This window comes from Rhinoderma darwinii, chromosome 5 (genome assembly GCF_050947455.1).
Source record: "Rhinoderma darwinii isolate aRhiDar2 chromosome 5, aRhiDar2.hap1, whole genome shotgun sequence".
Classification (NCBI taxonomy): Eukaryota; Metazoa; Chordata; class Amphibia; order Anura; family Rhinodermatidae; genus Rhinoderma; species Rhinoderma darwinii.
In genome coordinates this window covers 228,861,798-228,931,843 of record NC_134691.1, presented here as the reverse complement: position 1 = coordinate 228,931,843, position 70,046 = coordinate 228,861,798, and the positions used below count along the sequence as shown (strand labels likewise).

The following is a 70,046-nucleotide window of genomic DNA, read 5'->3' as shown; positions in this document are numbered from 1 at the left end:
AAATCGCGGCAGGAATCTTTTGGGAATGTGTTGGAGTGGTGGGATTGGATGAAGAATGAATGTAAAAGATTCTTTAAAAAATGGGGCTATAAAAAAGCAGCTATGCTAAGAAACCAATATAATGAGTTGAATGTTAGAATAGAATGGTTGAGAAAACTTGGCGAGCTTGGTGTGGATGTCAGTGATTTGATGAGGGACGCAAGGAATGAAAGTAGGCTTTTATTAGAGGAAAAAGGGAAAAAAATTATATATAGATCAAAAGTTGAGAACTTAGACAAAGATGAAAAATGTACAAGATTTTTTTTCAAAAAAATATGTGGTAAAAAGGATGATATGGATGAATTATTGAATGATAGGGGTGAGTGTGTTTCTGGAAAGGATGTGATGAGTGAAGTTGAAGGTTTTTATACCCAGTTGTATGGAGAGAAGTGGTATGATAAGGATTTGATGAATGAGGTTTTGAATGGGTTGGAAAATAAACTTGGAGAGGAAGATTGTGAGTCTCTGTGTGGTGATATTACCATGGATGAAGTGAGAAATGTGGTGATGAGTGCAAGTAAAAATAAAACACCTGGGAAGGATGGGATCCCAATTGAATTATATGTGAGGATGTGGGATATAATTGGTGGGGATTTGCTTGAGGTATGTCAGTATATGTGGAAGCATGGTGTGTTGAGCAAATCTATGAAAGAAGGTGTGGTTGTGCTGATATATAAAAAAGGTGAGAAGAAAAATTTGGCAAATTGGAGGCCAATTACTTTGTTGGATTCTGACTATAAGTGTTTTAGTAAAGTATTGGCCAATAGGATGCGTGAGGTTGTTGCTGAAGTGGTGAATGAAGATCAAGTGTGTGCAGTGCCTGGTAGAAGTATGACTGATAATTTGTTGTTACTAAGGGATATGATTGGGGACTGTATGGATAGAAAGCAGAAATGTATGGTCCTATCTGTGGATTTTGAAAAGGCATTTGATAGGGTGTCGCATGAGTTTATGTTTAGTGTGCTGTGTAAAATGGGTTTTCCGAGAAAGTTTGTGTATGCAGTGAAAGGTTTGTATGGGAACGTAACAAGTGAGTTTCTCGTAAATGGGTTTCTGAGTGGAAAAGTGGGGATAAGGTCAGGTGTCAGGCAGGGTTGTCCTATGTCCCCTGTCCTGTTCATTAGTGTGATTGAAGTGTTGTTGTGTATGGTTAGAAGGGAAAAATTTATGAGGGGGTTATTAATTCCTGGGAGTAATGGTAAGTTTCTGAAAGTATTGGGTTATATGGACGATGTGGTGATTGTTAGTGAAAGAGAGGCGGAGATAAATAGAGCGAGATTGTTGTTGAGGTTGTTTTGTAGTGCGTCTGCGTTTAAAGTGAATTGGGGTAAATGTAGCTTTAAGTGTTTTGGTGATAGGAGTGTGAGAATGGATGGGGTTAATTGTGAGATGGGTGCTATTAAAATATTGGGTGTGCAATTTAATGAGGATTTGAGAGGGAATGAAAGTTGGGATGAATGTGGTATGAGAATAGAACGAAAACTGAACTTTTGGAGACTGAGAAGTTTGACACTGACGGGAAAAATTTTGATAGTTAAATCTGTTGTGTTACCAATTTTACTTTTTTGTGCAGTTGTTTTCCCTTTTGCTACTCACAAAATTAAGAAGACGGAAAAGATGATTTTTACATTTTTTTGGGGGAGTAGAATGGAAAAATTGAAGAGAGAGTATGTGTATAAGATGTGTGTGAATGGTGGTTTGGATTTTCCAAATGTTGAGGTATTTTTGGCTTTGAATTATATCAAAGTGGTGTCTGTGTTAGTGCAGAGGAATAATAAGACTGGTTTCATGATTAGATACTTGGCTGGTTGGATGTTGTATGGTCTGAATTGGGTAAAGAGAGATGCAAGTGTGCCTGTGGCTTTCAAGTGTCCAGTGTGGTATATGAGGATTGAGGTTTTTGTGAGGAAAAATGACTTGCTTGCTGTGCCAATGAGTGAGTTTAAAAATAAGAATGCGGTGATGAAGAGAATACGTGCGAATGAAATTCCATGTGAAATTGCAGGTTTGAGGTCTAATGAAGTGCAGAGTGTATGGAGTAAATTGAAGGTGAGTGGTATGTCAAACAGACAGCGTGATATTGTATGGATGTCGCTGCATAATATCCTACCTGTTAGGCAAGTGCAGAAAAGAAGGGATCTTATTAGGTCTGAGGTTTGCCCGAGGAATGGATGTGGAGCAAGTGAGAGTGTGAGACATATGTTGTGGGATTGTGACTATTCGTATGAAGTATGGAAAGGGGTGGGTGGTTTGTGTAAAGAACTAGCGGGGGTAAAATTTGTTAATTGGAAAGTAGCAATGTTTGGAATGGGTGCAAGTAGTCGTATGAAAGATAGAATTATGTGGTTAATTATGGCATGTGTGATGGAAAGTTTGTGGGATGTGAGAAACTTGTTAGTGTTTAAAAGGAAATTAGTGCCTGTAAATGAGTGTATTAGGATGATTTTGTCTAGACTTTACGTCATGTATTTGTGGGATAGACAGCGTGGTGGTGGCCTAGATTCAGAGGGGATATGGAAGTTCAAAAAATGGAAATTCCTGATACGATGTAGGTAATATTGTTCTGTTTTTCTTTGTGATTGTTTATGTAAATTGAAGAAAAAATAAAGAACAAACCAGAATGATGATAAGTTTGAAGCAACGTGGATTTGATTTTCAAGTTTTGAGAAACATTATAAGTTGCTTATAACTAACTGAAATGGTTTTAAAAAAAAAAAAAAAAAAAAAAAAAAAAAAAAAAAAAATCTGTTCTTATCAGTTTAATATCTGATACGTCCCCTATCTGGGGACCATATATTAAATGGATTTTTAGAACAGGGAGATGGAAATAGAGCTTGCTCTGTCCACTCCACGCATTGACCTGGTATTGCAGTATTTCCAGGACCGGTGCACCCTTCCCTTATGTGTTGACTAAAATCAGATTCCAAAAGTGCTATTTGTGTTTGCTATTGTTTTTGTCTTTCTGATGGGATCTCCCCTTTTAATCCCATTATTTCAACACCTGTTGGACAATGCATTTGTACAGTCATGTGTGATAATGAGCTCATTTATTAAATGCAATTAATTAATACATTGCCACCTCTTGTTGTGTGTGTGTCTTCTGTGTTTCTGTGTTTCCGGCATTTCACATTGGAACAGCTCATTCACCTTCCTTGTCTTCTCTCCGCCCTCCCTCCTAGGTAGGTTAAAGAGCTGCACCTGAGCCAGCCACTGATTGATGCAGCACCACAGTCAAATAGCGGAGTGGAGTAGGGGAACAGCAAACAGCCATTAAAGCCGCCCGCCCGCCCGCCTGCCTGCCTGCCTGCCTGCCTGCCCGCCACAATGGACCTACCTGTGTACACTACATGGATGTGATGGAATGTACTGTCGTCCCTACATTTCAAGAAGAAGTAAGAATTGCAGTTGCAACAAAGCCTTGCTTGCCTACAAAGAGAGCAGCAATTTGGATTTGTTACTATGTTACCTAGAAGAATAACAAACTGTGCAAGGATGGAGGTTGTAGGAGCAAAGAGAAGTTGTCTGTAAAGTTGGTGGATGCTTATTTTCCATTTTGCAGTCCCTTGTCTCCCTCTTGTGGCCTCCTGGAGGCAAATAAATGTGCAAAAAAAAGACAGCCTGGCGGCCGGCTGTTGCAGTGTTGCCCTCTCAGGCAACACTGAGTGACTGACTGAGCCTCACCGTCTTATATAAAGTTCAGACGGAACTTTGCACGTGTCATAGTGGAGCCCTCAGGATTCCAGAGCCAGCTTTCTGACATCATAATGGGGCCTGCCTCAGAGATAGATAAAAGCCTGGGCCCAGGCAGTGTTGGTCAGTGCTGCTCAGCAGGCAGCACCGGACTGGACTGGATTACAGCTGATACAAGGTGTGAAGGAACAAGGGGTGGCTGTGGGCATGCACTTGCTGCCGCTGCCAGTGTTTATCTGCATGGCAGGAGGGCATTTGGGCGTTGCCAGGAAGGCGTTTTTATGTAGATTCCTCCTCTTTCAGCACTGCATTGTGGTGCAAGCAAAAGAAGCAAATCCTGTGTAGCTTCCTCTCCGGCCTTTATTCACCTCCCTCCCGCTTAGTAGCTGTAAATGTGTGTGAGCCTGCAGGGCCCCATGGAATTGCCTAGGAGTAGGCTGAATCAATCGCTGCAAGGGGTGAACAGCAGTATTAGGCAGGCTCGGTCAACGGCCGGCCCATTCGGGTTATCGCTTCTCGGCCTTTTGGCTCAGATCTCGTGTCTGACTGAAAGGTCTTTCCAAAGCTTGTCGAGCTCTTGGCCATAGGGCATCGGTGGTTCGCCATCTTAAGCCCTATGCTGCTATAAGGAGAGGACCTGCGAGGAGAATTCGAGGAGAAGGCGATCCCCACAAAGCGAGGATGGAGGCTACTATGCGTTTTTCAAGATCCGATGAACTGAAGATAAAGGATTCCTTCAAGATCGAGGTTGGAGATGATGCCAGAGACAAGTTCCAGCTGGGTTTCTTCGTGAGGCGAGTTTTGCTGGAGATCCTTGGGATAAAGAGAGAAGACATCCTAGCTCTCCAAGATGCTCCAGGTCGCTATACCCTTACCCTGGTATCGGAAGCTGCTTGTCAAAGCTTGTACAGGACCATCAGGTTGAAGTTGGGTGAGGAAGACCTTAAAGGTCTAGTCTTTGTTATTCTGTTTACCACTGAAGAAAAGCCTCTGGTGGTTCATATGAGTAATCCCCATGTGCTCCTGGATGACATCAGCTTCTTTCTTCAGAGACATTGCGCCTCAGTGCGCTTTTCCCACAAAGTCCTGAACTCTGAGAAGCTGTGGACAGGAAAATATAAGTTTTTTGTCAAGCTGAAGGAAGACTCAGAAGGAATTGGGGGATACCATCACCCCCCTTCAGGATTCTTAATTGGCAGAGACAGAGGACGTCTGTTTTATCCTAACATGCCTTTGTTTTGCCGGAAATGTATGGACTTTGGGCATACGTATGAGAACTGCCCAGAAGAGGTGGCAGTTTGTAAAAAGTGTTACCAGAAGGGCCACGCAACTTTCAGTTGTCCAAATGTGATGGTCTGCAACATTTGCCGTGTACCAGGGCATGCCTTTCGGGACTGCCCTTTGAAGAAAACTGGCTCTTATGCAGATGCGGTCAGAGGGCAGCCAGGGGCTGCTGGGACATCTTCAGCGCAGAGGCCAGCGGCGAAACCTCCGCAAGGAGAAGGCTTACCTGACGTGGGTGCTCCGGCTGTCTGGTCGGATTGCCCTGATGGATTGGAGAATGCTGATCCTGTGAGACCTGAGGCTAAAGCAGGGGAGAGATCGTCTGTGGCAGCCAAAGGTCTTGGTCCAAAAAACTCTGAAGATCTAGAGAAGGCTAAGATCATGAGACAGGTGAAACCCGAAGCCAAAGTGGGGGAGAGATCTTCTACAGAGGCCAAGGGTCACAGTCTGGAAGAAGCCATGGATCTAGAAGTGCAGAGGAAAAGAAAACCTGAGGAAGAGGGATCAAGTGTTGGCTCTAAAAGGTCCAGCACGCCTCAATATAAGCCCCTAGTGACACCAGCTAAACTGACACCTCCGGCAAAGCAACCTCCAGCAAAACCGCCTCCGGCAAAACCCCCACCATCCGATCCTGCCAATATTGAATTTTCGGATTCAGAAGACGTGTCCAGCCCCTGCACCCCAGTGGGCTTCATGTCAGATTCGGATAGTAGTGCCCACTAATCCGAATGATCTATGGCAAACAGCATTAAAATTTCCTCACTCAATGTGAGGAGTCTAAAGGGTCCGACAAGGCGGGCCGCTTTATTTTCGTATTTATCTACAGTGGACTCAGACATTTTTTTCGTACAGGAATGCGGAATAGATTTTGACATGAACTATGCAACTCTAAGACAAGATTGGACTTTGGGCAATTCCATATGGTCTGGAGATAATGAAACCAGATCAACCGGTGTTGGAATATTGTTTAAGTCTAAGGAGTTCAAAGTCAATGCATTCAAGGAAGTTATGCCCGGAAGAGCTCTGTTTGCTAATATAACCCATCATGGGGTGGACTTAAGACTTCTCTGTGTTTATGCCTCGCCTGTAAAAGAAGAAAGGTCGCAGTTGTTGGAGGATATACAATGCTACTTACCTGGTTCATCCCCGCTAATAATAGCTGGCGACTTTAATTGTATCTTATCCGGTGAGAAGAGAGAAGGTAGCACTGGAGAGCCAAAAAAAGACAAAACAGAGAAACAGTTAAAGGACCTGCTCATAGACTTTAAACTAAAAGACACCTGGAGAGACCTGCAAAAATCTGACCCGGGTTACACCTGGGAAAATGCTGTTACGAAGTCCAGAATTGACTTTACTTTTGTTACAGAGCAAATTATTCCAAAATCATCTTTGTTAATTTCCAATATTTTTTCAGACCACAAAATGATTCAGACACAATTAGAAGTCCCCAGACTTGTCAAAGGCAGAGGAGTCTGGAGACTCAATACAACGCTACTTCAAGAAACTGCAATAAAGACAGATTTTTTAAACCATTATAACCATTTAAAAAGTAAACAGAAAAATTACGCTTCCATGCTAGAGTGGTGGGAATACGCCAAAAATAAAATCAAAGAATTCTTTGTCAAAAAAAGCATTGCGAGAGCAAGAGAGAAGACGAAGTGGCACAACACACTCAACACCAAGCTACAAACGTACTACAAACTTAGAAGTGCTGGTATAGACATGGAAGACTTAATTATAAATGTAAAGGAACAAATCGCAAAAGAAATTGAGAACAAAGGGAAAGAAATCATCTTCAGCTCAAAAATTGAAATTCTTGAGAAAAATGAAAAATGCTCTAGATATTTCTTCAAAAAAACCGTCAGCACCAAAGAGATGATTAAGGAGCTGGAAGGCGAAACAACAGCAGACGGCATGCTTGCCAAAGCTCAAAGCTTTTATCAAGAACTTTTTAACGACAAACCTATAGACTTGTCTTTTACTGAGGATGCTATTAACACTCTAGATTGCACGTTATCCAAAACCGACCAAGAACTGTTATGTAAGGACATTACTTCTGAAGAACTTCATGCTGCTGTCAAAAGCTTTTTATTTGGGAAAACCCCGGGATCTGACGGTCTTCCCGTAGAATTTTATAGGGAATTTTGGGACATTTTAAGTGTGGACTTTTATCTTGTTATTAAGGAAGCCTTTAAAAGTGATCTGCTACCACTATCCTGGAGAAGTGGACTCGTATCTCTAATTCATAAAAAAGGAGAAAAATCTCGGTTAGAAAACTGGAGACCAATTACGCTTCTCAACGTGGATTACAAAATTATGTCCAAAATTTTAGTTAACCGTTTTAAAGGGGTTTTAAGCCAAGTTATAAATATGGACCAAGTTTGTGCAGTACCAGGGAGAAGTGTGACAGAACATCTAAACACCATCAGAGATGTAATTTGGTACCAGCAAGATAGACAGCAGAATTTAGCCATCTTGTCATTAGATTTTCAGAAGGCATTTGATCGTGTGTCTCATAGGTTTTTATGGTTAGTTTTAAAAAAGATGTGTTTTCCAGATGCTTTTATACGACAAATTGCGCTTTTATACAAAAACTCTTTTAGCAGAATATTAGTCAACGGCTCGCTAACAGACGAAGTTAAACTGCACTCAGGAGTTAAACAGGGGTGCCCCCTGTCGCCCATACTATTTATATGTGCCATTGAACCGCTTCTGTCAATGATCAGAAAAGACAAGGTTGTCAGAGGTGTTCCCCTACCCGGAGGTGGTGGGAACGAAGTTAAAGTCATGGGCTATATGGACGATATCTCTATCTTCTGTTCATCACAGGTTGCCCTTAGACGAGCGATAAGAATTACAGAATTTTTTTGCCTAGCCTCTGCTTTTAAACTTAATATTGACAAAAGTAGTTGTTTTACGATTGGAGATTGGACTGATTTTTTTATGCCTAGCTTGAAAATGCAAACCGACCAAATTAAAGTTTTAGGCGTAATCTTCGATCAACAAAATAATGGTGCGCAAAGCTGGGAAGACGTAAAAAACAAGTTACAAAAGAAAATAGATTTATGGATGTTGAGAAAACTTACCTTGAGTGGCAAAATTCTTGTCATAAAAGCCATTCTGCTTCCGATTATGCTGTACTTGAGTTTTGTGTTTCCACCGAATGAGTTAACTGTTAAAAGACTTCAAAGAATGCTATTCCAATTCGTATGGAGTTCGAAATTCGAAAAGCTAAATAGACAGACAATGTTTAAATCACTTAGTAAAGGTGGTAAAGATGTGCCAAATGTAAAACTTTTTCTATATTCTAAGTTTTTTAGCCTCTGTTTTAAAAGTGTGTCTTTATGTAATAATTGGTCCTATTTTTTACGATATGCTGCAGGACATATTTTTAGGCGACGCAAGTGGATTTCTATGTCATTATCTAGTCCAGTTTTAATATTTCCACCCAAGCAATATATTATTTTAGAAAAGGTAATAAAACAACATAACCTTGAGTCCTTTGAGGTGGAGACTTTGAAAAATCCGAGGAAATTGTCCCTAGAAATAAAGAAAAAAGATACAATGACACCCATTTCTAACTTTTCTTTCAACAGAAGCGCTGCTATATGGGAAAAAGTTAATGCACCCTACCTTACAAACAGCCACAAAGACATTGCCTGGATGATGGTTCATGACTGTCTGCCCACCAGATTTTTCCAGCACAGAAGGGGATTGAGCAATTTCAGTGTCTGCCCTAGACAACAATGCTGCTATGATGAGACGACCTTGCACATATTCTGGAATTGTCATTTTGCACAGACTGTTTGGAAAGAATGTGGAGAACTTTTAAAATTCTTAACTGGTCTTAGCTTTTTAAACTTTGAAGTGATTTTTTATGGTATTCATGAGACACTGCCAAAAGAAAAAGAAAGAGTTTTATGGTGCACTATAAACTGCATAAAAAACGCACTATGGAAAACCAGAAATATTTTATTGTTCAAGAGAGATTATATTAGCGAAAAAGAGTGTATAAAATTAGCAATCAGTGAACTGTATTTATATTACCTGCTAGACAAGAAACGTTTAGGGAAAAGAAGAGCACAGAGCACATGGCACTTTAGTTGTTGGAAGATGTTATACTAGACCTTGTTCTTAAGAAATTAGTTTGATTAGACTTAGTTAAATTCAAAAGAAAAAATCTGTTCTTATCAGTTTAATATCTGATACGTCCCCTATCTGGGGACCATATATTAAATGGATTTTTAGAACAGGGAGATGGAAATAGAGCTTGCTCTGTCCACTCCACGCATTGACCTGGTATTGCAGTATTTCCAGGACCGGTGCACCCTTCCCTTATGTGTTGACTAAAATCAGATTCCAAAAGTGCTATTTGTGTTTGCTATTGTTTTTGTCTTTCTGATGGGATCTCCCCTTTTAATCCCATTATTTCAACACCTGTTGGACAATGCATTTGTACAGTCATGTGTGATAATGAGCTCATTTATTAAATGCAATTAATTAATACATTGCCACCTCTTGTTGTGTGTGTGTCTTCTGTGTTTCTGTGTTTCCGGCATTTCACATTGGAACAGCTCATTCACCTTCCTTGTCTTCTCTCCGCCCTCCCTCCTAGGTAGGTTAAAGAGCTGCACCTGAGCCAGCCACTGATTGATGCAGCACCACAGTCAAATAGCGGAGTGGAGTAGGGGAACAGCAAACAGCCATTAAAGCCGCCCGCCCGCCCGCCTGCCTGCCTGCCTGCCTGCCCGCCACAATGGACCTACCTGTGTACACTACATGGATGTGATGGAATGTACTGTCGTCCCTACATTTCAAGAAGAAGTAAGAATTGCAGTTGCAACAAAGCCTTGCTTGCCTACAAAGAGAGCAGCAATTTGGATTTGTTACTATGTTACCTAGAAGAATAACAAACTGTGCAAGGATGGAGGTTGTAGGAGCAAAGAGAAGTTGTCTGTAAAGTTGGTGGATGCTTATTTTCCATTTTGCAGTCCCTTGTCTCCCTCTTGTGGCCTCCTGGAGGCAAATAAATGTGCAAAAAAAAGACAGCCTGGCGGCCGGCTGTTGCAGTGTTGCCCTCTCAGGCAACACTGAGTGACTGACTGAGCCTCACCGTCTTATATAAAGTTCAGACGGAACTTTGCACGTGTCATAGTGGAGCCCTCAGGATTCCAGAGCCAGCTTTCTGACATCATAATGGGGCCTGCCTCAGAGATAGATAAAAGCCTGGGCCCAGGCAGTGTTGGTCAGTGCTGCTCAGCAGGCAGCACCGGACTGGACTGGATTACAGCTGATACAAGGTGTGAAGGAACAAGGGGTGGCTGTGGGCATGCACTTGCTGCCGCTGCCAGTGTTTATCTGCATGGCAGGAGGGCATTTGGGCGTTGCCAGGAAGGCGTTTTTATGTAGATTCCTCCTCTTTCAGCACTGCATTGTGGTGCAAGCAAAAGAAGCAAATCCTGTGTAGCTTCCTCTCCGGCCTTTATTCACCTCCCTCCCGCTTAGTAGCTGTAAATGTGTGTGAGCCTGCAGGGCCCCATGGAATTGCCTAGGAGTAGGCTGAATCAATCGCTGCAAGGGGTGAACAGCAGTATTAGGCAGGCTCGGTCAACGGCCGGCCCATTCGGGTTATCGCTTCTCGGCCTTTTGGCAAGATCAGGTGTAGTATTTCTGCATCTGGTTTTGTTGGGAGGTGTCCGGGGTACCCTGCTCCTTGGCCTTGGGGGATCGTCTCTTTTCACAGAGAGACTTCACCCCCTTGCTGCTATTTGGGGAGTGGGCTTAGCCCCCGGACAACGAGTTGCGATCGCGCCTTACCCAAGAGGTCAACCGGCCTTGAGGCGTTTTTCTAAGAGCGTTCCGAGGGCGTTTATCGGGCTTCGTAGGTGTCTGGGGTACCCTAATCCTTGGCCTTGGGGGAGGGTTCCACTTAATTGTGGAATCTGAGCCCTTGCTGCTATAAGGGACAGGCTTAGCCCCCAGGCACTGAAAATGCCATATACATTTGGATTTGCATCCGGGGACACCCGGTTGCGCCAGTCCGTCCGCATCGAGGTGGAAGAAGGCCATCGCCAGCGGAAGAACCTTCGCTTCATTGTGGAGGTGATTCTGCTGGACTTCCTGGGGCTCAAGCGGGCGGACATCCTGTGTCTCAACGACCAGGAAAGCCGCGGTCGGTACACCGTATCCTTTACGGCCGCGGCATGTTGCGACAACATGCACAAAAGATTGTCTGATGCGGACCAGAGTGAGGAGCGGCTAAATGGACTGAACTTTTTATTCCTCTACGGGGAGGAAGAAGTCCCGCTCGTGATGTGCATGTTCAGTCCATTTGTCTCAGAGTGTGACATTGAAACCTTCCTCAGTCGTTACTGCAGGGAGGTCCGCTTCTCACATAAAATCTTGAACACCCAGAGCTTCTGGAATGGCAAAAGAAAATATTGGGTGAAGTTCCGCCAGGATCCCAATGGCATTGGAGGCTTACATCACCCACCCCAGAACTTTGCCATTGGGAAGAATCGAGGATTCCTATTTTACCCCCAGATGCCAATAGCCTGCCGGAACTGCTTGAGATATGGCCACACCAGAGAACATTGTGACCGGCCCCATGTGGTGCAGTGTAACAGGTGTGGCCAGGTTGGACACGTAGCGGCAAAATGCAGTTCCGAGGTGTTGTGCAATCTGTGCGGCATGACTGGGCATGCTTTTAAAGATTGCCCCCGCAGAGCGAAATCTGGGCCACCCAGACCAGGGCCAGAGCGGCAGTTTGCAACATGTGCAGACGCCGCTGGTAATGCCCCAAAACGAGCATTGACGACTGAGGGGTCCAGGCCAAAGTCCTTCACAGCTCCATCGGGGGGCCCACCGATGTCAGCCTCGAGGGACGGCCATAGGGATTCCACCGGGTCCAGGCAGAGCAGGAGGAATTCTGACTCTGCTGGACATAAGTTGACCGGCACCTCTGCAAACAGGTCCTCTGCTCCGCCTGCAGTGGACCCTGTTGAGGCAGTGGTTAGCGACAGGCGTCGTGGCTCCGTAGGTTCTGCAGTAGGACCTGACGCCTGTCCCAAGAGTGTGGGCATGGAGCGGAGACACTCTGTGTCAGACGAGGGCTCCATTAAGAAAACCCTAAAATATGCTGGATTGGAGCCTCGTTTTGACCATTTCCGGTCAACGGGGGGGTCGGAGCAAAGTTCCTCCACTGCGGTTGTGGAGGGGCTTGCGATGAAGGCTCCCCGTAAGCAGGCAAAGGTTGCCAAGAGTGATGGGACCTCACAGGCCCCTGTGCAGCTGCCCAGGAAGGACATCAGCGATATCTTCAGCCAGGGGCCAGAGATGGGTGAGAGCGACTTCGAGGAGATGGATAGGAGCCATTCTGCAAAGAGACAGCGAGAGGAAGAGGAGTCCGGAGTTCGGAGGAAAGCTGCCTATCGGAGTTCGGATGAGAGCAGTGTGGGGGTTGGAGCCGCCCACGTATCTGGCTCTGACCCTACCAATATCCAAGATTTATTGACCCCTCAAAAAGGGGGTCCAGACTCGCAGCTGATCTCCGAGTACGACTCTTCTGGTTCGGACCCTGACCTCAACTAAGACTATGTTGGTTCCTATCAAAGTCGCCTCACTAAATGTGAGGTCCCTAAAGAGCCCTGTCCGCAGGACTGCTTTATTTTCATTTTTAGAGACTGTGGACTTTGACCTTTGCCTGCTTCAAGAATGTGGAATCCCTAATGACTTGGAATATCAAGATTTAAAGATGGACTGGAAACTAGGCCCCTCAGTCTGGTCTGGTGGAAATGACTGTCGCTCTGCGGGGGTTGGATTGCTCTGCCGAGGTCGTTTTATCTCCATCCAAACAGTGACTGAAATCATGCCCGGCAGAGCTATTTTAATACATTTGCTTTTTAATGGAATTTTAATTCGTGTTTTAAACGTTTATGCCCCTCCTACCAAACAGGAGAGGGCAGAACTATTAGAGATTTTACCATTGTTTTGTGTTGGGTCTACCCCCCTGCTGGTGGGTGGTGATTTTAACTGTGTGCGAGATGGAGAACACCGGCAGGGTGGGGATTTTAATCGAAAAATTGACCGTACTTCTTACCTGCTCAAGAATTTTATTGGTGATTTTAAATTGAAAGATTGCTGGAGGGAACTCTTGCCTGCGGACCCAGGCCCCACCTGGTCCAATGGAAGAGTGAGCTCCAGAATTGATTTTATTTTCACTTCTAATAGTTTTATTCCCAAAAAATGTTTGCTTTTAACAAATATTTTATCTGATCACAAGCTCCTTTCAGTGCACCTGGAGCTAGAGGGAGAGCAAAAAGCTTGTAGGGGTCCCTGGAGACTAAACACCACACTCCTGGAGGACCCCATCATTAAAGAGGAGTTTGTGCGGACCTACCAGTGTTGGCAGTCCCATAGAGCGCCCAGTCAGCCTATGCTACACTGGTGGGAGGGCATTAAACCCAAAATCAGAGCTTTTTTTATTCGAGCAGGTAAGAAGAAAGCAAAAGAGAAAAAACAATGGTTTTATGTTCTTAATAAACGTTTACATGTACTTTTTAAATTGAAGGAGATTGGTATGGATGTTGATGATGATATCTTAAATCTTAAAGCTGAAATAAAATATGCCATAGAAGAGAAAGGGAAACAAATAATTTTTAATTCACATGTAAAGCACCTCGAGGATGGCGAGAAGTGTTCCCGGTTCTTCTTCAAAAAGGTAATGGATAAACGAGATGTCATTTTAAACCTTGAAGGAGAAACCACTATGGTCGGCATTTTAAATTCTGCTTTTAATTTCTACCAATCTCTTTTTAACAAGAAAAATATTGATCCTTCCTTTTTAGAACATGTTCTTAATTCCCTTGATGCCAAGCTAGATATTTTAGACCAGGAAGTTTTATCCCGTAATATTACCTTGGAGGAACTTTTATTTGCTTTTAAAAGTTTTTCTAATGGGAAAGCTCCTGGGGAAGATGGTCTGCCCATCGAATTTTATCATGCTTTTTGGGAAATTTTAAAGAATGACATGTTTTTATTGTATAAGGAAGTTTTTATTACTGAAGAGCTGCCCCCTTCCTGGAGGAGGGGGATTGTGTCCTTAATTTTTAAAAAAGGTGAGAGGGACCAGTTAAAAAACTGGCGCCCTATTACTCTTTTAAACGTTGATTGTAAAATTTTAGCTAAACTAATAACAATCCGTTTTAAACCTTTTATTCATAAATTAATCCATCCAAACCAGGTATGTGGGGTACCTGGGAGGTCAATTACTGAGTCCCTGAATATTTTACGTGACATCATTTGGTATTTTAAAGAAAGGGGTCAAAGCCTTGCTATTTTATCCTTAGATTTCGAGAAGGCTTTTGACCGGGTCTCCCATGAATATCTTTTTATGGTTCTTAAAAAGATGGCTGTTCCTGAAATTATTTTAACACGTATTAAGCTTTTATATCGATCCTGTTTTAGCCAAATTTCTATCAACGGATTTTTAACTAAAGGTGTTCCTCTTTTATCAGGGGTGAAACAGGGGTGCCCGTTGTCTCCGCTCCTTTTTATTTGTGCCATAGAACCTCTGTTCACCCTAATAAGAGATGATAAAGTCATCAGAGGCGTGCCCATACCTGGAGGAAGGGGGAACCAGGTAAAAATCCTAGGCTATATGGATGACGCCACCGTCCTATGCCCAGACGCCGCTTCTATGAGACGGGCATTGAGGAACACCGGCTTTTTTTGTGAAGCCTCTGGTTTTAAATTAAACGTTGATAAGTGTGACTGTTTTTATACTGGTGTATGGGATTCCTCTGTGACACCAGGAGTTAACATGCAGCAGGATCAGATAAAAATTTTAGGAATTGTTTTTAATCAAGAAAACGATGGGAGACCCAATTGGGATTCAGTAATTGCCAAAATGGAAAAAAAGGTTTTAATGTGGAATTTGAGAAATCTCACCATGGAGGGAAAAGTTTTAATAATTAAATCTGTTTTATTACCCATAATGCTTTATGTAGCTATGGTTTTCCCTCCAACAATTTTATATATTAAAAAAGTGACCAGGATCTGTTTTATGTTTTTATGGGGTTCCAAAATGGAAAAACTAAAACGTGATTTTATGTACAGATGTAAGGACAATGGCGGGAGAGATGTTCCTAACCTTTTTAACTTCTTTTACATTAAATACTTTTGCTTCTGTTTTAAAATGTATAATTCTGATGGTATTTTTAGCTACTTTTTAAAGTACGCTACGGGCATGATTTTTAAACGATGGTTTCGTGTCCCTTTGAATTCTCCTGTGCTTCTGTGTCCCCCAAAACAATATGCGGTGCTCGAAAAAACTGTCAGGCTCCTAGGTCTCCAAGAATTGGAGCCTGACATATTGGGGGACCAGAAAAAAGTGTCACTCTCCTGTAGGCGGCAGGAGGATACACTGGCAGTTTCAAATTTCTCACAGGCAAGGTCCAAGGTGGTGTGGCGGAACGTTTTCGGGAAATTTATGGCAAATGTGCACAAGGACCTTGCCTGGGCAATCGTTCACCAGTGCCTCCCTACTCGTGAATTCCAGCATAGGCGAGGACTGGTGGCGAGAGCCAAGTGCCCGAGAGACAGGTGTGGTGACGACGAGACGATAATGCACCTGTTTTGGAACTGCCCATATGCACAGGAGGTTTGGAGGAAGGTAGGCCCATTGCTGAAATGGGCCTGCGGTCTTAAAGATCTTAAATTTGAATACGTGTTTTATGGTCTTTTTAACTGCCCAAGTTTTAAACAGCAAATGGTCTGTTGGATCATTTTAAACTGTTTTAAGAATGCCATTTGGAAGGTTAGGAACATTCTGCTTTTTAAACATGATTTTATTGACGTTAAAAATTGTGTGAAATATGCCCTAAGTGAAATGTATATTTATTATCTTAGGGACAAAAAGCAGCTAGGGGTAAAAGAAGCAACATCCATGTGGTGTTTGCAAATGTGGAATACCATAACATTGTAAATAAAAATGGTTTTATTCTTTTATGTCTTTTATGCCCTGTATAAATTTTATCCTGCTATGGTTCTGTACTTTTATTATAACATCTGTATTAATGGTCTTATTATTATTACTTTTGTATTCATTTAAATGTATGAATATTCATGTATTATGCTGTTGATTTTATCTTGTGGTTTCAATTTTAAAAAAAAAGTCTGTAAAATATATTATTTTTGCCAATAAAAAACTTTGTTGAAACCTTATCTGTTCTTATCAGTTTAATATCTGATACGTCCCCTATCTGGGGACCATATATTAAATGGATTTTTAGAACAGGGAGATGGAAATAGAGCTTGCTCTGTCCACTCCACGCATTGACCTGGTATTGCAGTATTTCCAGGACCGGTGCACCCTTCCCTTATGTGTTGACTAAAATCAGATTCCAAAAGTGCTATTTGTGTTTGCTATTGTTTTTGTCTTTCTGATGGGATCTCCCCTTTTAATCCCATTATTTCAACACCTGTTGGACAATGCATTTGTACAGTCATGTGTGATAATGAGCTCATTTATTAAATGCAATTAATTAATACATTGCCACCTCTTGTTGTGTGTGTGTCTTCTGTGTTTCTGTGTTTCCGGCATTTCACATTGGAACAGCTCATTCACCTTCCTTGTCTTCTCTCCGCCCTCCCTCCTAGGTAGGTTAAAGAGCTGCACCTGAGCCAGCCACTGATTGATGCAGCACCACAGTCAAATAGCGGAGTGGAGTAGGGGAACAGCAAACAGCCATTAAAGCCGCCCGCCCGCCCGCCTGCCTGCCTGCCTGCCTGCCCGCCACAATGGACCTACCTGTGTACACTACATGGATGTGATGGAATGTACTGTCGTCCCTACATTTCAAGAAGAAGTAAGAATTGCAGTTGCAACAAAGCCTTGCTTGCCTACAAAGAGAGCAGCAATTTGGATTTGTTACTATGTTACCTAGAAGAATAACAAACTGTGCAAGGATGGAGGTTGTAGGAGCAAAGAGAAGTTGTCTGTAAAGTTGGTGGATGCTTATTTTCCATTTTGCAGTCCCTTGTCTCCCTCTTGTGGCCTCCTGGAGGCAAATAAATGTGCAAAAAAAAGACAGCCTGGCGGCCGGCTGTTGCAGTGTTGCCCTCTCAGGCAACACTGAGTGACTGACTGAGCCTCACCGTCTTATATAAAGTTCAGACGGAACTTTGCACGTGTCATAGTGGAGCCCTCAGGATTCCAGAGCCAGCTTTCTGACATCATAATGGGGCCTGCCTCAGAGATAGATAAAAGCCTGGGCCCAGGCAGTGTTGGTCAGTGCTGCTCAGCAGGCAGCACCGGACTGGACTGGATTACAGCTGATACAAGGTGTGAAGGAACAAGGGGTGGCTGTGGGCATGCACTTGCTGCCGCTGCCAGTGTTTATCTGCATGGCAGGAGGGCATTTGGGCGTTGCCAGGAAGGCGTTTTTATGTAGATTCCTCCTCTTTCAGCACTGCATTGTGGTGCAAGCAAAAGAAGCAAATCCTGTGTAGCTTCCTCTCCGGCCTTTATTCACCTCCCTCCCGCTTAGTAGCTGTAAATGTGTGTGAGCCTGCAGGGCCCCATGGAATTGCCTAGGAGTAGGCTGAATCAATCGCTGCAAGGGGTGAACAGCAGTATTAGGCAGGCTCGGTCAACGGCCGGCCCATTCGGGTTATCGCTTCTCGGCCTTTTGGCTAAGCTCAAGTGGTTTAGCTGGGAGGTCCGTCTGAGTGTTCGCCCTTGGCCTTGTGGCATCGCTGGTCCGCCAGCTTAAGCCACCTGCTGCTTTAGGGGGTGATCCAGGAGACAGGGAAGGCGATCGGAGGACGAGGACGAGGAGGATTATGGCTGGACCGCCTAATGCACCAAATACAGTTCGGCTGTTTATCGCAGAGGAGAAGAGGACGTCGTATGGAATTTTGCATGTGCAACAGAAGGTGTTGGAAGGAATTCTGGGAATGGCACACGAATCGATCTTCTGTCTTCAGTCCTTTCCCCAGCAAGGATTCTTTGATGCAAGTTTTTCCACCGTGAGTGAAATGAGGACCTGCTACCTCCGGAGTCAGGAGAACCTTTCCCATCCAGAGCTGCAGGGAATTGATTTTGTCCCTTGTGAGACTAAGAAAAAGAGGATCCCGGTGGTAATCCACATGTACAATCCTTTTGTTGAGGATGAGGAGATCCAGGCATTTTTGGGTCGTTATTGTGCCTATGTCTCTGGTGTGGAGAAAAGGAAGAACATTCTTGGGACTTTTAATGGTATGAGGAGGGTTTGGGTGGAGCTGCGTCCAGACCCAAATGGGCATGATGGTCTGTGCCACCCTCCCCAGAATTTTGCTATTGGGAACAACAGAGGTTTCCTTCACTACCCTGGCCAGCCGGATTTTTGTAGGGTGTGCTACGCCTTTGGCCACACCCGGGAGAATTGTACCACTGGACAGGTATGCAGAAACTGTTACAAGCCTGGACATGAGACTGCCAATTGCGAGGAGGCACGTAAGTGTCACTTCTGCGGATCTGTGGAACACCTGGCCAGGCGGTGCCCTAAGGTGTATGGAGAGGTACAGAGGTCCTATGCCGGGGTCGTGAGAGGTGAGATTGCTGCCTCCGGTCCAACAGCGCCGCCTGTGATGGAGCCGGAGGTTCATGAGGCGGCTGTTGTGGAGGATGTTCCTGTTGCGGTGATGACGGAAGCTGTTGCAGTTCCGGACCTGTTGGTCGCTGAAGGGGAGGAGGCTCAAGCTCCATCTGAGTCCTCTGGAGATCCGGGGGAGATGCAGGTTGATAAATCCTCTCTGAAGCGCAAGGAACCAGAGAGCGTAGTTTCAACGCCATTGAGTGAGCGCATTGAGGAATTTTCCAGTCCGGGTGGGGGAGGGGGAGATTCATCGGCTGCGGTGGATTCTGACTCTTCTACCTCTTCTTTTGGGGCTGGCTACCTTGAGAGCGGTACTGTTACCAAGTTGGCGAAAACCATTCACTTCACAAGAGGTGTAGTGGGGAATAAGAAGGAGAATGTGGCTCGTACTGCTGCGGATGGGACTCCGACGAAACATAGAGGAAGGGGTGCTTTAAAGAAGTCGTGAGGCCCTGTGTTTGAATTGTTTTGACTTTCATTTATAAATAATGCATTTTGTTATAGGTTCCTTAAATGTCCGGAGTATCAGGACTGCAACAAGAAGAGCTGCAACTTTTGATTTTCTGTCAAATTATCATTTTGATGTTTTATGTTTGCAGGAGTGTTGTTTGCTGGAGGAACCTATAAATGCTACCTGGGCCTTGGGTCCTGCAATTTGGTCAGGATCCCAGGAAAGAAACGGGGGGGTGGGAATATTATTTAAAAGTAATGATTTTGTTGTGAAGAAGGTAATTCACATAGTTCAGGGGAGGGTTTTATTAGTTAATTTTGAGTATAGAGGTGCCTCTTATAAAGTTATTAATGTCTATGCTCCGACTGGACGGAGAGAAAGAGCGGAGATGTTTGAGAAATTATATTTTTTCTTGGGGGGGAGGGAAAATTGTTTCCTTCTGGGAGACTTTAATTGTACAGTGAATGCAGGGGATAGGAGTAATGTTGGAGGGGGAGGTGATAGTGGGGTGGATAGTACTGGGAAACAATTAAATGAAATTGTGAGTTTATTTGAACTTAAGGATTGTTTTCGTGAAAAAAATGATGGTTCTTTTGGTTATACGTATTTTAGTAATACTGGAAATATATCGTCACGAATTGATTTTATTTTTTGTTCTAGGTCATTAACTGTTATGGACTTTAAAAGGAGGAGGATGCCGTTCACGGATCATGCGTGGATCGAATGTGTGGTTAAAAGTAACAGTACGTATGAATTTGGTAGGGGTGTATGGAAATTAAATGTGACATTGTTGGATGATGAATGTGTTCGGGAGCAATATAGGAGATTGTTTGGGATGTGGCAATCAAAGAAAGGGGAGTTTTTTAGTGTGATTGACTGGTGGGAATGGGTTAAAAGGGAAACAAAAAGGTTTTTTGTAAAAAAAGGGTGTGAAAGAGGAAGGAAGGAAATGGAGGAGTATGAGAGATGGCAAAAAAGATTGGAGTATTTGTATGAACTTAGACGGGTGGGTATGAATGTTGAAGGTGAGATTGAAGAAGCGCGTGATTATGTTAAAAGATGTTTGGAGGAAAAAGGTAAGAAAATTATTGCACAAGCTAGAGTGGAAGTAAGGGAAAAAGATGAGAAATGCACAAAGTTTTTCTTTAAAAAAGCTTTTAATAAAAAAACTGGAATGGTGAGTGTGTTGAGAGAGGATGGTGTAGAAGTGTTTGGTAAAAATGAGATTCTGGATGAAGTATGGAAGTTTTATACGGATTTGTTTACTGAGAAGAAGCGTGATTGTTCATTAGAGAGTGAATGTTTGGGGTATGTGGATAAACAGTTGGATGAGATTGATCAGAGTTTTTTGAGTGAGGACATAAGGAAGAGTGAAGTAGAGGATGCAATGAATGGTATGAAGAAGGGGAAAGTAGCAGGGAGTGATGGTTTGCCTGTAGAATTTTATTGTGTATTTTGGGATATGATTGGTGATTATGTATGGGAAGTTTGTAAGGAAGTTTTGGAGAGAGGTAGGTTGTCAAAAAGTATGAGTGAAAGTGTGACTGTTCTTTTGTTTAAGAAGGGGGAGAAAAAGAGTTTAAAAAATTGGAGGCCGATAGCGCTCTTAAATTGCGATTACAAGATTATATCTAAGATTATTGCTAATAGGTTGAGAAGTGTGATTGACTGTATGGTTGGTGAAGAACAAATGTGTGCAGTGCCTGACAGGAGGATTTCTGAATGTTTGCTGGGTTTGAGAGATGTGTTGTGGGACTGTAAGGATAGGAAACAAGGTGTGGCTGTGATTACGGTTGATTTTGAGAAGGCGTATGATAGAGTTGTGCATGATTTTATGTTCAAGATTTTGAGGAAAATGGGTGTACCGGAGAGAATGGTTGGATGGATTCAGTGTTTATACAGAGATATAGGGAGTAGAATCCAGGTGAATGGTTTTCTGAGCGAGAAGGTGAGGATTATGTCAGGAGTTCGTCAAGGGTGTCCATTGTCACCAATTTTATTTGTTTGTGTGATTGAACCGTTGTTGGGTATGTTTAGGCGGGACAAGGTAATGCGGGGTGTAGAAATCCCTGGCAGTAAGGGGAGAGATGTGCGTGTGATTGGTTATATGGATGATGTCACGGTTGTGTGTAAATGTATGGCTGCTGTTAAGCGGGCTAAGTTGCTGATTGAATGTTTTTGTATGATGAGTGGGTTTAAGTTGAATGTGGATAAAAGTGGTTGTAAGTTTTTTGATGAATGGAAGGAAAATGACTTGTGTGGATGGCCAGTGAGACAAGGTGGGGTGGAAGTTCTGGGGGTGATTTTTGACAATGATTTGTATGGGAAAGAGAGTTGGGGGAGAGTTTTAGAACGGGTGAAAAATAAAACAAATTTTTGGTCTTTAAGGACTTTATCGATTGATGGGAGAGTTTTGGTGATTAAATCTGTGATTATTCCAATTTTGTTGTATATTAATTATGTTTTTCCTCCGCCTGACAGATGTCTGGCGAGAATCATCCGAGTAATTTTTTTGTTCCTTTGGAACTCAAAGATGGAGAAATTGAAGCGAGAGAAAGTGGTGAAGAGAAGAGTGAATGGTGGAAAAGGTCTGATGAATATTGAATGTTTTCTGGCGGTGAAGTATGTAAGTTTTTGTATGTCGATCAGTAAGAAGGAAAGTGTGTATGGTTGTATGGTGAAGTATTTGGCTGGAAGGGTGTTACTGAGATATAAATTAATGGTAAGGGATTTGAGGGAGCCAACAAGTTTTGGTACTCCATGGTTTTATATGAGGATTGATAGGTGCATTAGGAGGAACCACTTAGAGAATGTGACAGTGAATGATTGGTGTGAGAGCAAGAAAGTGATGAAAGTTTTGGAGTCAAGAGAGATGGTTGAATGTGTGGCTGGTTTGACTGAGAATGAGAGTAAAGCAGTGTGGAAGAATGTGCAAAGTAAAGAGTTAGTAAACAGGCAAAAGGATCTTGCTTGGATGACTGTGCATAGGTGTTTACCTACGCGCGAGTTTCAACGGAGAAGAAGGTTGGTAAACAGTGAGAACTGCCCCAGGGCAGGATGTGGTAGGTGTGAGAATTATGTTCATTTACTGTGGGAGTGTGAGTATGCTAAGAATGTATGGAAAGGGATGGGTAAATTGATTAAAGGTATAACTGGGGTTGAATTATTGACGTTTAATATGATGATGTTTGGGTTGTGTGGTGTGAATAGAGAGAAAGCTAGGTTGTTGTGGTTGATTGTAAATTGCGTAAAAGAAGTGTTGTGGGATGTCAGGAATATCTTAGTTTTTAAGCAAAAGGACGTTGAAGTGTATGAGTGTTTGGGCATGATCCGTGGACGTTTATTTCTGTATGTGTTATGTGACCGAAAAAGACTTGGCAGTGATGCCGAAGGAGTCTGGAAATACAAAAAATGGCGGTCATGGCTTATTAATTGAATTTAATGTGTTTTTTTTCTTTTCTTATAAGAATGGGTTTTTTTTGTTTTTTTGGGGAGGATACAATGTATTTGTGTTTGTATTTTTGAATATTTCTCTTTTAAAATGATGGATGTGTCTTTGAATATTTTGTTTTTGTACTTTTCATGACAAATGTATGAAATGTAATCTGACTTTATTTTCAATAAAAATTAAAAAAAATCTGTTCTTATCAGTTTAATATCTGATACGTCCCCTATCTGGGGACCATATATTAAATGGATTTTTAGAACAGGGAGATGGAAATAGAGCTTGCTCTGTCCACTCCACGCATTGACCTGGTATTGCAGTATTTCCAGGACCGGTGCACCCTTCCCTTATGTGTTGACTAAAATCAGATTCCAAAAGTGCTATTTGTGTTTGCTATTGTTTTTGTCTTTCTGATGGGATCTCCCCTTTTAATCCCATTATTTCAACACCTGTTGGACAATGCATTTGTACAGTCATGTGTGATAATGAGCTCATTTATTAAATGCAATTAATTAATACATTGCCACCTCTTGTTGTGTGTGTGTCTTCTGTGTTTCTGTGTTTCCGGCATTTCACATTGGAACAGCTCATTCACCTTCCTTGTCTTCTCTCCGCCCTCCCTCCTAGGTAGGTTAAAGAGCTGCACCTGAGCCAGCCACTGATTGATGCAGCACCACAGTCAAATAGCGGAGTGGAGTAGGGGAACAGCAAACAGCCATTAAAGCCGCCCGCCCGCCCGCCTGCCTGCCTGCCTGCCTGCCCGCCACAATGGACCTACCTGTGTACACTACATGGATGTGATGGAATGTACTGTCGTCCCTACATTTCAAGAAGAAGTAAGAATTGCAGTTGCAACAAAGCCTTGCTTGCCTACAAAGAGAGCAGCAATTTGGATTTGTTACTATGTTACCTAGAAGAATAACAAACTGTGCAAGGATGGAGGTTGTAGGAGCAAAGAGAAGTTGTCTGTAAAGTTGGTGGATGCTTATTTTCCATTTTGCAGTCCCTTGTCTCCCTCTTGTGGCCTCCTGGAGGCAAATAAATGTGCAAAAAAAAGACAGCCTGGCGGCCGGCTGTTGCAGTGTTGCCCTCTCAGGCAACACTGAGTGACTGACTGAGCCTCACCGTCTTATATAAAGTTCAGACGGAACTTTGCACGTGTCATAGTGGAGCCCTCAGGATTCCAGAGCCAGCTTTCTGACATCATAATGGGGCCTGCCTCAGAGATAGATAAAAGCCTGGGCCCAGGCAGTGTTGGTCAGTGCTGCTCAGCAGGCAGCACCGGACTGGACTGGATTACAGCTGATACAAGGTGTGAAGGAACAAGGGGTGGCTGTGGGCATGCACTTGCTGCCGCTGCCAGTGTTTATCTGCATGGCAGGAGGGCATTTGGGCGTTGCCAGGAAGGCGTTTTTATGTAGATTCCTCCTCTTTCAGCACTGCATTGTGGTGCAAGCAAAAGAAGCAAATCCTGTGTAGCTTCCTCTCCGGCCTTTATTCACCTCCCTCCCGCTTAGTAGCTGTAAATGTGTGTGAGCCTGCAGGGCCCCATGGAATTGCCTAGGAGTAGGCTGAATCAATCGCTGCAAGGGGTGAACAGCAGTATTAGGCAGGCTCGGTCAACGGCCGGCCCATTCGGGTTATCGCTTCTCGGCCTTTTGGCTAAGACCAAGTGTATTTATACAGGAGGTTTTTGGTCAGAAGGTGCTCAGGTACCCTCTCTCTCGGCCTCGGGGGATCGTCCAGGTTCGCCTGGACTTCACCCCCGTGCTGCTATTTGGGAGAGAGGCTTAGTCCTGAGCAACGAGTTGCGATCCCCCCCAGCCCCTTGGTCTCCGTAAGACAAGGGGCGCAGCGAAAGCTGTGCGGTTCGACCTGGCCACGCTAATGGCAGGCGAACCCGATGCGGTGCCGGTGTACGCCCGGCTTAAGAATTCTGCACGATTTATCGTGGCAGAGGGTGGAGGCGGTCCCCGTGGTATTAAATTTTTAGTCCACGCCATTTTGGAAGATCTGCTGGCGGTCCACAAGAACGAGCTCTTGGCTATCCAGGACTACCCGAAGCGAGGAATCTACGATGTCACCTTCATGGGAGAAGGAATACTCCGTGATGCTATGGACCGAGCTGAGAGGAAACAAGGTGAACTCGTAGCAGCAGGAGTCAAGGTAGTAGAGCATGAATTTGAAATAACCAAACTCGTGGTGATTAAAATGTATTCCCCATATGTGAGAGATATGGAAGTGGCAGCATTTCTAGCTGCCTACTTCAAAAATGTCAAACTCCTGGGGAAAGTGATGAACGAGTGTGGAGTGTGGACCGCCAAATGGAAGTTTTTAGTTACGCTGATTAAGGACCCCTCCACCCAAGAAACGAGATTACCACCGGCTCGTTTTAAAATTGGAAATGTGAATGGCGACCTCTACTTCTCAGGGATGCCAAACTTCTGCAGGGCTTGTGGTACCTATGGACATACCAGTTTTAACTGCGATGTCACCTGCAGAAACTGTGGAAGCAAAGAGCACAATATAAGGGAGTGCACAGAAGAAAAAAAATGCAACTTTTGTCAAAAAACTGGTCACTTGTATTTTTCTTGTCCTCATAGGTACCGAAGCGGAGAAGAAGAGCAACCCGGGGCGCCCCCACGTGCTCCACCAGCGGACCAGCCCCGCCCTCAGGGAGAGGAACAAGCCAGTGCTGCAAAGGAGCAGCGGGGTACCTGGGCTTCAAGGGTACGGTCTGTTGGAGCCAAAGCAGGTACCTCACAGCCAACAGCCTCAGAGGAGAGAAGGGAGTCCAGTGCGAAGGAAAAACGCCAAGCCAAACGTAAGGCTGAGAAGGGGCAGGCCAGTGAGATAACTGAGGCATCCCAGAGTGCTGGTTGCTCAGTGGATGCCGGGCCTGCTCCCAATCCTGGGTCTCTAGATACGGAGTCTGAAGAGGAAGGTTGGCTGAAAGTGGGTCCCCGTAAAAAGGGTAAACAGGAGCGTGCCGGTAGGGGGGTGACAGGGGAGGAGCAAATGGATACGTCCGTAAAGCAAAGTGAGGCTCCTCCTAGGACCGCCCCCTCGTCGTTATTGGTGAGGAGGGTGGGCACTGTTCCCCCCGAGCCAACCGACACCCCGCCATGTGCGCAACCTCCCCCTCTAGAACGGCCTGCACGGCCTGCACGGCCTCAGGGGGGAGCGGCGGGGCCCTTGGGGGACCCACCCGATACAGACCTATATGGTCAGCCGTTAGAGACCCAGGTAAGGCTGTGTGAATCTGGACTCCCTGTATACGAGATGAGGGCTGTTGGCTCGACGCTCACGGAAGGTAGTTCCTCTCCTGAATCATCCCCTTTCTCGCTAGAGTCAGACGAGGGCGGGGAGATGAGTTCAAGCGAGATTTCTGGTATTGCTGGTGGAGGCCAAGTCTGATTTTAAGTAACACGATTATTTATTTTTTAAAATCAAGACTAACACAATTAAAACTCCACGATGTCTGAAATAAAGGGGATCTCCCTCAACGTGAGGGGCGCCAAGTCCAAAGTCAGAAGGGTTGCTCTCTTCAGTTTTTTATCTGGCCTGGCAGCCTCTGTTTTTTTCCTGCAGGAGTGCGGCATTCCCCATGCAATGAAGTACCATAAATACAAAGAGGATTGGAAGTATGGTCCATCAGTCTGGTCTGGATCTAACGAGTCCAGATCAGCAGGGGTCGCCATTCTTTTTAAGGGAAACGTTTTTATTGATTTTATTCAAGAGATTCTTCCAGGACGTATTTTATTGGTTAAAGCTTTTATTGACGGCGTAAAATGGCAGTTTTTAAATTTTTACGGCTCACCTGACAAAAATGAGAGAGCAGAGATGCTAGAAATGTTACCTCTTTTTATTAATACAACTGAGCCTTTTATCCTCGCAGGTGATTTTAACTGTATCCTGAGGGGGGAACGCCGGCTTACCAGTACTACAAGTAGGAATTACGATAAGACCTCTGGACTGCTCAAAGATATTGTAAATGATTTTAAATTAACAGATTTGTACAAAGAATGTAATAGGAGCAGCCCAGAGGAAGCCGGCGTTACCTGGAGCAACGCCACCTGTAGCTCCAGGATAGATTTTATTTTTTGTAATGAGAATGTACTGCCTTTTAATTGTGAAGTTTTAACTAATGTTTTCTCAGATCACAAGCTTTTATCATTTTATGTAAAGCGTGATTTTAATAAACCGGTGTGTAAGAAGTCCTGGAAGTTAAATGTTTCCCTTTTAGATGATCCACAGGTTTTTACTGATTTTATTGAATTTTACCAAAAATGCAGGCGGGGGAGAGACATGCGTACTCCCATCAGTGCATGGTGGGAGAAAATGAAAAAAAGAATAAAGGAATTTTTTATTAAAAAGAGCGTGGCGAAAGCCAGAGAAAAACATGCTTTTTTTAAAATTCTCAGCACCCGTCTGCAGACCCTGTACAAGATGAGAGATAATGAAATTGACGTTAAAACTGACATCACTAATTTAAAAAAAGAAATAGCTCAGTGCCTGGAGCAGAAAGGCAAAGAAATCATTTTTCGTTCCAAAATTCAACATGTGGAGGAGAATGAGACCTGCTCCAGGTACTTTTTTAAAAAAATTAACAATAAAAAGGCTATTATTAAAAATATTGAAGGTGTGTCAGATGTACAGGGTATTTTAAGTAAAGTTCATGAGTTTTATGCTGACCTTTTTAGTGTTAAAACTGTGGATCATAATTTTATGCGTGACTCACTGAAGGAGATTACTACTGTTTTAGACCCTGTCTCCCAGAATTTTTTATTACAGGAGCTGACGGAGCAGGAGGTTTTAGAAACGGTAAAGAGTTTTAAAGCCGGAAAAGTTCCCGGACCGGACGGTATACCCAGTGAGTTTTATGTCAAATTTTATGACATTTTAAAAGAGGATCTTTTTAGCCTTTTTTATGAAGTTTTTAATTCCAAGATGCTGCCTAAGTCCTGGCGGAAGGGTGAGGTCTCCCTGCTACATAAGAAAGGTGACATCGCAGTTTTGAAGAACTGGAGACCAATAACCCTTCTGAATAGCGACTATAAAATAATGGCAAAAGTGTGCGCAAATAGATTAAAAGCCATAATACCCCACATTGTACACTCTAACCAGGTGTGTGGGGTGCCAGGCCGCAGCATCTGGGATAATCTTAACCTGGTAAAAGATGTGATTGAGGACACGAGGTCTAGAAGAGGTAAATTAGCCATTTTATCTATAGACTTCGAGAAGGCGTTCGACCGTGTCTCTCATTTTTATCTTTTTAAGGTTTTAGAGCGTATGGGTATACCTGAAGGATTTTTATTATCACTTAAAGCCTTTTATAAAGATTGCACAAGCAAAATTTTAGTGAATGGTTTTAAGACACAGGACGTGATTTTAGACTCAGGGGTGAAGCAGGGGTGTCCCTTGTCCCCACTGCTTTTTATTTGCGCATTAGAGCCTCTACTGTGTACAATTCGCCGCGATAAGTTAATACGTGGAGTCCCCCTGCCCGGGGGTGGCGGCGTAGAGGCTAAAGCAGTGGGGTACATGGACGATGTAGCGGTTTTTTGCAGGGACACCCTGTCGCTTCAGAGAACCCTCAGACAAATTGAGTTTTATTGCTGTGCTTCCGGTTTTAAGGTGAACTTCGACAAAAGTAATATTTTAAATATAGGAAGCATGGCTTTTAGAGACATACCCGTCCCTGTGTCAGATAATATTACGATTTTAGGTGTCTCCTTCAGTGAGTGCGATAATGGTTTTATCAGTTGGGACATGGTGGCGCAGAAGGTAAATCAAAAAATATGTATGTGGAACATGAGAAAACTTACCATGGAGGGAAAAGTTTTAATTATTAAAATGGTCATTTTACCCCTGCTTTTATATCTCAGTATGGTTTTCCCTCCCCCCACGGTTTTATTGCAAAAAATTACTAAAGCATGTTTTACCTTCTTTTGGAGTTCCAGAATGGAGAAACTTAAAAGAGAGATTGTGATGAAATCCAAACCGAAGGGTGGCAAAGATTTTCCGAATTTTAACAGGTTTCTTTTAATCAAGTTCTTCAGTTTCTGTTTTAATTCCCTTTTTAAAGAACATTATTGGTCCTATTTTTTACGTTTTAATACAGGGTTTTTAATGCGAAGGTTTGGGTGGTTCAACATTGTTTTATCCTCACCTTACGCTTTTAAACTCTCAATAAACTATGTGATTTTAGAAAAGATAGTGACCTTATTCAACCTGAAGGGAAAAAATGTAAATGAGCTGAAAAATAGTAAAAAATTAATTAAAGACCTAAGAGAAAGTGAGACGGTCAGCAGGATTGAGAATTTTAATGAGGAACGAAGTGCTTTTATCTTCAAAATTATTAATGTGTTTTATCTTTTTAATACACAGATGGACCTGGCCTGGAGCTGCATTCATCAATGTCTTCCATGCCGGGCATTCCAATACAGAAGGAGGCTCGCGAGGTCTGCCGTCTGCCCGAGGGAAGGCTGCCAGGCCGAGGAAACGATTCGACACATTTTTTGGACGTGTGATTTTGCGAAGAAATTTTGGAAAAAAATATTCCCTCTTTTGGTAAAGATGGCAGACCTGAAAGACTTGAATTATGAAGATATTTTATATGGACTATTTGGATGCCCAACCGCGAGCCAAAAGATAATAGCGTGGAAGACGATGAATTGCGCCAAAGAAGCTCTATGGAAGGCCAGGAACATCCTGATTTTTAAGCACGATGTTTTATCTACTGATGATGTTTTAGGTCTTTGTTTTAGCGAAATGTACATTTATTATTTATTAGACAAAAAAAGAAATGCCACCCTTCTTAATAAATGGTTTGTGAAAGAATGGAACTCCAACATATAAAGATTTGCCACCATGTCCCTTTTATGTAATGTAATGCAATGAAATATTGATTTTATTGTTATTCATTTGTACAAAAGTTGGTTTTATTGTAAACTGTATTTTTTATCATGAAATAAATCATTGACACCCCTGAAAAGGGGTAGCCAACTTAAAAAAAATCTGTTCTTATCAGTTTAATATCTGATACGTCCCCTATCTGGGGACCATATATTAAATGGATTTTTAGAACAGGGAGATGGAAATAGAGCTTGCTCTGTCCACTCCACGCATTGACCTGGTATTGCAGTATTTCCAGGACCGGTGCACCCTTCCCTTATGTGTTGACTAAAATCAGATTCCAAAAGTGCTATTTGTGTTTGCTATTGTTTTTGTCTTTCTGATGGGATCTCCCCTTTTAATCCCATTATTTCAACACCTGTTGGACAATGCATTTGTACAGTCATGTGTGATAATGAGCTCATTTATTAAATGCAATTAATTAATACATTGCCACCTCTTGTTGTGTGTGTGTCTTCTGTGTTTCTGTGTTTCCGGCATTTCACATTGGAACAGCTCATTCACCTTCCTTGTCTTCTCTCCGCCCTCCCTCCTAGGTAGGTTAAAGAGCTGCACCTGAGCCAGCCACTGATTGATGCAGCACCACAGTCAAATAGCGGAGTGGAGTAGGGGAACAGCAAACAGCCATTAAAGCCGCCCGCCCGCCCGCCTGCCTGCCTGCCTGCCTGCCCGCCACAATGGACCTACCTGTGTACACTACATGGATGTGATGGAATGTACTGTCGTCCCTACATTTCAAGAAGAAGTAAGAATTGCAGTTGCAACAAAGCCTTGCTTGCCTACAAAGAGAGCAGCAATTTGGATTTGTTACTATGTTACCTAGAAGAATAACAAACTGTGCAAGGATGGAGGTTGTAGGAGCAAAGAGAAGTTGTCTGTAAAGTTGGTGGATGCTTATTTTCCATTTTGCAGTCCCTTGTCTCCCTCTTGTGGCCTCCTGGAGGCAAATAAATGTGCAAAAAAAAGACAGCCTGGCGGCCGGCTGTTGCAGTGTTGCCCTCTCAGGCAACACTGAGTGACTGACTGAGCCTCACCGTCTTATATAAAGTTCAGACGGAACTTTGCACGTGTCATAGTGGAGCCCTCAGGATTCCAGAGCCAGCTTTCTGACATCATAATGGGGCCTGCCTCAGAGATAGATAAAAGCCTGGGCCCAGGCAGTGTTGGTCAGTGCTGCTCAGCAGGCAGCACCGGACTGGACTGGATTACAGCTGATACAAGGTGTGAAGGAACAAGGGGTGGCTGTGGGCATGCACTTGCTGCCGCTGCCAGTGTTTATCTGCATGGCAGGAGGGCATTTGGGCGTTGCCAGGAAGGCGTTTTTATGTAGATTCCTCCTCTTTCAGCACTGCATTGTGGTGCAAGCAAAAGAAGCAAATCCTGTGTAGCTTCCTCTCCGGCCTTTATTCACCTCCCTCCCGCTTAGTAGCTGTAAATGTGTGTGAGCCTGCAGGGCCCCATGGAATTGCCTAGGAGTAGGCTGAATCAATCGCTGCAAGGGGTGAACAGCAGTATTAGGCAGGCTCGGTCAACGGCCGGCCCATTCGGGTTATCGCTTCTCGGCCTTTTGGCTAAGATCAAGTGTAGTATCTGTTCTTATCAGTCCTTGTAAGGATAGATAGCTCGGAGAACCACTGGGGGCTATAAACACTAGCTTAGCGATCCAAGAGCGTTCCAGACGAAGCCGGCGACGAACTGCGGAGAAGAACCAGCGAAGACGACGATCCAGAAGGGAGAAGCCGCCATCGGGGAAGAAGCTCCGGGAGATCGCTGCCGGGAAGAAGAAGGAGAACTTCGGAGAAGAGCCGCTGCTGAAGGGGATCTTCGAAGAAGCTCGGCCGCAGAAGAAGAAGCTCGACGAGGAACCGCTGCGGAAGAAATTTTGTGGAAGAACCTCGGCCAGCAAGGAGAAGATTTGCATAGCTCCGCCCCCTTCGGGAAAGAGCTATCGAAGATCCTCCCCAAGCGACAGGAACAGCTGGAAGAAGCCATGGCCTCAACCAGCAACCCTGCCACCCAGAAGAAGAAGGCTGATGGACCAGGTGAGCCGGCCCAGGCCAGGACATCTCCTCCTGAAGCCTCCTCAGGCGAACAGGCCACCAGGAAGCCGAACCAGGCTGCTCCAACCCTGGAGCCCTGGATGAAGCAGACGGTGGCCCTGAAGCTGAAGGAGGTGGACGGGAGAGTGCCGGACATGACGGAAGAAGTGTTCTGCCAGAAGATGCTCCTGGACCAGGGCTTCGCTAAGCCGGAGACCATCAGCATCCAGGCCTTCATGACCGGGATGTTCTTCGTGACCTTCGCTTCGATCAACATCTGCAGAAGGTACTGGGAGATGGTGAAAGCGGCGAGGCCTGAATCCCCTTTCTCTCGCTTTGTGGGCAACTGCCCTGTCCAAAGAGAGGAAAGGCGGGTGACGGTCTCAATGCGGAACCCACACACCCCCGGCAAAGACATCACCACGCTCCTGAAGCGGTTCTGCACAGTGGTGAGGGAACCCACCCACATCCTGAACGGACTCGGCTTCTGGACTGGCAAGTGGTCGGTAATCGTCCGACTGAACAAGGATTCGAGCGCGGAAGACGGCCTCCAGCACCTGCCCCAGTCATTCTCGCTGGGCAACTCCTACGGCCTCATCTATTACCCGGACATGCCGCAGATCTGCAGGAGATGCAGCAAGAAGGGTCATTCGGTGAAGGACTGCAAGGAGGACGCCTGCAAGAACTGCCGGGTAACAGGACACGAGACCAAAGACTGCCCGAAACGGACAATGTGCAACCTCTGCGGACAAGCAGCCCACTCTTACAAGGACTGCCCGAAGAGGGATCGATCCTGGGCAACTGTAGCAGCAAAAGCTCCAGCCAGAGGGAACCCCGCCCCAGCCAGAGCTCCAGCGGCACAGAAGACCGGGAAAAAGAAGGATGGTAAGAAGACGACAGTCCCTCCCCCCCCTCTCCCGGCCCTCCCTCGCCCTACCCTTCCCACCCTCCCTCGCCCGGCCCTCCCCACCCCCCCGTCCCCAACCCCTGTCACCCCCACTGAGGCTCTCACCTTCTCCTACCCACCCATCTCAGTGGTCCTGTCACCTGCACCTCTCCCAACCCAGCCTCCCTTCTCCCCAGCTCCAGCAGCACTAACATCTTCCCCTCCAGCTGCTGGAGTCCTCTCCCTGGAGGATTTTCCCCCTCTTGTCTCCTCAGGTGCCATCCAGAGGAAGAGAAAGGTGAGGGACAGCCCAGCTGCTGAGTCCTCAAAGCGACAAGTCGTGGAAATCTGCGAAGATTCCCTTGCGCAGCAGGAGGAAATGGAGCAGATGGTGGAGGAACTCGTGTCTGAACCTGAGGTCATCGACTTCACAACAGACATCCAGGTGGCTACAATCCTGGAACAATTTTTGTCAGAGGGCCTGCTGGATCTTCCGGACCCGCCAGGCTCCAGAGAGGAGGATCCGCCCGACCGGACTGGTAACTAAGGTGTATCGTTTGCACTAACCTTCTTTATTCTCCCCCATGGCTGCTAAACTTAACATCTTTAGCCTCAATGTGAGGAGTGTTAGAGATAGGACTAGATGTCAGATGGTGCTAACTTTTCTTTCCAAGCAGTCGAGTGATGTATTTATGCTGCAGGAATGTACTCTCCCCTCTTCCAGGTCATACCATCATCTGGCCAGGCAGTGGACCCATGGCCCGTCCTACTGGTCTGGTGGGGGCGACTGTAAGTCTGCAGGGGTTGCCATCCTGATTAGGGGAAGCGTATTTACTGTTGACTCTGTCCAGGAGCTCGTCTGCGGCCGCTTGTTGGTCGTAGACGGTTCCTGGGCGGGAGAGCCGATTAGGCTCATCAACGTGTACGCTCCCCCTATGAAGGCTGAGCGCCTGGAACTATTCCAGACCCTGCGGACCCAGCTCGCCACCACTAGGGCAGTGGTGATGGCCGGGGACTTCAACTGCCCCATCGAAGAGGATGGACGAAGTTCCGGCACTTCAATCAAGCTGGATGTCAGTTCCAAACTGCTTATCGAGATGGTAACCGAAGCATCCTTGCAGGACGTTGTGGGCTCCATGGGGATCGGCTCTGTGAACTATTCATGGAGCCGACCCGATGGCTCACTTCGTTCTCGGATTGACTTTGTGTTCACCTCCCGGGCAGTCAAGCAGCATGGGCACTCCATGGTCCCCTGCTTCTTCTCTGACCACAGGGCCATTCTCTTCCAGGGTGCCATCGGCCACGGTTTTCCTCCCGGCCCTGGCTCCTGGAAGCTGAATTGTGCCCTGCTGGAAAGAGAGGAGGTACTGGCGGAACTTAGAGACGCCTATATTGTTTGGAGGAATGATAAAGTTTTCTTTGACAAAACCTGTAACTGGTGGGAATATGTTAAAGTTGAATTTCGTTGTTTCTTTCAGGCAAAAAGTCGTCAACAGGCGTGTGAGAGGAAGAGAGACTTCAGAGAGATGCAGCGTCAGCTGCGATCCCTGCAAGACCTCCTTCAATGCGGCTGGGACGTCAGGAAGGAGCTGGAGGAAGCCAAAAAGGGCCTGAAAAGGCACTTTGAGGAGGAATCCAAGCGAATTGTCTTTCGTTCCAAGGTGGAGAACCTGGAGAAGGGTGAGAAATGTAACTCGTTCTTTTTCAGGAAACTCCATGCCGGCCACACGCCCCTGAAGGAACTCCGAGATGAGACCGGAAACATGCATTCTGGGAAGAAGGAGGTGATGGGAGTCGTCACAGACTACTACCGAAGCCTCTACTCCCGGAAAACCACTGACCCCGAAGCCGCCGATAAATTCCTGTCAGGTATCACTAATCACTTTGATCCTGCAGGTACGGAGGCTATGGATGTACCCCTGACGGTGGAGGAACTGCTCTCTGCCGCTAAATCCTTCAGACCCGGCAGGACCCCGGGCAGTGATGGTCTCCCAGCAGAGCTCTATGTAGCGCTGGGGGACTTGATCTGTCCGGACCTGCTGGAGCTCTATGAGGAGATGGTGGTGGAGGGTAGAATGCCACCGTCCTTGAGAGAAGGCATGATCACGATCTTGTATAAGCGGAAGGGGGAGAGATGTGACCTGAAAAACTGGCGTCCCATCTCTCTCCTGAACGTGGACTACAAGATCCTCGCCAAAGTATTGGCCAACAGACTGAAGGTTGTCATCGGACAGATCATCGGATCGGACCAAACCTGCGGCATTCCTGGCCGTAGGGTGGCCGACAGTCTTGCCCTGGTGAGGGACACGGTGCATTACATGCAAAGCCGCCGTACACACGCGGCCCTGGTCAGTCTGGATCAGGAGAAGGCTTTTGACCGGGTCTCTCACGAATTCATGGGTAAGGCTCTGCGTAGGCTGCGGCTTGGCAGGTTGTTCTGTTTGTATGTTAACCTGATGTATTGCGACATTTACAGCTCGGTGCTGGTGAACGGCTGGAAGACTGACCCCTTTCCTGTATCGTCGGGGGTTAGACAAGGCTGTCCTCTTTCACCTCTCCTTTTTGTTTGTGTTATAGAGCTCTTCGCAGAGGCTATCCGGCAGAATGGAGAGATCAGAGGGATCACCGCACCAGGTCCAGGACACTTCGAGGTCAAATGCTCGCTGTACATGGACGACGTGACCGTCTTCTGCGCTGACCAGAGTTCGGTGACTGCACTCGTCCAGACCTGCGAGGAGTTCGGACGCGCTTCAGGGGCAAAAGTCAACTGCGGGAAGTCGGAAGCCATGCTCTTCGGAAAGTGGTACCTGCCTTCTCCTGCCTCCTTCCCGTTTACTATCAAGCCGGACTTCATCAAAATTCTGGGAGTCTGGTTCGGTAAGGAAGGTGCAGCCCTAAAGTCGTGGGAAGAACGCTTGGCCAAAGTCAACCAAAGGATCGGACTGTGGAGCCTCAGACAACTCACTATTGAGGGCAAAGCAATGGTCCTGCGTAACGAAGTCTTGCCTGTGCTACAATACACTGCACAGGCATGGCCCCCTCTTGCCACCGTCTCGAGGGCCATTACCAGGACTGTGTTTCGCTTCATCTGGGGCTCGAAAATGGACAGAGTAAAGCGGACTGTTATGTACAAGGAGCCCCGCAAAGGTGGGAAGGGTATACCCGACATTCCCACTCTGCTGCGGATCGCTTTTGCATGTGACTGTGTTCGTAGGACTCTGAGGACAGCAAACGGCTCTGCGGGCAAGGCCATGTCCCGCTACTTCCTCCTTCCCCTCTGGCGAGGTTTTGGCTGGGACAAGTGGGACAGCTCCTTCCCTTACAACTGGCACGCTCCCTGGTTCTACGGAGATGTCGTCCGGTTTGTGAGGGAGCATCAACTGGAGGGTCTTAAGCCCGACTTGTGGAAACCTAAGACGATCCACAAGCACATCAGAGCAAAGGACTCACTGGAGTCTGTTCCAGGGCTTCATGCCGACACGTTGGAGACTGTTTGGACTAACGTGTCATCTGGCAGGTTGACCAACGGGCACAAGGACATTTCATGGATGGCCATCCAGGGAGGACTGCCTCTTAGGTCATTCATGCATGCCCGCAACCTGTGCAAGACCCGGTACTGCCCCAGGTGCCCCTTCACGGAGGAAACATCTTTGCACATTTTCTGGCAGTGCCCCTTTGCACAGGGTCTGTTGAAAGCCTTGGAACATGAACTCAAGGACTCAGTACCCAGGAACAGACTGTCGTACCGCTCGGTACTTTATGGACTATTTCCTGGGAATACCACGGATGGAGCAATCCAGGAAGCCTGGCGCCTTATGAACTGCTTTAAGGACGCTATATGGTTTGCCAGGAACCGTCTGATTTTGCGGAGAGAGAGTGTGTCCGTCCAGGACTGCCGCAGGCTGATCCACAGCCTGCTCAGAGACTATTCCACCTGGGACAGCCCGGACGTCGATGAGGAAGAGGACTGATACCCCCCTTCCCCCCACTCTCCCTTCTTGTGTGTTGTCTTTCAATAAAGCTTCGGGCCTGTGATTTCCCCCTTCCCTATCCCCTCCTACCCACTCCCCTATCCCATCACTTGTCTGTAATGCTTTGTTGTTTGGCTTTAGTGAATGCAAGAATGTTAGTGTAGCATGTGGTGTAATGTATAGCATAGGCTAGCCTGTACTGTGTATTATACTGTCATGTTATGTTTGACGACTGTTATTATTTATTATTTGCTGCTTCATGGCTTGCGCTGCGTCGCAGTAATGTTTGTATGATGACGATTGATTGTCAATAAAGCAATTTTCAATCAAAAAATCTGTTCTTATCAGTTTAATATCTGATACGTCCCCTATCTGGGGACCATATATTAAATGGATTTTTAGAACAGGGAGATGGAAATAGAGCTTGCTCTGTCCACTCCACGCATTGACCTGGTATTGCAGTATTTCCAGGACCGGTGCACCCTTCCCTTATGTGTTGACTAAAATCAGATTCCAAAAGTGCTATTTGTGTTTGCTATTGTTTTTGTCTTTCTGATGGGATCTCCCCTTTTAATCCCATTATTTCAACACCTGTTGGACAATGCATTTGTACAGTCATGTGTGATAATGAGCTCATTTATTAAATGCAATTAATTAATACATTGCCACCTCTTGTTGTGTGTGTGTCTTCTGTGTTTCTGTGTTTCCGGCATTTCACATTGGAACAGCTCATTCACCTTCCTTGTCTTCTCTCCGCCCTCCCTCCTAGGTAGGTTAAAGAGCTGCACCTGAGCCAGCCACTGATTGATGCAGCACCACAGTCAAATAGCGGAGTGGAGTAGGGGAACAGCAAACAGCCATTAAAGCCGCCCGCCCGCCCGCCTGCCTGCCTGCCTGCCTGCCCGCCACAATGGACCTACCTGTGTACACTACATGGATGTGATGGAATGTACTGTCGTCCCTACATTTCAAGAAGAAGTAAGAATTGCAGTTGCAACAAAGCCTTGCTTGCCTACAAAGAGAGCAGCAATTTGGATTTGTTACTATGTTACCTAGAAGAATAACAAACTGTGCAAGGATGGAGGTTGTAGGAGCAAAGAGAAGTTGTCTGTAAAGTTGGTGGATGCTTATTTTCCATTTTGCAGTCCCTTGTCTCCCTCTTGTGGCCTCCTGGAGGCAAATAAATGTGCAAAAAAAAGACAGCCTGGCGGCCGGCTGTTGCAGTGTTGCCCTCTCAGGCAACACTGAGTGACTGACTGAGCCTCACCGTCTTATATAAAGTTCAGACGGAACTTTGCACGTGTCATAGTGGAGCCCTCAGGATTCCAGAGCCAGCTTTCTGACATCATAATGGGGCCTGCCTCAGAGATAGATAAAAGCCTGGGCCCAGGCAGTGTTGGTCAGTGCTGCTCAGCAGGCAGCACCGGACTGGACTGGATTACAGCTGATACAAGGTGTGAAGGAACAAGGGGTGGCTGTGGGCATGCACTTGCTGCCGCTGCCAGTGTTTATCTGCATGGCAGGAGGGCATTTGGGCGTTGCCAGGAAGGCGTTTTTATGTAGATTCCTCCTCTTTCAGCACTGCATTGTGGTGCAAGCAAAAGAAGCAAATCCTGTGTAGCTTCCTCTCCGGCCTTTATTCACCTCCCTCCCGCTTAGTAGCTGTAAATGTGTGTGAGCCTGCAGGGCCCCATGGAATTGCCTAGGAGTAGGCTGAATCAATCGCTGCAAGGGGTGAACAGCAGTATTAGGCAGGCTCGGTCAACGGCCGGCCCATTCGGGTTATCGCTTCTCGGCCTTTTGGCACGATCCCGTGTCAAGAGGAGGTCAGCATGTCATGCCCTTGGCCTTTTGGCATCGCCACTTCGGTGGCTTAAGCCAACTGCTGCTATAAGGGGGTAGGCTGGGTGATCAACTGTCGAGCGATCATGGGAGCTAGGCTTCGATACGCTGGGATCGGGGAAACCCGGATCAAGAATGGATTTGGCATTGACGTACCCTTGAACAAGAAGGACCTTTTTTCATTGAAACACCTGGTGAATGAAGTCATTTTCAAGACCCTCAACGTGAGTAGGAACGACATCCTTTGTCTTCAAGATCCCAGAGGTAATCGCTTCACTTTGGTTCTTAAAAGTTTGAATGCTTGTTACAACTTGTATGCCGCAATTAATGCTAACTTGCAAAACCCTGGGTTGGATGGACTTATCTTCACCGTTTTATATAACAACGATGTTCCACTGGTTGTTTTGATGTACAATCCTTATGTGATGGTGGATGATATTACTTCCTTCTTAAAGAAGTACTGCTCTTACGTCAGCTATTCTCACCAGGTGTTAAATGCTGAATCCCTCTGGACAGGGAAGCATAAATTCTTTGTGAGATTTGAGGAGGATCCTTCAGGGCCTCTGGGTGTGAAATACCCTCCTAGGAATTTTGCCATCGGCCGGGACAAAGGCTACTTATTTTTTCCCCAGCCTCCTGTGTTCTGCAGGAAATGTAAAAGATATGGCCATGTTCATGAAGATTGTACGCAAGAAGGTGTTACATGTAACAAATGTAATCAGGACGGTCACCTGGCCAAGGATTGCAAAAACCCAATTGTGTGTAACATGTGCAGCATTGTGGGTCATGCCTTTAAAGACTGTCCAGAGCGTGCTAAAAACAGAAGGGTTAGGACTCTGGCGGAAGTAGTTGCAGGTGAACCTGGCAGTATGAGGTCTAATGTGATTCAGGGCCCAGCTGCCCCGGGAACTGAGGAGTCAGTGCCTGCCCAGGTGCCTGATGGGACTCTCCCTGAGTTAAATCGGTCTGGAAATACGCTGGCTGATGAAATGGAGGTAGCACCTGTTGAGAAAGACCTGCCTCACCCCTCTGATGACCTGACTGGGCTAAGAGGTGATGGGGAGGTGGATGGTTCTTTATCCAAATCACCTGTCTTTTCCTGGGAAGGAATTCTGGTGGACCAACAAGGTGAAGGTGGTCAAGGGGACTTTTCAACTGCACTTGTGAGGCCTTCTGAGGAGGAGGAAGGAGGTTCATCTTCTAAGAGACTTCGCACCATGTTGTCTCCTCTGAGTGAAGATGGAGTGAGCCCGGATAGGGGAGTCTACCCCATTTCTCATTTTCCTGAGGACTTTCCTTTTTTAGGAGAAGACGTGGACAAAGCTATCTTTGTGTCCGGTTGTCAGCCACCAGGAGGTGTAGGCTGATTAAACAGTGGGGTATTGGTGGATATCTACGGAAAAAGATCAAAATATGGACCCCAAAATTACACTTAATGTCTTATCCTTGAATGTCAGGCAAATTACATCAAAGCCTAGACGTGCTGTTGTGCTGGACTATGTTAGGAATCTTGGGGCAGAGATCATATGCCTGCAAGAGTGTGGTATATCTGAGTCACTGGGGGAGGGGGATTGGCCATATGGGCAGTATGTCTGGTCAGGATCTACTTCCAATAAGAATGATGGGGTGGGGATCCTATTAGGAAATATGGGTATGGATCTGGAGAGTTATACAGTGGTGGAAACAGGTAGATGTGTAATTGCAGTGGTATGTTGCAGGGGAGTTAGGGTTAGGGTGGTGAATACTTATTGTCCTATAGATAGAGCAAAAAGGCTGGCGTTGTTGGAAAAGCTAAGTTTGTTCTTACCTGGAAGGATTCCTACCTTTTTTTTGGGAGACTTTAATTGTTCTTTTGATGGGGATGGTCTGGATGTAACTGGGAAAAAGCTTAACCAACTTATATCTGATTTTTCTTTTATAGATGCAGCCGAATTGTCATTGGGTAAACCACCACCGCCAACATATAAATCAGATAGAGGGGGTATTGAGTCAAGAATTGATCGTATTTGCATATCTAAGGGTTTAGTGTGTAATAAGATGGTTCAGAATGAGGTACCTTTTTCAGACCATGTATGTTTACGGGTATGGGTGGAGGTAAGTAGTAAACTTTGTTTTGGGAAAGGGGTGTGGAAGTTGAATACTAGATTATTGGAGGATGTTGAAGTGATGGATGAGTTCAAACGAAAGTATGATGTGTGGAAGGGAGAAAAAGATAGTTTTGTGGATGTGCTTAAATGGTGGGATTGGATGAAAGGGCAGATTAAAAATTTTTTTGTGAGATGGGGATACAAGCAGGCTGCTAGGAAACGTAACCAGTATAAGGAATTGAATATTAGGATAGAATGGTTGCGGAAGATGGGTGAGAAGGGAATTGATTTGAGTGATTTGCTAGAGGAGGCAAGGAACGAGTTAAAGCAAGTTTTGGAAAGAAAGGGAAAGGAGATTATTTTTAGGTCTAAAGTGGAGTTCTTAGATAAAAATGAAAAATGCACAAGGTTTTTTTTCAAGAAAATGTGTGGTAAGAAAGATGATATGGATGAAATTGTTAATGCGAAGGGGGAGCGTATAGTGGGTATGGATGTGTTAAAAGTGGTGGAATCGTTTTATTCAGAACTATATGGCAAAAAGTGGATTGATATCGGGTTGATGGATGAAGTTTTGAATGGTTTGGAAAATGTTCTTAGAGAGGAGGATTGTGTGGGGTTGAATGAGGATGTAACGTCTGAAGAAGTAAAGAAAGTGATAATGAGTGCGGGGAAAAATAAAACACCTGGTAAAGATGGTATTCCTGTGGAATTTTATGTGAAGGCCTGGGAGATAATAGGGTTGGATTTGGTGGAAGTATGTAAGTTTATATGGGATAAGGGGGTTTTGTGTGAGTCTATGAAAGAGGGTGTGATTGTTTTGATTTATAAGAAAGGGGATAAGAAGTGTTTGGGTAATTGGAGACCGATTTCACTGCTGAATGTGGATTATAAATGTTTTAGTAAAATTTTGGCTAATCGTATGCGTGAGGTGGTAGGAAAGGTTGTGGGTGAAGACCAAGTCTGTGCTGTGCCAGGTAGGAGTATGTCTGATAATTTGGTTTTGCTGAGAGATTTGATTGGGGACTGTATGAGTAGGAAACAGAAGTGTATGATGCTTGCGTTAGATTTCGAAAAGGCGTTTGATAGAGTGTCGCATGTGTTTATGTTTGCTGTACTTGTTAGGATGGGCTTCCCAGTGAGGTTTTTGGAAGGTGTGAAGTGTTTGTATAGGGATGTGTCAAGTGAAGTGTTGGTGAATGGTAATTTAAGTTCAAAAGTATGTGTGAGATCTGGGGTAAGACAGGGGTGTCCTATGTCCCCAGTTTTGTTTATTTGTGTGATCGAAAGTTTGATGTGTTTGGTAAGAAAAGATAAAGTGGTGAAAGGTTTTTTGATCCCAGGGAGTGGAGGTAAATACGTTAAAATTCTGGGTTATATGGATGATGTTGTGGTTATGAGTGATTGTATGGCTGGGTTGAATAGAGCAAAATTATGGTTGGATTTTTTTTGTGGGGCATCAGCTTTTAAGGTGAATTGGGATAAGTGTGTCTTTAAGTGCTTTGGGGATAGGAGGGTAAGTATGGAGGGAGTGAGGAATGAAGTGGGTGCAGTAAAAGTGTTGGGGATACAGTTTAATGAGGACTTGAGAGGGAATGAGAGTTGGGATGAATGTGGCAAGAGGATTGAGAAGAAATTGAATTTTTGGAGACTTAGAGACCTGACTTTATCAGGGAAGGTGTTGATAATTAAGACAGTGATTTTGCCTATTTTGGTTTTTGTGGCTAGTATTTTTCCCTCCGCTAGTAGGAAAATCAAAAAGTCAGAGAAAATGGTGTTTACCTTTCTGTGGGGAAGTCAAATGGAAAAGTTGAAGCGTGAGTATGTTTATAAGTCTTGTGAGAATGGAGGTTTGGATTTTCCGAATGTGGAGGTCTTTCTTGGGTTAAATTATATTAAAACAGTGGTGGGGCTCTTGGGGAAAGGAAATAAGAGTGCGTATATGGTAAGGTATATGGCCGGTTGGATGCTTTATGGGTTAAATTGGTTTAAGAGAGACGCTACTGTGCCTGTTGCTTATGTATGTCCGGTATGGTATGTTGTGATTGAAAGGTTCATTAGGAAATATGATTTGATTGCAGTGCCTATGGGTGGGTTTCTGGATAAGAAGGCTGTGCTAAAAAGATTGTGTGTGAATGAGGTTGTGTGTAACATTGTGGGTTTGCGAGGAGAGGATGTTGTGGATACTTGGAAGAAGTTAGGCGTGAGAGGTATGTCCAATAGACAAAAGGACATAGTGTGGATGGCGTTGCATGATATATTGCCTGTTAGAGATGTGCAGAGGAGGAGAATGCTAGTTAGATTTGAGGTGTGTCCAAGGGTTGGGTGTAATTCACGGGAGACTGTTAGGCATCTTTTTTGGGACTGCAATTATTCGTATGAGGTATGGAGGAGGATGGGTGGCGTCTGTAAGGAGTTAGCTGGGGTGAAGTTTGTGGATTGGAAGGTTGCGATGTTTGCTATAGGGGCTTGTAACAGAGTAAGTGATAGGATCTTATGGTTGATTATGGTGTGTATAATGGAAAGCTTATGGGATGTACGTAATTTAGGTGTTTTCAAACATAAGTGGGTACCCATTGGTGAGTGTGTGAGGATGGTTTTGTCAAGACTATACGTAGTCTATCGTTGGGATAGTCAGTGCGGTGGTGGTATAGACGCAGAGGGGATATGGAAATTTAAGAAGTGGAGAAGGTTGGTGAAATATAGCTAATTGATAAGATTTATTCCTGTTTTATTTTTGTTCTTCACAATCCTTTCTGTGTCTTGATTATTATTGTTTGGAATAAAATAGCCATGATGATGTACGACTAAGGCAACTTATGCCTTAAAATGCAAAATGGTTTGTGTACTGTTGCTTTAAGTTAAACTGAATGGTTTTAAAAAAAAAAAAAAAAAAAAAAAAAAAAAAAAAAATCTGTTCTTATCAGTTTAATATCTGATACGTCCCCTATCTGGGGACCATATATTAAATGGATTTTTAGAACAGGGAGATGGAAATAGAGCTTGCTCTGTCCACTCCACGCATTGACCTGGTATTGCAGTATTTCCAGGACCGGTGCACCCTTCCCTTATGTGTTGACTAAAATCAGATTCCAAAAGTGCTATTTGTGTTTGCTATTGTTTTTGTCTTTCTGATGGGATCTCCCCTTTTAATCCCATTATTTCAACACCTGTTGGACAATGCATTTGTACAGTCATGTGTGATAATGAGCTCATTTATTAAATGCAATTAATTAATACATTGCCACCTCTTGTTGTGTGTGTGTCTTCTGTGTTTCTGTGTTTCCGGCATTTCACATTGGAACAGCTCATTCACCTTCCTTGTCTTCTCTCCGCCCTCCCTCCTAGGTAGGTTAAAGAGCTGCACCTGAGCCAGCCACTGATTGATGCAGCACCACAGTCAAATAGCGGAGTGGAGTAGGGGAACAGCAAACAGCCATTAAAGCCGCCCGCCCGCCCGCCTGCCTGCCTGCCCGCCACAATGGACCTACCTGTGTACACTACATGGATGTGATGGAATGTACTGTCGTCCCTACATTTCAAGAAGAAGTAAGAATTGCAGTTGCAACAAAGCCTTGCTTGCCTACAAAGAGAGCAGCAATTTGGATTTGTTACTATGTTACCTAGAAGAATAACAAACTGTGCAAGGATGGAGGTTGTAGGAGCAAAGAGAAGTTGTCTGTAAAGTTGGTGGATGCTTATTTTCCATTTTGCAGTCCCTTGTCTCCCTCTTGTGGCCTCCTGGAGGCAAATAAATGTGCAAAAAAAAGACAGCCTGGCGGCCGGCTGTTGCAGTGTTGCCCTCTCAGGCAACACTGAGTGACTGACTGAGCCTCACCGTCTTATATAAAGTTCAGACGGAACTTTGCACGTGTCATAGTGGAGCCCTCAGGATTCCAGAGCCAGCTTTCTGACATCATAATGGGGCCTGCCTCAGAGATAGATAAAAGCCTGGGCCCAGGCAGTGTTGGTCAGTGCTGCTCAGCAGGCAGCACCGGACTGGACTGGATTACAGCTGATACAAGGTGTGAAGGAACAAGGGGTGGCTGTGGGCATGCACTTGCTGCCGCTGCCAGTGTTTATCTGCATGGCAGGAGGGCATTTGGGCGTTGCCAGGAAGGCGTTTTTATGTAGATTCCTCCTCTTTCAGCACTGCATTGTGGTGCAAGCAAAAGAAGCAAATCCTGTGTAGCTTCCTCTCCGGCCTTTATTCACCTCCCTCCCGCTTAGTAGCTGTAAATGTGTGTGAGCCTGCAGGGCCCCATGGAATTGCCTAGGAGTAGGCTGAATCAATCGCTGCAAGGGGTGAACAGCAGTATTAGGCAGGCTCGGTCAACGGCCGGCCCATTCGGGTTATCGCTTCTCGGCCTTTTGGCTAAGATCAAGTGTAGTATCTGTTCTTATCAGTTTAATATCTGATACGTCCCCTATCTGGGGACCATATATTAAATGGATTTTTAGAACAGGGAGATGGAAATAGAGCTTGCTCTGTCCACTCCACGCATTGACCTGGTATTGCAGTATTTCCAGGACCGGTGCACCCTTCCCTTATGTGTTGACTAAAATCAGATTCCAAAAGTGCTATTTGTGTTTGCTATTGTTTTTGTCTTTCTGATGGGATCTCCCCTTTTAATCCCATTATTTCAACACCTGTTGGACAATGCATTTGTACAGTCATGTGTGATAATGAGCTCATTTATTAAATGCAATTAATTAATACATTGCCACCTCTTGTTGTGTGTGTGTCTTCTGTGTTTCTGTGTTTCCGGCATTTCACATTGGAACAGCTCATTCACCTTCCTTGTCTTCTCTCCGCCCTCCCTCCTAGGTAGGTTAAAGAGCTGCACCTGAGCCAGCCACTGATTGATGCAGCACCACAGTCAAATAGCGGAGTGGAGTAGGGGAACAGCAAACAGCCATTAAAGCCGCCCGCCCGCCCGCCTGCCTGCCTGCCTGCCTGCCCGCCACAATGGACCTACCTGTGTACACTACATGGATGTGATGGAATGTACTGTCGTCCCTACATTTCAAGAAGAAGTAAGAATTGCAGTTGCAACAAAGCCTTGCTTGCCTACAAAGAGAGCAGCAATTTGGATTTGTTACTATGTTACCTAGAAGAATAACAAACTGTGCAAGGATGGAGGTTGTAGGAGCAAAGAGAAGTTGTCTGTAAAGTTGGTGGATGCTTATTTTCCATTTTGCAGTCCCTTGTCTCCCTCTTGTGGCCTCCTGGAGGCAAATAAATGTGCAAAAAAAAGACAGCCTGGCGGCCGGCTGTTGCAGTGTTGCCCTCTCAGGCAACACTGAGTGACTGACTGAGCCTCACCGTCTTATATAAAGTTCAGACGGAACTTTGCACGTGTCATAGTGGAGCCCTCAGGATTCCAGAGCCAGCTTTCTGACATCATAATGGGGCCTGCCTCAGAGATAGATAAAAGCCTGGGCCCAGGCAGTGTTGGTCAGTGCTGCTCAGCAGGCAGCACCGGACTGGACTGGATTACAGCTGATACAAGGTGTGAAGGAACAAGGGGTGGCTGTGGGCATGCACTTGCTGCCGCTGCCAGTGTTTATCTGCATGGCAGGAGGGCATTTGGGCGTTGCCAGGAAGGCGTTTTTATGTAGATTCCTCCTCTTTCAGCACTGCATTGTGGTGCAAGCAAAAGAAGCAAATCCTGTGTAGCTTCCTCTCCGGCCTTTATTCACCTCCCTCCCGCTTAGTAGCTGTAAATGTGTGTGAGCCTGCAGGGCCCCATGGAATTGCCTAGGAGTAGGCTGAATCAATCGCTGCAAGGGGTGAACAGCAGTATTAGGCAGGCTCGGTCAACGGCCGGCCCATTCGGGTTATCGCTTCTCGGCCTTTTGGCTAAGATCAAGTGTAGTATCTGTTCTTATCAGTCCTTGTAAGGATAGATAGCTCGGAGAACCACTGGGGGCTATAAACACTAGCTTAGCGATCCAAGAGCGTTCCAGACGAAGCCGGCGACGAACTGCGGAGAAGAACCAGCGAAGACGACGATCCAGAAGGGAGAAGCCGCCATCGGGGAAGAAGCTCCGGGAGATCGCTGCCGGGAAGAAGAAGGAGAACTTCGGAGAAGAGCCGCTGCTGAAGGGGATCTTCGAAGAAGCTCGGCCGCAGAAGAAGAAGCTCGACGAGGAACCGCTGCGGAAGAAATTTTGTGGAAGAACCTCGGCCAGCAAGGAGAAGATTTGCATAGCTCCGCCCCCTTCGGGAAAGAGCTATCGAAGATCCTCCCCAAGCGACAGGAACAGCTGGAAGAAGCCATGGCCTCAACCAGCAACCCTGCCACCCAGAAGAAGAAGGCTGATGGACCAGGTGAGCCGGCCCAGGCCAGGACATCTCCTCCTGAAGCCTCCTCAGGCGAACAGGCCACCAGGAAGCCGAACCAGGCTGCTCCAACCCTGGAGCCCTGGATGAAGCAGACGGTGGCCCTGAAGCTGAAGGAGGTGGACGGGAGAGTGCCGGACATGACGGAAGAAGTGTTCTGCCAGAAGATGCTCCTGGACCAGGGCTTCGCTAAGCCGGAGACCATCAGCATCCAGGCCTTCATGACCGGGATGTTCTTCGTGACCTTCGCTTCGATCAACATCTGCAGAAGGTACTGGGAGATGGTGAAAGCGGCGAGGCCTGAATCCCCTTTCTCTCGCTTTGTGGGCAACTGCCCTGTCCAAAGAGAGGAAAGGCGGGTGACGGTCTCAATGCGGAACCCACACACCCCCGGCAAAGACATCACCACGCTCCTGAAGCGGTTCTGCACAGTGGTGAGGGAACCCACCCACATCCTGAACGGACTCGGCTTCTGGACTGGCAAGTGGTCGGTAATCGTCCGACTGAACAAGGATTCGAGCGCGGAAGACGGCCTCCAGCACCTGCCCCAGTCATTCTCGCTGGGCAACTCCTACGGCCTCATCTATTACCCGGACATGCCGCAGATCTGCAGGAGATGCAGCAAGAAGGGTCATTCGGTGAAGGACTGCAAGGAGGACGCCTGCAAGAACTGCCGGGTAACAGGACACGAGACCAAAGACTGCCCGAAACGGACAATGTGCAACCTCTGCGGACAAGCAGCCCACTCTTACAAGGACTGCCCGAAGAGGGATCGATCCTGGGCAACTGTAGCAGCAAAAGCTCCAGCCAGAGGGAACCCCGCCCCAGCCAGAGCTCCAGCGGCACAGAAGACCGGGAAAAAGAAGGATGGTAAGAAGACGACAGTCCCTCCCCCCCCTCTCCCGGCCCTCCCTCGCCCTACCCTTCCCACCCTCCCTCGCCCGGCCCTCCCCACCCCCCCGTCCCCAACCCCTGTCACCCCCACTGAGGCTCTCACCTTCTCCTACCCACCCATCTCAGTGGTCCTGTCACCTGCACCTCTCCCAACCCAGCCTCCCTTCTCCCCAGCTCCAGCAGCACTAACATCTTCCCCTCCAGCTGCTGGAGTCCTCTCCCTGGAGGATTTTCCCCCTCTTGTCTCCTCAGGTGCCATCCAGAGGAAGAGAAAGGTGAGGGACAGCCCAGCTGCTGAGTCCTCAAAGCGACAAGTCGTGGAAATCTGCGAAGATTCCCTTGCGCAGCAGGAGGAAATGGAGCAGATGGTGGAGGAACTCGTGTCTGAACCTGAGGTCATCGACTTCACAACAGACATCCAGGTGGCTACAATCCTGGAACAATTTTTGTCAGAGGGCCTGCTGGATCTTCCGGACCCGCCAGGCTCCAGAGAGGAGGATCCGCCCGACCGGACTGGTAACTAAGGTGTATCGTTTGCACTAACCTTCTTTATTCTCCCCCATGGCTGCTAAACTTAACATCTTTAGCCTCAATGTGAGGAGTGTTAGAGATAGGACTAGATGTCAGATGGTGCTAACTTTTCTTTCCAAGCAGTCGAGTGATGTATTTATGCTGCAGGAATGTACTCTCCCCTCTTCCAGGTCATACCATCATCTGGCCAGGCAGTGGACCCATGGCCCGTCCTACTGGTCTGGTGGGGGCGACTGTAAGTCTGCAGGGGTTGCCATCCTGATTAGGGGAAGCGTATTTACTGTTGACTCTGTCCAGGAGCTCGTCTGCGGCCGCTTGTTGGTCGTAGACGGTTCCTGGGCGGGAGAGCCGATTAGGCTCATCAACGTGTACGCTCCCCCTATGAAGGCTGAGCGCCTGGAACTATTCCAGACCCTGCGGACCCAGCTCGCCACCACTAGGGCAGTGGTGATGGCCGGGGACTTCAACTGCCCCATCGAAGAGGATGGACGAAGTTCCGGCACTTCAATCAAGCTGGATGTCAGTTCCAAACTGCTTATCGAGATGGTAACCGAAGCATCCTTGCAGGACGTTGTGGGCTCCATGGGGATCGGCTCTGTGAACTATTCATGGAGCCGACCCGATGGCTCACTTCGTTCTCGGATTGACTTTGTGTTCACCTCCCGGGCAGTCAAGCAGCATGGGCACTCCATGGTCCCCTGCTTCTTCTCTGACCACAGGGCCATTCTCTTCCAGGGTGCCATCGGCCACGGTTTTCCTCCCGGCCCTGGCTCCTGGAAGCTGAATTGTGCCCTGCTGGAAAGAGAGGAGGTACTGGCGGAACTTAGAGACGCCTATATTGTTTGGAGGAATGATAAAGTTTTCTTTGACAAAACCTGTAACTGGTGGGAATATGTTAAAGTTGAATTTCGTTGTTTCTTTCAGGCAAAAAGTCGTCAACAGGCGTGTGAGAGGAAGAGAGACTTCAGAGAGATGCAGCGTCAGCTGCGATCCCTGCAAGACCTCCTTCAATGCGGCTGGGACGTCAGGAAGGAGCTGGAGGAAGCCAAAAAGGGCCTGAAAAGGCACTTTGAGGAGGAATCCAAGCGAATTGTCTTTCGTTCCAAGGTGGAGAACCTGGAGAAGGGTGAGAAATGTAACTCGTTCTTTTTCAGGAAACTCCATGCCGGCCACACGCCCCTGAAGGAACTCCGAGATGAGACCGGAAACATGCATTCTGGGAAGAAGGAGGTGATGGGAGTCGTCACAGACTACTACCGAAGCCTCTACTCCCGGAAAACCACTGACCCCGAAGCCGCCGATAAATTCCTGTCAGGTATCACTAATCACTTTGATCCTGCAGGTACGGAGGCTATGGATGTACCCCTGACGGTGGAGGAACTGCTCTCTGCCGCTAAATCCTTCAGACCCGGCAGGACCCCGGGCAGTGATGGTCTCCCAGCAGAGCTCTATGTAGCGCTGGGGGACTTGATCTGTCCGGACCTGCTGGAGCTCTATGAGGAGATGGTGGTGGAGGGTAGAATGCCACCGTCCTTGAGAGAAGGCATGATCACGATCTTGTATAAGCGGAAGGGGGAGAGATGTGACCTGAAAAACTGGCGTCCCATCTCTCTCCTGAACGTGGACTACAAGATCCTCGCCAAAGTATTGGCCAACAGACTGAAGGTTGTCATCGGACAGATCATCGGATCGGACCAAACCTGCGGCATTCCTGGCCGTAGGGTGGCCGACAGTCTTGCCCTGGTGAGGGACACGGTGCATTACATGCAAAGCCGCCGTACACACGCGGCCCTGGTCAGTCTGGATCAGGAGAAGGCTTTTGACCGGGTCTCTCACGAATTCATGGGTAAGGCTCTGCGTAGGCTGCGGCTTGGCAGGTTGTTCTGTTTGTATGTTAACCTGATGTATTGCGACATTTACAGCTCGGTGCTGGTGAACGGCTGGAAGACTGACCCCTTTCCTGTATCGTCGGGGGTTAGACAAGGCTGTCCTCTTTCACCTCTCCTTTTTGTTTGTGTTATAGAGCTCTTCGCAGAGGCTATCCGGCAGAATGGAGAGATCAGAGGGATCACCGCACCAGGTCCAGGACACTTCGAGGTCAAATGCTCGCTGTACATGGACGACGTGACCGTCTTCTGCGCTGACCAGAGTTCGGTGACTGCACTCGTCCAGACCTGCGAGGAGTTCGGACGCGCTTCAGGGGCAAAAGTCAACTGCGGGAAGTCGGAAGCCATGCTCTTCGGAAAGTGGTACCTGCCTTCTCCTGCCTCCTTCCCGTTTACTATCAAGCCGGACTTCATCAAAATTCTGGGAGTCTGGTTCGGTAAGGAAGGTGCAGCCCTAAAGTCGTGGGAAGAACGCTTGGCCAAAGTCAACCAAAGGATCGGACTGTGGAGCCTCAGACAACTCACTATTGAGGGCAAAGCAATGGTCCTGCGTAACGAAGTCTTGCCTGTGCTACAATACACTGCACAGGCATGGCCCCCTCTTGCCACCGTCTCGAGGGCCATTACCAGGACTGTGTTTCGCTTCATCTGGGGCTCGAAAATGGACAGAGTAAAGCGGACTGTTATGTACAAGGAGCCCCGCAAAGGTGGGAAGGGTATACCCGACATTCCCACTCTGCTGCGGATCGCTTTTGCATGTGACTGTGTTCGTAGGACTCTGAGGACAGCAAACGGCTCTGCGGGCAAGGCCATGTCCCGCTACTTCCTCCTTCCCCTCTGGCGAGGTTTTGGCTGGGACAAGTGGGACAGCTCCTTCCCTTACAACTGGCACGCTCCCTGGTTCTACGGAGATGTCGTCCGGTTTGTGAGGGAGCATCAACTGGAGGGTCTTAAGCCCGACTTGTGGAAACCTAAGACGATCCACAAGCACATCAGAGCAAAGGACTCACTGGAGTCTGTTCCAGGGCTTCATGCCGACACGTTGGAGACTGTTTGGACTAACGTGTCATCTGGCAGGTTGACCAACGGGCACAAGGACATTTCATGGATGGCCATCCAGGGAGGACTGCCTCTTAGGTCATTCATGCATGCCCGCAACCTGTGCAAGACCCGGTACTGCCCCAGGTGCCCCTTCACGGAGGAAACATCTTTGCACATTTTCTGGCAGTGCCCCTTTGCACAGGGTCTGTTGAAAGCCTTGGAACATGAACTCAAGGACTCAGTACCCAGGAACAGACTGTCGTACCGCTCGGTACTTTATGGACTATTTCCTGGGAATACCACGGATGGAGCAATCCAGGAAGCCTGGCGCCTTATGAACTGCTTTAAGGACGCTATATGGTTTGCCAGGAACCGTCTGATTTTGCGGAGAGAGAGTGTGTCCGTCCAGGACTGCCGCAGGCTGATCCACAGCCTGCTCAGAGACTATTCCACCTGGGACAGCCCGGACGTCGATGAGGAAGAGGACTGATACCCCCCTTCCCCCCACTCTCCCTTCTTGTGTGTTGTCTTTCAATAAAGCTTCGGGCCTGTGATTTCCCCCTTCCCTATCCCCTCCTACCCACTCCCCTATCCCATCACTTGTCTGTAATGCTTTGTTGTTTGGCTTTAGTGAATGCAAGAATGTTAGTGTAGCATGTGGTGTAATGTATAGCATAGGCTAGCCTGTACTGTGTATTATACTGTCATGTTATGTTTGACGACTGTTATTATTTATTATTTGCTGCTTCATGGCTTGCGCTGCGTCGCAGTAATGTTTGTATGATGACGATTGATTGTCAATAAAGCAATTTTCAATCAAAAAATCTGTTCTTATCAGTCCTTGTAAGGATAGATAGCTCGGAGAACCACTGGGGGCTATAAACACTAGCTTAGCGATCCAAGAGCGTTCCAGACGAAGCCGGCGACGAACTGCGGAGAAGAACCAGCGAAGACGACGATCCAGAAGGGAGAAGCCGCCATCGAGGAAGAAGCTCCGGGAGATCGCTGCCGGGAAGAAGAAGGAGAACTTCGGAGAAGAGCCGCTGCTGAAGGGGATCTTCGAAGAAGCTCGGCCGCAGAAGAAGAAGCTCGACGAGGAACCGCTGCGGAAGAAATTTCGTGGAAGAACCTCGGCCAGCAAGGAGAAGATTTGCATAGCTCCGCCCCCTTCGGGAAAGAGCTATCGAAGATCCTCCCCAAGCGACAGGAACAGCTGGAAGAAGCCATGGCCTCAACCAGCAACCCTGCCACCCAGAAGGAGAAGGCTGATGGACCAGGTGAGCCGGCCCAGGCCAGGACATCTCCTCCTGAAGCCTCCTCAAGCCAACAGGCCACCAGGAAGCCGAACCAGGCTGCTCCAACCCTGGAGCCCTGGATGAAGCAGACGGTGGCCCTGAAGCTCAAGGAGGTGGACGGGAGAGTGCCGGACATGACGGAAGAAGTGTTCTGCCAGAAGATGCTCCTGGATCAGGGCTTCGCTAAGCCGGAGACCATCAGTATCCAGGCCTTCATGACCGGGATGTTCTTCGTGACCTTCGCTTCGATCAACATCTGCAGAAGGTACTGGGAGATGGTGAAAGCGGCGAGGCCTGAATCCCCTTTCTCTCGCTTTGTGGGCAACTGCCCTGTCCAAAGAGAGGAAAGGCGGGTGACGGTCTCAATGCGGAACCCACACACCCCCGGCAAAGACATCACCACGCTCCTGAAGCGGTTCTGCACAGTGGTGAGGGAACCCACCCACATCCTGAACGGACTCGGCTTCTGGACTGGCAAGTGGTCGGTAATCGTCCGACTGAACAAGGATTCGAGCGCGGAAGACGGCCTCCAGCACCTGCCCCAGTCATTCTCGCTGGGCAACTCCTACGGCCTCATCTACTACCCGGACATGCCGCAGATCTGCAGGAGATGCAGCAAGAAGGGTCATTCGGTGAAGGACTGCAAGGAGGACGCCTGCAAGAACTGCCGGGTAACAGGACACGAGACCAAAGACTGCCCGAAACGGACAATGTGCAACCTCTGCGGACAAGCAGCCCACTCTTACAAGGACTGCCCGAAGAGGGATCGATCCTGGGCAACTGTAGCAGCGAAAGCTCCAGCCAGAGGGAACCCCGCCCCAGCCAGAGCTCCAGCGGCACAGAAGACCGGGAAAAAGAAGGATGGTAAGAAGACGACAGTCCCTCCCCCCCCTCTCCCGGCCCTCCCTCGCCCTACCCTTCCCACCCTCCCTCGCCCGGCCCTCCCCACCCCCCCGTCCCCAACCCCTGTCACCCCCACTGAGGCTCTCACCTTCTCCTACCCACCCATCTCAGTGGTCCTGTCACCTGCACCTCTCCCAACCCAGCCTCCCTTCTCCCCAGCTCCAGCAGCACTAACATCTTCCCCTCCAGCTGCTGGAGTCCTCTCCCTGGAGGATTTTCCCCCTCTTGTCTCCTCAGGTGCCATCCAGAGGAAGAGAAAGGTGAGGGACAGCCCAGCTGCTGAGTCCTCAAAGAGACAAGTCGTGGAAATCTGCGAAGATTCCCTTGCGCAGCAGGAGGAAATGGAGCAGATGGTGGAGGAACTCGTGTCTGAACCTGAGGTCATCGACTTCACAACAGACATCCAGGTGGCTACAATCCTGGAACAATTTTTGTCAGAGGGCCTGCTGGATCTTCCGGACCCGCCAGGCTCCAGAGAGGAGGATCCGCCCGACCGGACTGGTAACTAAGGTGTATCGTTTGCACTAACCTTCTTTATTCTCCCCCATGGCTGCTAAACTTAACATCTTTAGCCTCAATGTGAGGAGTGTTAGAGATAGGACTAGATGTCAGATGGTGCTAACTTTTCTTTCCAAGCAGTCGAGTGATGTATTTATGCTGCAGGAATGTACTCTCCCCTCTTCCAGGTCATACCATCATCTGGCCAGGCAGTGGACCCATGGCCCGTCCTACTGGTCTGGTGGGGGCGACTGTAAGTCTGCAGGGGTTGCCATCCTGATTAGGGGAAGCGTATTTACTGTTGACTCTGTCCAGGAGCTCGTCTGCGGCCGCTTGTTGGTCGTAGACGGTTCCTGGGCGGGAGAGCCGATTAGGCTCATCAACGTGTACGCTCCCCCTATGAAGGCTGAGCGCCTGGAACTATTCCAGACCCTGCGGACCCAGCTCGCCACCACTAGGGCAGTGGTGATGGCCGGGGACTTCAACTGCCCCATCGAAGAGGATGGACGAAGTTCCGGCACTTCAATCAAGCTGGATGTCAGTTCCAAACTGCTTATCGAGATGGTAACCGAAGCATCCTTGCAGGACGTTGTGGGCTCCATGGGGATCGGCTCTGTGAACTATTCATGGAGCCGACCCGATGGCTCACTTCGTTCTCGGATTGACTTTGTGTTCACCTCCCGGGCAGTCAAGCAGCATGGGCACTCCATGGTCCCCTGCTTCTTCTCTGACCACAGGGCCATTCTCTTCCAGGGTGCCATCGGCCACGGTTTTCCTCCCGGCCCTGGCTCCTGGAAGCTGAATTGTGCCCTGCTGGAAAGAGAAGAGGTACTGGCGGAACTTAGAGACGCCTATATTGTTTGGAGGAATGATAAAGTTTTCTTTGACAAAACCTGTGACTGGTGGGAATATGTTAAAGTTGAATTTCGTTGTTTCTTTCAGGCAAAAAGTCGTCAACAGGCGTGTGAGAGGAAGAGAGACTTCAGAGAGATGCAGCGTCAGCTGCGATCCCTGCAAGACCTCCTTCAATGCGGCTGGGACGTCAGGAAGGAGCTGGAGGAAGCCAAAAAGGGCCTGAAAAGGCACTTTGAGGAGGAATCCAAGCGAATTGTCTTTCGTTCCAAGGTGGAGAACCTGGAGAAGGGTGAGAAATGTAACTCGTTCTTTTTCAGGAAACTCCATGCCGGCCACACGCCCCTGAAGGAACTCCGAGATGAGACCGGAAACATGCATTCTGGGAAGAAGGAGGTGATGGGAGTCGTCACAGACTACTACCGAAGCCTCTACTCCCGGAAAACCACTGACCCCGAAGCCGCCGATAAATTCCTGTCAGGTATCACTAATCATCTTGATCCTGCAGGTACGGAGGCTATGGACGTACCCCTGACGGTGGAGGAACTGCTCTCTGCCGCTAAATCCTTCAGACCCGGCAGGACCCCGGGCAGTGATGGTCTCCCAGCAGAGCTCTATGTAGCGCTGGGGGACTTGATCTGTCCGGACCTGCTGGAGCTCTATGAGGAGATGGTGGTGGAGGGTAGAATGCCACCGTCCTTGAGAGAAGGCATGATCACGATCTTGTATAAGCGGAAGGGGGAGAGATGTGACCTGAAAAACTGGCGTCCCATCTCTCTCCTGAACGTGGACTACAAGATCCTCGCCAAAGTATTGACCAACAGACTGAAGGTTGTCATCGGACAGATCATCGGATCGGACCAAACCTGCGGCATTCCTGGCCGTAGGGTGGCCGACAGTCTTGCCCTGGTGAGGGACACGGTGCATTACATGCAAAGCCGCCGTACACACGCGGCCCTGGTCAGTCTGGATCAGGAGAAGGCTTTTGACCGGGTCTCTCACGAATTCATGGGTAAGGCTCTGCGTAGGCTGCGGCTTGGCAGGTTGTTCTGTTTGTATGTTAACCTGATGTATTGCGACATTTACAGCTCGGTGCTGGTGAACGGCTGGAAGACTGACCCCTTTCCTGTATCGTCGGGGGTTAGACAAGGCTGTCCTCTTTCACCTCTCCTTTTTGTTTGTGTTATAGAGCTCTTCGCAGAGGCTATCCGGCAGAATGGAGAGATCAGAGGGATCACCGCACCAGGTCCAGGACACTTCGAGGTCAAATGCTCGCTGTACATGGACGACGTGACCGTCTTCTGCGCTGACCAGAGTTCGGTGACTGCACTCGTCCAGACCTGTGAGGAGTTCGGACGCGCTTCAGGGGCAAAAGTCAACTGCGGGAAGTCGGAAGCCATGCTCTTCGGAAAGTGGTACCTGCCTTCTCCTGCCTCCTTCCCGTTTACTATCAAGCCGGACTTCATCAAAATTCTGGGAGTCTGGTTCGGTAAGGAAGGTGCAGCCCTAAAGTCGTGGGAAGAACGCTTGGCCAAAGTCAACCAAAGGATCGGACTGTGGAGCCTCAGACAACTCACTATTGAGGGCAAAGCAATGGTCCTGCGTAACGAAGTCTTGCCTGTGCTACAATACACTGCACAGGCATGGCCCCCTCTTGCAACGGTCTCGAGGGCCATTACCAGGACTGTGTTTCGCTTCATCTGGGGCTCGAAAATGGACAGAGTAAAGCGGACTGTTATGTACAAGGAGCCCCGCAAAGGTGGGAAGGGTATACCCGACATTCCCACTCTGCTGCGGATCGCTTTTGTATGTGACTGTGTTCGTAGGACTCTGAGGACAGCAAACGGCTCTGCGGGCAAGGCCATGTCCCGCTACTTCCTCCTTCCCCTCTGGCGAGGTTTTGGCTGGGATAAGTGGGACAGCTCCTTCCCTTACAACTGGCACGCTCCCTGGTTCTACGGAGATGTCGTCCGGTTTGTGAGGGAGCATCAACTGGAGGGTCTTAAGCCCGACTTGTGGAAACCTAAGACGATCCACAAGCACATCAGAGCAAAGGACTCACTGGAGTTTGTTCCAGGGCTTCATGCCGACACGTTGGAGACTGTTTGGACTAACGTGTCATCTGGCAGGTTGACCAACGGGCACAAGGACATTTCATGGATGGCCATCCAGGGAGGACTGCCTCTTAGGTCATTCATGCATGCCCGCAACCTGTGCAAGACCCGGTACTGCCCCAGGTGCCCCTTCACGGAGGAAACATCTTTGCACATTTTCTGGCAGTGCCCCTTTGCACAGGGTCTGTTGAAAGCCTTGGAACACGAACTCAAGGACTCAGTTCCCAGGAACAGACTGTCGTACCGCTCGGTACTTTATGGACTATTTCCTGGGAATACCACGGATGGAGCAATCCAGGAAGCCTGGCGCCTTATGAACTGTTTTAAGGACGCTATATGGTTCGCCAGGAATCGTCTGATTTTGCGGAGAGAGAGTGTGTCCGTCCAGGACTGCCGCAGGCTGATCCACAGCCTGCTCAGAGACTATTCCACCTGGGACAGCCCGGACGTCGATGAGGAAGAGGACTGATACTCCCCTTCCCCCCACTCTCCCTTCTTGTGTGTTGTCTTTCAATAAAGCTTCGGGCCTGTGATTTCCCGCTTCCCTATCCCCCCCTACCCACTCCCCTATCCCATCACTTGTCTGTAATGCTTTGTTGTTTGGCTTTAGTGAATGCAAGAATGTTAGTGTAGCATGTGGTGTAATGTATAGCATAGGCTAGCCTGTACTGTGTATTATACTGTCATGTTATGTTTGACGACTGTTATTATTTATTATTTGCTGCTTCATGGCTCGCGCTGCGTCGCAGTAATGTTTGTATGATGACGATTGATTGTCAATAAAGCATTTTTCAATCAAAAATCTGTTCTTATCAGTTTAATATCTGATACGTCCCCTATCTGGGGACCATATATTAAATGGATTTTTAGAACAGGGAGATGGAAATAGAGCTTGCTCTGTCCACTCCACGCATTGACCTGGTATTGCAGTATTTCCAGGACCGGTGCACCCTTCCCTTATGTGTTGACTAAAATCAGATTCCAAAAGTGCTATTTGTGTTTGCTATTGTTTTTGTCTTTCTGATGGGATCTCCCCTTTTAATCCCATTATTTCAACACCTGTTGGACAATGCATTTGTACAGTCATGTGTGATAATGAGCTCATTTATTAAATGCAATTAATTAATACATTGCCACCTCTTGTTGTGTGTGTGTCTTCTGTGTTTCTGTGTTTCCGGCATTTCACATTGGAACAGCTCATTCACCTTCCTTGTCTTCTCTCCGCCCTCCCTCCTAGGTAGGTTAAAGAGCTGCACCTGAGCCAGCCACTGATTGATGCAGCACCACAGTCAAATAGCGGAGTGGAGTAGGGGAACAGCAAACAGCCATTAAAGCCGCCCGCCCGCCCGCCTGCCTGCCTGCCTGCCTGCCCGCCACAATGGACCTACCTGTGTACACTACATGGATGTGATGGAATGTACTGTCGTCCCTACATTTCAAGAAGAAGTAAGAATTGCAGTTGCAACAAAGCCTTGCTTGCCTACAAAGAGAGCAGCAATTTGGATTTGTTACTATGTTACCTAGAAGAATAACAAACTGTGCAAGGATGGAGGTTGTAGGAGCAAAGAGAAGTTGTCTGTAAAGTTGGTGGATGCTTATTTTCCATTTTGCAGTCCCTTGTCTCCCTCTTGTGGCCTCCTGGAGGCAAATAAATGTGCAAAAAAAAGACAGCCTGGCGGCCGGCTGTTGCAGTGTTGCCCTCTCAGGCAACACTGAGTGACTGACTGAGCCTCACCGTCTTATATAAAGTTCAGACGGAACTTTGCACGTGTCATAGTGGAGCCCTCAGGATTCCAGAGCCAGCTTTCTGACATCATAATGGGGCCTGCCTCAGAGATAGATAAAAGCCTGGGCCCAGGCAGTGTTGGTCAGTGCTGCTCAGCAGGCAGCACCGGACTGGACTGGATTACAGCTGATACAAGGTGTGAAGGAACAAGGGGTGGCTGTGGGCATGCACTTGCTGCCGCTGCCAGTGTTTATCTGCATGGCAGGAGGGCATTTGGGCGTTGCCAGGAAGGCGTTTTTATGTAGATTCCTCCTCTTTCAGCACTGCATTGTGGTGCAAGCAAAAGAAGCAAATCCTGTGTAGCTTCCTCTCCGGCCTTTATTCACCTCCCTCCCGCTTAGTAGCTGTAAATGTGTGTGAGCCTGCAGGGCCCCATGGAATTGCCTAGGAGTAGGCTGAATCAATCGCTGCAAGGGGTGAACAGCAGTATTAGGCAGGCTCGGTCAACGGCCGGCCCATTCGGGTTATCGCTTCTCGGCCTTTTGGCTAAGATCAAGTGTAGTACTTTAGGGTATTGCCTTGTTTCTTGGTCAGGAGGTGCCCTGGTACCCTTTTCCTTGGCCTGGGGGGATCGTCTCTTTTACAAGAGACTTAACCCCTCTGCTGCTATTGGGGGAGAGGATTAGTCCAGGGCAACGGGGAGCGATCACTTGCCTGGCATTTAGGTGCTGAAGGTATTATCGTTGGAGTTCGTTGGATTTCGTTGGATATCGTTGGCTTTTTTGCGGCAGGATGGAGGAAATCCCTGACTACATGCGGACTCGGAATGCTGTTCGTTTTACGATGGAGGAATCTGGAGGACAAAGCAGGGACTTGGAATTCCTAACAAAGGTACTCTTGCTTGGTCTTTTCCAGTTGGAGAGACAATGGATATTGTCTGTAATGGACTATCCAAGAAGAGGATGCTTCGATGTCACCTTTTGTACGGAGGAAATTTATCTGGACTTTCTGGACACTTTGAAGGAGAAGAAGCAGGATCCAAGACTGGTTGGTGTGATTGTAACACCACACTTTGCTCCTAGCAAAAAGTTGGTGATTGTTAAAATGTTTTCCCCCTATGTGTGTAAAGACGATATTATATGTTTTCTCACTAAGTTCTGTGAGGAGGTGGTGGAGAAGGGTAAGGTCTTTAATCCCTTTGGATTTTGGACAGGCAAATGGAAATTCCTGTGTAAAATTAAGGCAGTTGGAGAGGCTGGAAACTTATTGCTTCCTCCAGCACGCTTTAAAATTGGCAGTGCAAGTGGGAATCTCTATTTTTTTGGAATGGGGATTTTTTGCCATAATTGCAAAGAGTATGGACATGTGAAGGAAAATTGTGGGAAAATATTCTGTACAAAATGTTTCCAAGAAGGTCATATGTACAATGATTGTGAGAAGGGTAAAGTGTGTAACATGTGTAGAGAAGAAGGGCATGTGTTTAAAAATTGTTTAAAGAAAAGCAAAAGTGAAGTAAAGGAGGAGAGTAAGAAGACCGTTAAAAGAAAGGAACAGATAGTTAAAAGAAAGGAAGAGAAAGTTACCTCAGGAAAAGAGGATAAGCCACAGGAAGTGGGAGGAGGATGGAAAAGCGTTGAGGTTAAAAGGAGTGATGAAACAAAAAGGAGAAAAATTGTGGAAAAAAATGTTGTTTCAGATGAAAATAGAGCAGAAAGAGATAAATTAGTAAAAGACATAGAGGAATTAAGAGAGAAAATTAATTTTGAGAAGGTTCGGAGGCGGGTACGAACTTGTCTAAGAGGAGATATATCCGATTTTCTTGAAAGATATAAAGTGCCAACCTGGTTGGCGTGTATTGTAAATTTGGAGTGGGATGGTCAAGATCTTCGAGAACATCTTGTGGATATGGTAGGTGTAATCGCTGTAAGAAATGGTTTGTTTTATTAATTTTACTTACAAAAAAAAGAGAAATAAAAATTATATTTTGGTTTTTCATAATGATGATCAAGTCTTTAAATTTGAAGTTTAAAATTTAACTCGAGACGGATCTGAGTGGAAACCGGATCTGTTCTTATCAGTTTAATATCTGATACGTCCCCTATCTGGGGACCATATATTAAATGGATTTTTAGAACAGGGAGATGGAAATAGAGCTTGCTCTGTCCACTCCACGCATTGACCTGGTATTGCAGTATTTCCAGGACCGGTGCACCCTTCCCTTATGTGTTGACTAAAATCAGATTCCAAAAGTGCTATTTGTGTTTGCTATTGTTTTTGTCTTTCTGATGGGATCTCCCCTTTTAATCCCATTATTTCAACACCTGTTGGACAATGCATTTGTACAGTCATGTGTGATAATGAGCTCATTTATTAAATGCAATTAATTAATACATTGCCACCTCTTGTTGTGTGTGTGTCTTCTGTGTTTCTGTGTTTCCGGCATTTCACATTGGAACAGCTCATTCACCTTCCTTGTCTTCTCTCCGCCCTCCCTCCTAGGTAGGTTAAAGAGCTGCACCTGAGCCAGCCACTGATTGATGCAGCACCACAGTCAAATAGCGGAGTGGAGTAGGGGAACAGCAAACAGCCATTAAAGCCGCCCGCCCGCCCGCCTGCCTGCCCGCCACAATGGACCTACCTGTGTACACTACATGGATGTGATGGAATGTACTGTCGTCCCTACATTTCAAGAAGAAGTAAGAATTGCAGTTGCAACAAAGCCTTGCTTGCCTACAAAGAGAGCAGCAATTTGGATTTGTTACTATGTTACCTAGAAGAATAACAAACTGTGCAAGGATGGAGGTTGTAGGAGCAAAGAGAAGTTGTCTGTAAAGTTGGTGGATGCTTATTTTCCATTTTGCAGTCCCTTGTCTCCCTCTTGTGGCCTCCTGGAGGCAAATAAATGTGCAAAAAAAAGACAGCCTGGCGGCCGGCTGTTGCAGTGTTGCCCTCTCAGGCAACACTGAGTGACTGACTGAGCCTCACCGTCTTATATAAAGTTCAGACGGAACTTTGCACGTGTCATAGTGGAGCCCTCAGGATTCCAGAGCCAGCTTTCTGACATCATAATGGGGCCTGCCTCAGAGATAGATAAAAGCCTGGGCCCAGGCAGTGTTGGTCAGTGCTGCTCAGCAGGCAGCACCGGACTGGACTGGATTACAGCTGATACAAGGTGTGAAGGAACAAGGGGTGGCTGTGGGCATGCACTTGCTGCCGCTGCCAGTGTTTATCTGCATGGCAGGAGGGCATTTGGGCGTTGCCAGGAAGGCGTTTTTATGTAGATTCCTCCTCTTTCAGCACTGCATTGTGGTGCAAGCAAAAGAAGCAAATCCTGTGTAGCTTCCTCTCCGGCCTTTATTCACCTCCCTCCCGCTTAGTAGCTGTAAATGTGTGTGAGCCTGCAGGGCCCCATGGAATTGCCTAGGAGTAGGCTGAATCAATCGCTGCAAGGGGTGAACAGCAGTATTAGGCAGGCTCGGTCAACGGCCGGCCCATTCGGGTTATCGCTTCTCGGCCTTTTGGCTAAGATCAAGTGTAGTATCTGTTCTTATCAGTCCTTGTAAGGATAGATAGCTCGGAGAACCACTGGGGGCTATAAACACTAGCTTAGCGATCCAAGAGCGTTCCAGACGAAGCCGGCGACGAACTGCGGAGAAGAACCAGCGAAGACGACGATCCAGAAGGGAGAAGCCGCCATCGGGGAAGAAGCTCCGGGAGATCGCTGCCGGGAAGAAGGAGAACTGCGACAGAGACCTTCGGAGAAGAGCCGCTGCTGAAGGGGATCTTTGAAGAAGCTCGGCCGCAGAAGAAGCTCGACGAGGAACCGCTGCGGAAGAAATTTCGTGGAAGAACCTCGGCCAGCAAGGAGAAGATTTGCATAGCTCCGCCCCCTTCGGGAAAGAGCTATCGAAGATCCTCCCCAAGCGACAGGAACAGCTGGAAGAAGCCATGGCCTCAACCAGCAACCCTGCCACCCAGAAGGAGAAGGCTGATGGACCAGGTGAGCCGGCCCAGGCCAGGACATCTCCTCCTGAAGCCTCCTCAAGCGGACAGGCCACCAGGAAGCCGAACCAGGCTGCTCCAACCCTGGAGCCCTGGATGAAGCAGACGGTGGCCCTGAAGCTGAAGGAGGTGGACGGGAGAGTGCCGGACATGACGGAAGAAGTGTTCTGCCAGAAGATGCTCCTGGACCAGGGCTTCGCTAAGCCGGAGACCATCAGCATCCAGGCCTTCATGACCGGGATGTTCTTCGTGACCTTCGCTTCGATCAACATCTGCAGAAGGTACTGGGAGATGGTGAAAGCGGCGAGGCCTGAATCCCCTTTCTCTCGCTTTGTGGGCAACTGCCCTGTCCAAAGAGAGGAAAGGCGGGTGACGGTCTCAATGCGGAACCCACACACCCCCGGCAAAGACATCACCACGCTCCTGAAGCGGTTCTGCACAGTGGTGAGGGAACCCACCCACATCCTGAACGGACTCGGCTTCTGGACTGGCAAGTGGTCGGTAATCGTCCGACTCAACAAGGATTCAAGCGCGGAAGACGGCCTCCAGCACCTGCCCCAGTCATTCTCGCTGGGCAACTCCTACGGCCTCATCTACTACCCGGACATGCCGCAGATCTGCAGGAGATGCAGCAAGAAGGGTCATTCGATGAAGGACTGCAAGGAGGACGCCTGCAAGAACTGCCGGGTAACAGGACACGAGACCAAAGACTGCCCGAAACGGACAATGTGCAACCTCTGCGGACAAGCAGCCCACTCTTACAAGGACTGCCCGAAGAGGGATCGATCCTGGGCAACTGTAGCAGCGAAAGCTCCAGCCAGAGGGAACCCCGCCCCAGCCAGAGCTCCAGCGGCACAGAAGACCGGGAAAAAGAAGGATGGTAAGAAGACGACAGTCCCTCCCCCCCCTCTCCCGGCCCTCCCTCGCCCTACCCTTCCCACCCTCCCTCGCCCGGCCCTCCCCACCCCCCCGTCCCCAACCCCTGTCACCCCCACTGAGGCTCTCACCTTCTCCTACCCACCCATCTCAGTGGTCCTGTCACCTGCACCCCTCCCAACCCAGCCTCCCTTCTCCCCAGCTCCAGCAGCACTAACATCTTCCCCTCCAGCTGCTGGAGTCCTCTCCCTGGAGGATTTTCCCCCTCTTGTCTCCTCAGGTGCCATCCAGAGGAAGAGAAAGGTGAGGGACAGCCCAGCTGCTGAGTCCTCAAAGCGACAAGTCGTGGAAATCTGCGAAGATTCCCTTGCGCAGCAGGAGGAAATGGAGCAGATGGTGGAGGAACTCGTGTCTGAACCTGAGGTCATCGACTTCACAACAGACATCCAGGTGGCTACAATCCTGGAACAGTTTTTGTCAGAGGGCCTGCTGGATCTTTCGGACCCGCCAGGAGAGGAGGATCCGCCCGACCGGACTGGTAACTAAGGTGTATCGTTTGCACTAACCTTCTTTATTCTCCCCCATGGCTGCTAAACTTAACATCTTTAGCCTCAATGTGAGGAGTGTTAGAGATAGGACTAGATGTCAGATGGTGCTAACTTTTCTTTCCAAGCAGTCGAGTGATGTATTTATGCTGCAGGAATGTACTCTCCCCTCTTCCAGGTCATACCATCATCTGGCCAGGCAGTGGACCCATGGCCCGTCCTACTGGTCTGGTGGGGGCGACTGTAAGTCTGCAGGGGTTGCCATCCTGATTAGGGGAAGCGTATTTACTGTTGACTCTGTCCAGGAGCTCGCCTGCGGCCGCTTGTTGGTCGTAGACGGTTCCTGGGCAGGAGAGCCGATTAGGCTCATCAACGTGTACGCTCCCCCTATGAAGGCTGAGCGCCTGGAACTATTCCAGACCCTGCGGACCCAGCTCGCCACCACTAGGGCAGTGGTGATGGCCGGGGACTTCAACTGCCCCATCGAAGAGGATGGACGAAGTTCCGGCACTTCAATCAAACTGGATGTCAGTTCCAAACTGCTTATCGAGATGGTAACCGAAGCATCCTTGCAGGACGTTGTGGGCTCCATGGGGATTGGCTCTGTGAACTATTCATGGAGCCGACCCGATGGCTCACTTCGTTCTCGGATTGACTTTGTGTTCACCTCCCGGGCAGTCAAGCAGCATGGGCACTCCATGGTCCCCTGCTTCTTCTCTGACCACAGGGCCATTCTCTTCCAGGGTGCCATCGGCCACGGTTTTCCTCCCGGCCCTGGCTCCTGGAAGCTGAATTGTGCCCTGCTGGAAAGAGAGGAGGTACTGGCGGAACTTAGAGACGCCTATATTGTTTGGAGGAATGATAAAGTTTTCTTTGACAAAACCTGTGACTGGTGGGAATATGTTAAAGTTGAATTTCGTTGTTTCTTTCAGGCAAAAAGTCGTCAACAGGCGTGTGAGAGGAAGAGAGACTTCAGAGAGATGCAGCGTCAGCTGCGATCCCTGCAAGACCTCCTTCAATGCGGCTGGGACGTCAGGAAGGAGCTGGAGGAAGCCAAAAAGGGCCTGAAAAGGCACTTTGAGGAGGAATCCAAGCGAATTGTCTTTCGTTCCAAGGTGGAGAACCTGGAGAAGGGTGAGAAATGTAACTCGTTCTTTTTCAGGAAACTCCATGCCGGCCACACGCCCCTGAAGGAACTTCGAGATGAGACCGGAAACATGCATTCTGGGAAGAAGGAGGTGATGGGAGTCGTCACAGACTACTACCGAAGCCTCTACTCCCGGAAAACCACTGACCCCGAAGCCGCCGATAAATTCCTGTCAGGTATCACTAATCATCTTGATCCTGCAGGTACGGAGGCTATGGATGTACCCCTGACGGTGGAGGAACTGCTCTCTGCCGCTAAATCCTTCAGACCCGGCAGGACCCCGGGCAGTGATGGTCTCCCAGCAGAGCTCTATGTAGCGCTGGGGGACTTGATCAGTCCGGACCTGCTGGAGCTCTATGAGGAGATGGTGGTGGAGGGTAGAATGCCACCGTCCTTGAGAGAAGGCATGATCACGATCTTGTATAAGCGGAAGGGGGAGAGATGTGACCTGAAAAACTGGCGTCCCATCTCTCTCCTGAACGTGGACTACAAGATCCTCGCCAAAGTATTGGCCAACAGACTGAAGGTTGTCATCGGACAGATCATCGGATCGGACCAAACCTGCGGCATTCCTGGCCGTAGGGTGGCCGACAGTCTTGCCCTGGTGAGGGACACGGTGCATTACATGCAAAGCCGCCGTACACACGCGGCCCTGGTCAGTCTGGATCAGGAGAAGGCTTTTGACCGGGTCTCTCACGAATTCATGGGTAAGGCTCTGCGTAGGCTGCGGCTTGGCAGGTTGTTCTGTTTGTATGTTAACCTGATGTATTGCGACATTTACAGCTCGGTGCTGGTGAACGGCTGGAAGACTGACCCCTTTCCTGTATCGTCGGGGGTTAGACAAGGCTGTCCTCTTTCACCTCTCCTTTTTGTTTGTGTTATAGAGCTCTTCGCAGAGGCTATCCGGCAGAATGGAGAGATCAGAGGGATCACCGCACCAGGTCCAGGACACTTCGAGGTCAAATGCTCGCTGTACATGGACGACGTGACCGTCTTCTGCGCTGACCAGAGTTCGGTGACTGCACTCGTCCAGACCTGTGAGGAGTTCGGACGCGCTTCAGGGGCAAAAGTCAACTGCGGGAAGTCGGAAGCCATGCTCTTCGGAAAGTGGTACCTGCCTTCTCCTGCCTCCCTCCCGTTTACTATCAAGCCGGACTTCATCAAAATTCTGGGAGTATGGTTCGGTAAGGAAGGTGCAGCCCTAAAGTCGTGGGAAGAACGCTTGGCCAAAGTCAACCAAAGGATCGGACTGTGGAGCCTCAGACAACTCACTATTGAGGGCAAAGCAATGGTCCTGCGTAACGAAGTCTTGCCTGTGCTACAATACACTGCACAGGCATGGCCCCCTCTTGCCACCGTCTCGAGGGCCATTACCAGGACTGTGTTTCGCTTCATCTGGGGCTCGAAAATGGACAGAGTAAAGCGGACTGTTATGTACAAGGAGCCCCGCAAAGGTGGGAAGGGTATACCCGACATTCCCACTCTGCTGCGGATCGCTTTTGTATGTGACTGTGTTCGTAGGACTCTGAGGACAGCAAACGGCTCTGCGGGCAAGGCCATGTCCCGCTACTTCCTCCTTCCCCTCTGGCGAGGTTTTGGCTGGGACAAGTGGGACAGCTCCTTCCCTTACAACTGGCACGCTCCCTGGTTCTACGGAGATGTCGTCCGGTTCGTGAGGGAGCATCAACTGGAGGGTCTTAAGCCCGACTTGTGGAAACCTAAGACGATCCACAAGCACATCAGAGCAAAGGACTCACTGGAGTCTGTTCCAGGGCTTCATGCCGACACGTTGGAGACTGTTTGGACTAACGTGTCATCTGGCAGGTTGACCAACGGGCACAAGGACATTTCATGGATGGCCATCCAGGGAGGACTGCCTCTCAGGTCATTCATGCATGCCCGCAACCTGTGCAAGACCCGGTACTGCCCCAGGTGCCCCTTCACGGAGGAAACATCTTTGCACATTTTCTGGCAGTGCCCCTTTGCACAGGGTCTGTTGAAAGCCTTGGAACATGAACTCAAGGACTCAGTACCCAGGAACAGACTGTCGTACCGCTCGGTACTTTATGGACTATTTCCTGGGAATACCACGGATGGAGCAATCCAGGAAGCCTGGCGCCTTATGAACTGCTTTAAGGACGCTATATGGTTTGCCAGGAACCGTCTGATTTTGCGGAGAGAGAGTGTGTCCGTCCAGGACTGCCGCAGGCTGATCCACAGCCTGCTCAGAGACTATTCCACCTGGGACAGCCCGGACGTCGATGAGGAAGAGGACTGATACTCCCCTTCCCCCCACTCTCCCTTCTTGTGTGTTGTCTTTCAATAAAGCTTCGGGCCTGTGATTTCCCCCTTCCCTATCCCCTCCTACCCACTCCCCTATCCCATCACTTGTCTGTAATGCTTTGTTGTTTGGCTTTAGTGAATGCAAGAATGTTAGTGTAGCATGTGGTGTAATGTATAGCATAGGCTAGCCTGTACTGTGTATTATACTGTCATGTTATGTTTGACGACTGTTATTATTTATTATTTGCTGCTTCATGGCTTGCGCTGCGTCGCAGTAATGTTTGTATGATGACGATTGATTGTCAATAAAGCATTTTTCAATCAAAAATCTGTTCTTATCAGTCCTTGTAAGGATAGATAGCTCGGAGAACCACTGGGGGCTATAAACACTAGCTTAGCGATCCAAGAGCGTTCCAGACGAAGCCGGCGACGAACTGCGGAGAAGAACCAGCGAAGACGACGATCCAGAAGGGAGAAGCCGCCATCGGGGAAGAAGCTCCGGGAGATCGCTGCCGGGAAGAAGAAGGAGAACTGCGACAGAGACCTTCGGAGAAGAGCCGCTGCTGAAGGGGATCTTTGAAGAAGCTCGGCCGCAGAAGAAGCTCGACGAGGAACCGCTGCGGAAGAAATTTCGTGGAAGAACCTCGGCCAGCAAGGAGAAGATTTGCATAGCTCCGCCCCCTTCGGGAAAGAGCTATCGAAGATCCTCCCCAAGCGACAGGAACAGCTGGAAGAAGCCATGGCCTCAACCAGCAACCCTGCCACCCAGAAGAAGAAGGCTGATGGACCAGGTGAGCCGGCCCAGGCCAGGACATCTCCTCCTGAAGCCTCCTCAAGCCAACAGGCCACCAGGAAGCCGAACCAGGCTGCTCCAACCCTGGAGCCCTGGATGAAGCAGACGGTGGCCCTGAAGCTGAAGGAGGTGGACGGGAGAGTGCCGGACATGACGGAAGAAGTGTTCTGCCAGAAGATGCTCCTGGACCAGGGCTTCGCTAAGCCGGAGACCATCAGCATCCAGGCCTTCATGACCGGGATGTTCTTCGTGACCTTCGCTTCGATCAACATCTGCAGAAGGTACTGGGAGATGGTGAAAGCGGCGAGGCCTGAATCCCCTTTCTCTCGCTTTGTGGGCAACTGCCCTGTCCAAAGAGAGGAAAGGCGGGTGACGGTCTCAATGCGGAACCCACACACCCCCGGCAAAGACATCACCACGCTCCTGAAGCGGTTCTGCACAGTGGTGAGGGAACCCACCCACATCCTGAACGGACTCGGCTTCTGGACTGGCAAGTGGTCGGTAATCGTCCGACTGAACAAGGATTCCAGCGCGGAAGACGGCCTCCAACACCTGCCCCAGTCATTCTCGCTGGGCAACTCCTACGGCCTCATCTACTACCCGGACATGCCGCAGATCTGCAGGAGATGCAGCAAGAAGGGTCATTCGGTGAAGGACTGCAAGGAGGACGCCTGCAAGAACTGCCGGGTAACAGGACACGAGACCAAAGACTGCCCGAAACGGACAATGTGCAACCTCTGCGGACAAGCAGCCCACTCCTACAAGGACTGCCCGAAGAGGGATCGATCCTGGGCAACTGTAGCGGCGAAAGCTCCGGCCAGAGGGAACCCCGCCCCAGCCAGAGCTCCAGCGGCGCAGAAGACCGGGAATAAGAAGGATGGTAAGAAGACGACAGTCCCTCCCCCCCGTCTCCCGGCCCTCCCTCGCCCTACCCTTCCCACCCTCCCTCGCCCGGCCCTCCCCACCCCCCCGTCCCCAACCCCTGTCACCCCCACTGAGGCTCTCACCTTCTCCTACCCACCCATCTCAGTGGTCCTGTCACCTGCACCTCTCCCAACCCAGCCTCCCTTCTCCCCAGCTCCAGCAGCACTAACATCTTCCCCTCCAGCTGCTGGAGTCCTCTCCCTGGAGGTTTTTCCCCCTCTTGTCTCCTCAGGTGCCATCCAGAGGAAGAGAAAGGTGAGGGACAGCCCAGCTGCTGAGTCCTCAAAGCGACAAGTCGTGGAAATCTGCGAAGATTCCCTTGCGCAGCAGGAGGAAATGGAGCAGATGGTGGAGGAACTCGTGTCTGAACCTGAGGTCATCGACTTCACAACAGACATCCAGGTGGCTACAATCCTGGAACAATTTTTGTCAGAAGGCCTGCTGGATCTTTCGGACCCGCCAGGAGAGGAGGATCCGCCCGACCGGACTGGTAACTAAGGTGTATCGTTTGCACTAACCTTCTTTATTCTCCCCCATGGCTGCTAAACTTAACATCTTTAGCCTCAATGTGAGGAGTGTTAGAGATAGGACTAGATGTCAGATGGTGCTAACTTTTCTTTCCAAGCAGTCGAGTGATGTATTTATGCTGCAGGAATGTACTCTCCCCTCTTCCAGGTCATACCATCATCTGGCCAGGCAGTGGACCCATGGCCCGTCCTACTGGTCTGGTGGGGGCGACTGTAAGTCTGCAGGGGTTGCCATCCTGATTAGGGGAAGCGTATTTACTGTTGACTCTGTCCAGGAGCTCGCCTGCGGCCGCTTGTTGGTCGTAGACGGTTCCTGGGCAGGAGAGCCGATTAGGCTCATCAACGTGTACGCTCCCCCTATGAAGGCTGAGCGCCTGGAACTATTCCAGACCCTGCGGACCCAGCTCGCCACCACTAGGGCAGTGGTGATGGCCGGGGACTTCAACTGCCCCATCGAAGAGGATGGACGAAGTTCCGGCACTTCAATCAAACTGGATGTCAGTTCCAAACTGCTTATCGAGATGGTAACCGAAGCATCCTTGCAGGACGTTGTGGGCTCCATGGGGATTGGCTCTGT

At 48.0% G+C, this 70,046-nt stretch overlaps 9 non-coding genes and 5 pseudogenes across 9 annotated transcripts; all 14 read left to right on the top strand.

Annotated features, from left to right (window-relative positions):
• Window positions 1-2,737: 2,737 nt before the first annotated feature.
• Window positions 2,738-2,936, top strand: LOC142654213 (U2 spliceosomal RNA). The gene has a single exon (XR_012848930.1). It is a non-coding gene; the product is annotated as a U2 spliceosomal RNA (small nuclear RNA).
• Window positions 2,937-9,155: 6,219 nt separating this feature from the next.
• On the top strand, window positions 9,156-9,346 carry LOC142653725 (U2 spliceosomal RNA). The gene has a single exon (XR_012848642.1). It is a non-coding gene; the product is annotated as a U2 spliceosomal RNA (small nuclear RNA).
• Window positions 9,347-16,197: 6,851 nt separating this feature from the next.
• On the top strand, window positions 16,198-16,389 carry LOC142653966 (U2 spliceosomal RNA). Its single transcript, XR_012848801.1, has one exon. It is a non-coding gene; the product is annotated as a U2 spliceosomal RNA (small nuclear RNA).
• Window positions 16,390-22,704: 6,315 nt separating this feature from the next.
• Window positions 22,705-22,891, top strand: LOC142653767 (U2 spliceosomal RNA). The gene has a single exon (XR_012848654.1). It is a non-coding gene; the product is annotated as a U2 spliceosomal RNA (small nuclear RNA).
• A 6,641-nt stretch (window positions 22,892-29,532) lies between these two features.
• LOC142654130 (U2 spliceosomal RNA) lies at window positions 29,533-29,718 on the top strand. The gene has a single exon (XR_012848887.1). It is a non-coding gene; the product is annotated as a U2 spliceosomal RNA (small nuclear RNA).
• A 1,297-nt stretch (window positions 29,719-31,015) lies between these two features.
• Window positions 31,016-31,117, top strand: LOC142654524 (U2 spliceosomal RNA; annotated as a pseudogene).
• Window positions 31,118-36,659: 5,542 nt separating this feature from the next.
• On the top strand, window positions 36,660-36,847 carry LOC142653840 (U2 spliceosomal RNA). The gene has a single exon (XR_012848696.1). It is a non-coding gene; the product is annotated as a U2 spliceosomal RNA (small nuclear RNA).
• A 6,309-nt stretch (window positions 36,848-43,156) lies between these two features.
• LOC142654137 (U2 spliceosomal RNA) lies at window positions 43,157-43,352 on the top strand. The gene has a single exon (XR_012848891.1). It is a non-coding gene; the product is annotated as a U2 spliceosomal RNA (small nuclear RNA).
• Window positions 43,353-44,641: 1,289 nt separating this feature from the next.
• On the top strand, window positions 44,642-44,832 carry LOC142653543 (U2 spliceosomal RNA). The gene has a single exon (XR_012848471.1). It is a non-coding gene; the product is annotated as a U2 spliceosomal RNA (small nuclear RNA).
• Window positions 44,833-46,129: 1,297 nt separating this feature from the next.
• On the top strand, window positions 46,130-46,231 carry LOC142654523 (U2 spliceosomal RNA; annotated as a pseudogene).
• Window positions 46,232-57,427: 11,196 nt separating this feature from the next.
• LOC142653780 (U2 spliceosomal RNA) lies at window positions 57,428-57,601 on the top strand (annotated as a pseudogene).
• Window positions 57,602-58,898: 1,297 nt separating this feature from the next.
• LOC142654571 (U2 spliceosomal RNA) lies at window positions 58,899-59,038 on the top strand (annotated as a pseudogene).
• Window positions 59,039-60,402: 1,364 nt separating this feature from the next.
• Window positions 60,403-60,589, top strand: LOC142654303 (U2 spliceosomal RNA). The gene has a single exon (XR_012848988.1). It is a non-coding gene; the product is annotated as a U2 spliceosomal RNA (small nuclear RNA).
• A 1,285-nt stretch (window positions 60,590-61,874) lies between these two features.
• On the top strand, window positions 61,875-61,976 carry LOC142654522 (U2 spliceosomal RNA; annotated as a pseudogene).
• Window positions 61,977-70,046: the final 8,070 nt, after the last annotated feature.